At 39.4% G+C, this 71,573-nt stretch overlaps 4 protein-coding genes across 4 annotated transcripts in view; 3 read left to right on the top strand and 1 right to left on the bottom strand.

Moving 5' to 3' along the window:
• Nucleotides 1-14,331: 14,331 nt before the first annotated feature.
• On the top strand, nt 14,332-19,878 carry ndufb6 (NADH:ubiquinone oxidoreductase subunit B6). Its single transcript, NM_001016490.2, is given in 4 exon segments — nt 14,332-14,586; nt 17,003-17,095; nt 17,931-17,975; nt 19,723-19,878. Coding segments are annotated over 4 exon segments (387 nt in total). The 5' UTR covers nt 14,332-14,406; the 3' UTR covers nt 19,792-19,878.
• A 2,805-nt stretch (nt 19,879-22,683) lies between these two features.
• smim27 (small integral membrane protein 27) lies at nt 22,684-25,195 on the bottom strand. The gene is made up of 2 exons (XM_031890347.1): nt 25,061-25,195; nt 22,684-23,068 (listed from the first exon to the last, which is right to left on the bottom strand). Exons 1-2 carry the CDS (start codon nt 25,103-25,105, stop codon nt 22,967-22,969), a joined length of 147 nt encoding a protein of 48 aa, XP_031746207.1. The 5' UTR covers nt 25,106-25,195; the 3' UTR covers nt 22,684-22,966.
• Nucleotides 25,196-25,310: 115 nt separating this feature from the next.
• On the top strand, nt 25,311-32,158 carry topors (topoisomerase I binding, arginine/serine-rich, E3 ubiquitin protein ligase). Its single transcript, XM_002940264.5, has 2 exons — nt 25,311-25,504; nt 27,457-32,158. Exons 1-2 carry the CDS (start codon nt 25,445-25,447, stop codon nt 30,451-30,453), a joined length of 3,057 nt encoding a protein of 1,018 aa, XP_002940310.1. The 5' UTR covers nt 25,311-25,444; the 3' UTR covers nt 30,454-32,158.
• A 36,703-nt stretch (nt 32,159-68,861) lies between these two features.
• The window catches only part of igfbpl1 (insulin like growth factor binding protein-like 1), a 15,882-nt gene continuing 13,170 nt past the window's right edge, over nt 68,862-71,573 (top strand). Inside the window, exon 1 of the mRNA XM_002940258.5 lies at nt 68,862-69,471. Coding sequence (XP_002940304.1) covers nt 69,021-69,471 — 451 coding nt within the window. The 5' untranslated portion in view covers nt 68,862-69,020. The remainder of the gene's footprint in view (nt 69,472-71,573) is intronic.

Raw genomic sequence — 71,573 nt, 5'->3', positions numbered from 1 at the left:
TAACCCACTTATTGTACAGCGCTGCGGAATATGTTGGCGCTTTATAAATAAATGTTAATGTAATCTGATAGAGAGTATCAGTAGGAACCACACACTTGAACAGCATCTATGTCAGTGAATGGAATTTATACCCGATTTCCAGGTGAGTAATAAGAAGTTATAACTTCTACTCCTATATTTTTTCTTTTCTCTAGCCTTTCTTGCGTCTCTCTGTAATGAATAACATGATGGGTTTCACATCATGAAGATCCAATTTATGTGCTGATAGAACTTGCCCAAATGAATTCGATCTTCTCTCTGCAGAATGAGCTCCAAGGAACAATAATGTGCTACATTTCAATGACAATAACATCCAGCTGAAAATAAATACTAACCTCCGTAATAAAACTATATTCCCCTGCTTAAAAAATGGGGACATGGCCGTATGAAATAATCTTTCATTCAGATTAATAAGTATCCTTTAGATAGCTTTAGCTGATGTATTTTAAATTATTCAAGTTTGGGGTATGATTTGCTGTTTCAGGAAATTCATTACTGTGTGGGTTCTGTCTCTCTAGAAAGCTCACAATAAGCTGTTAATTAGTACATAGCACAGAGTAGCTTAATATGGAAAAAAGCTCAAGCTTCCTATTCCCTTTCAAGATAATGTGCAAGTATGGTAAATAGTTACAGCATGATGATTTGTGAAGCATGAAAAAGCCTAAAGAACAACAGATGTTTTCTTATAACTCTTCCTTTTGTGGAATTAGGCTGCCTAGTAATAATTTACTGCATAAAACACCTGTTTAGGAACAAACAACATTTAGCACCAACTGGTTCCTTTTATGCACGCTGATTTTTTAAATGAAATATTAATTTCCATCTGAATATAAAAAAGGCACAGAACATAAAGAATGAATAATAAAATTCAGTTGTCACTTAATTAAAAACATTTCACCATATAAACCAATAAGGCCTAAAGATTTGTCACATATTTAATTTTTTACCATCAAATCAGAAATTCTATTTATCACAAAACTGTACATTTGGACACTACAGTTGAGTGGGAGAAGATACAGAATGTCTGGTTTACTTAATATAAATGTAAAGTGTGCAGCTAGGTAGGGTCGTATTTACCACATAGGCACTCAACAGCCCATGCCTACTGTTGCAGCTTTAGTTGGGCAGCCCTTGGGATATCAATCTAGACAAATCAGGGATTAAAACACATTTAAAAATACTAGAAAATAACAGGTTTAAAGCAGGAGTATAGCCCCTTGTTTGACATAAGTGCAATATGGCTTGTGTTGAGCATACATTTTGCCTATTGTTTTAATCACTAAATACAGTAGACAATTCTTAGATCCCCCTCAGACTGGGTGAAAGAGTATAACGGTATCAGAGTTAGGGCAGGCAGTTTCCAGGTAGCCTAAGTAATTTGAGTTTTAGGAGCAGTTGTGAATCCTGGAAGTGATCCAGAAGTACCCAAAGAGTATGGCATACATATACCACATGTAAGTACTTTTCTTTTGCAGTCTTTTTCACTGTTTATTTCCAGCATCATTGCAGTTACAAAGAGGCAATGCTCGACGCAATTGTGCTGTGCTTACTGCATAGGCATCCAATTTGCCAACATTGGTTAAACTCTGTTTGTATTCATCACAAATTGTGTGCAGTTGTGCCAAATATTTACAAAGTCTCCCTGATGTAATTTCTGGTGTTCAGCATGCAAGTGATGTGTGCTCCCTTTTCTTTTGCCTGTGTCAAATTACGCAGGGTAATGAAGGCTAAGGGCTGTGTTTTAACATTTACGCATCCTGCTCTTGTCATATATGCCATAATATTTTATAAAAAAAAGTGCACAGTCTTAGATGAGTCTAATGAATGTCTGTGCCTGCTAAGCCAGCTAAAGAAGTGGCAATGCATAAACTGATTAACATTCGAAAGAGACAGTGTAATAAATTATGTACTAGGGTTAATAACTTATTGCATCCAACAAGAAGTTTACATTCAAACAAGTAAAGGTGTCTGATTGGTTGTAAAAGGGTATTTAACTATAGAGCTTTTACTTTACAATCTGTATTTCTATAAAGGCTATTGTAGCATATTGATTTTGTAGTTACAATGACATAACAGGCCATTATCCTTGCTAGAATAGCAAGTATCATTGCTAGAATAAAGTTCAAAATCGTCATTTACATTACCAATATATCACCAAAACCAAATTGGTCATGTATTTAGCTCTATACCTAGAAAAGAAAAACAAATTTAGAATACATGCCTGATTCTGGTCATATGTTTTACTTCCAATTAGCATATAAGAGGATGTTGTATTTAATGATATGATTAATTAATTCCACTTAGTAAAAAAAGACAGAACATAAACAGCTGCAGCATTTGAATTATCAGATAAAGGGAACCATGTCCTTGATCATCAAGTAGGATAGTGGGTGCTCATTATTTAAAATAATAATTAAAATATAAAAAACTATCCAAATGTTTTTTTTTTATGGTAGCTGTGCTGAACTGTGTTTGCTAAGTTTTATCCTGTAAAACCATTCATTTACCACATAAGTTGTATTTGTATTATTTGACAACAGAACATTGTTAAGGCTACTGCTTCCGAAGATTTTTAACTAGGGATGCACTGAATACACTATATTCGGACTTGTCTGAACCCCGAATCTTTCGTGAAAGATTCAGCCAAATACTGAACCAAATTCTAATTTGCATTCTTATGTGACAACAAGTTACGTGATTTTAAGAATTCAGATCGGTCAGGAGAGAGGATTTGGCCAAATCTGAATCGTGCTGAAAAAGGCCAAATCTTGGCAGAATCCTGAGCCAAATCCTGGATTCAGCGCATCCATATTTTTAACTCCATAGTTGTATTTTATTTTGGTTAATTTAGCACACAGTGTCCTCAAAAGCCCACTTTTAAAGGGAGTTCCTTGTCTGAATTCACATAGGGAAATAGGTCAGCTTGCAATGATTATCTGTGTTTCTTTCCACTAATTTTCCTAGGAAAAATCGCTGCAATAAAAGCTATGATTGCCATATTCTTTATTTTGTATTGCTATGCTGTCTATTTTCATGTAATAAACCTTTTGACTTTCCTTATTGCCACTGCACATTTTGCTACAGAACCATATTTAGTACAAGGAATACATGGTTTTATGGCATCTCTAATACATAAGATGTGCAACCCCATAGTTTTTCTCTTCCTGCATTCTAATTTTTGTCCATTCTGCCCCAGTTATGTCAGACCACATTTCATTGACCACTGTGCGCTCCTGGTCAGACAGCTAGTGAAGAATGGAGGCTTACACAAAGATTTGTACAAGACAGGGAAAAAGAAGAATTAGCCAATAATGATTTTACCTTTTAATATCTCCTTTAGGCAATGTCTAAAAAAAAAATAGCAAACGAAGATTCCTTGGCCCAATTAACATTATATTGGGCTGTTTTGTTTTTCCTTTTCCATATGCTTAATAGACTGGCAAGTCATTTCTATTTCCCCAGTGAAGCCCCATAAATTCTACACCAAAGACTGTAGATGTCATCTACCAGTGGGTTACATAGGTGTTCTATCCCACCTTCCTTGTATGCTGTAATGCGCATAAATATTTTGAGATGTTGCAATGTCATTCATTAAATTATAGATTAAGGGATCTATTTATTGAGCTGTGGTTTGAGTTGCCTTAAGGTAGCATACATTGCACCAAGGGCACTGAAAAAATAATACATTTCCCTAAATCCATTTAAAGGGACACATTCTACGAGGAGCTATGGTTGCCAACTCCCCCCCCCCCCCCCAGATTACTGGAATGTGTCGAGGGTGGGAGGTGGTCACTGGACCGGGAAGTGGGCATATCAGGGGTTGGAGATAGGCACGTCAGGGGCAGAGAATTTGCATGTCAGGGTCAGTGAGGAAGTCCTGGTCCTGGAGATTGTGTCAGAGCATTGGGAGAAATTTAGTTAATAGGGGCAATTACACATTTTGCTAACAATTACATTGCCAATAAAATTGTAATACCAACCAAGGTCCTAGCCTTGTTCATTTATGGCTAGGCCTGTGAAAAACTGGCTGGGTGGCAACTGTACATGGAGCCCTTTTTCTTATGGGTTCTATGGTGCAACTGAAGAGGACCTGGTCACACTTTTTTTTATATAAGCAAGTAGACAACTAGTTAGGTTCCACTTAAGTTGCATTATTTCAACTTTCACAATTTCAATCTTTCATGTCACCAGTTATGTTGGAATAACTGTTACATGTTGCCCTGCTAAGATTCTTCCCAAAATGCTATTGGAGGTAATAAAACTGCAAGCTGAGCCCTTATAGAAGCCATAAGCTCTTAATAATTCCAGTAGAAAAGCATAAAGGAAACAAATAAGACAATAAAAGTATAGCATTCCTTTAAGAACTATGCATAACTAATATTAGTTAAAGCTTGGCTGTAGCACCAAGCAAGGGTGTCTTTGGGGGAATGTTTTGAATCAAATTGCATAGCTATGAACAAATGTATTGTGTTCATAAGTGCATTTTAAATGTTCTTAAATAAAGTATTAGAAATCAATATATGTTTCAATAAAGAGCTGATGAGATATCATTACACTTTCAGCCAGTGCACCATAATTCATGGGTTGTCCATCAGAAACTAATGTATACATAAACCCAAAGTGGCTCAGCTTTGTGCTGAACAAATGCTTGGGAGACCTGGTTGCAAGAAGCATAGTTATTACAATGCTATAATTAATACATGAAAGCCACTTCTCCCCAAAGCAAAACTATAGACATAAGCTAATCAAAAGGCAGACTGCAACAAGAAAAAACTCATAATGCCAGTTTGATGATGTTGCAGCAATATTTCTTCTCTATGATAATGTAAAACTTGGTTGTGTTGTTCTCATAGGCTCAAAAGCAGCTCCACAAATATAAGACAAATGCTCTTTGGATCTTCATACCTTAAGTCTACTAAGAAATCAATAAAACATTAATGAAACCCAATAGGATTATTTTACATCCAGTAAGTATTAATTATATCTTAGTTGGGATCAAATACAAAGCACTGTTTTATTTTTACAGAGAAAAAGGAAATCAATTTTAAAAATCTGAATTATTTGATTAAAATAGGGTCTATGGGAGACAGGCTTTCCGTAATTCTGAGCTTTCTGGATACCGGGTTTCCGGATAAGGGATCCCATACCTGTAAACAAAACCAATATACTCCTAGAGCAAAATGGAAACTGATGAAAGGGAATTTATGAACACAGTGTGCGACAAGCAACTTGCTAAACCAAACCATCACATCTTACCCCTAAATTCAGCAACTGCGCCTGATGCATCAAAACACCTTTGTAAAGGCAACCCATTGTGGGAACCTGTAAATTACTGTTTTTAACTTGTGACATTGCTAAGCACAGTTTATAAGGATATATTTTTTGCTATTTAGCAGAAAGCCTTCTGTGCCACTGCCATGTCATGGATATACACTAACATTGTAACTAACTAATACCATTAGCCACTGAGGGGTCTTCTCTCCTTTTAACACTATTTTCCCCACTTTATTATGACCACATACAGTGCACAAGCTTCTCCCAGATGTCTTACTACAGCCTGTATGCTCCCTACTAACCTACACCTAAACAATTGCCTGGGGTACTCACTATTTATTCACTACCTTCTTGTTGGGGCAAAAGATCGTCTTTGCTGCCCTGAGAGCTACCTGGCCGCCTCTAGGGTGGTCCTATTCCCCCTGTTCTAAGTCTAAGTGCAGCCCTACTTGCAGTCTGGCTCTGCTACTTGTCTTGCCATGAGATCTCCACAGGCCAGGGCCGGGGAAGTCCCCCGCTTAGACACTTCCTTTTATAAGCTCCTGTAATGTGATTCCCTACAGAAAAATGTTAAGGGTTGGTGCCATCTGCTGGCTGAACCAAAACATTGCCCAACTATTTACATTATCCAAAATAAAATATATTTTACCTCCTTACACATATATACAGGTATGGGACCTGGGGTTTTCTGGGTAAGGGATCTTTCTGTAATATGAATCACTTTACCTTATTTAAATCTTAATTAAACTCAATAGAATTGTTTCACCTCCAATAAGGACAAATTATATCTTAGTTGGGATCAAGTACATGGTTCCGTTTTATTATTACAGAGAAAAACGAAATCATTTTTAAAAAATTGGATTATTTGCTTATAATGGAGTCTGGGAGATAAAATTCCCTAATTTGGAGCTTTCTTGATAATGGGTTTCTGGATAAGGGATCCTATACATGTAATATACAAAGCATTATTGGTCTGGTTATAATAATCTTATACTTTTATAATGTTCATAGGCACTATCATATTTTCTGCATTCCTCCTTTTAAACCTCTCCGTTTTATTCTGTTCTACTTGGTAGGTATATTTTTCCTCCTGTTTTAAGAATCTTCTGTAATCGTCTAAAATATGTTGTAAATGAGTTGCTCCTAAATTGTGAGCTATACACATTTCAGAATAGATCAATTTATTTCCCAATTCCTTACTTCTCTGGCATAACTACTGTTCCATAGGCCTCAATTTTAAATATTGGCCTGAAATCCCTTTCTTGCCATCCAAACACTAAGGGGCTGATATACTAATCCCCGAATCTGAATCCCGAATGGGAAAAAATCGGATTGGAAACGAACATTTTGCGACTTTTTCGTCACCGTCGCGACTTTTTCGTAGCCGTTACGACTTGCGCGAATTGTCGCGACTTTTTCATAGCCATTATGACTTTCGTGAATTGTCGCAACTTTTACATAGCCATTACGACTTTCGTAATTGTCGTATTGAGCGCTCGAAAAATTTGCGACAATTTGCGAAAAAGTCGCAAAATACCGATCATTATGTTTAAACGCATTCGGACGCTTTTTGGACGTTCGTGGATTAGTAAATGTGCCCCTAACTGTCCCAGATATACCGCAGCACTTTCATGGGGGGTTTTTTGTGTTAACACCCTAAAACTAGTTTTGTCTGTAACGGAAGATCTCATTTTGCTAATTTTGCCACTTGTCACTAGTATGACCATTTTACCCAGTATATTTACTCCCCTGCCTTTTTATTTGATCAATTTAATGCACTTCCCTTTCCACTCTCATATCCATCCAACTTGGTTTTCCTTTTAAACTATTTTTGAATGTGTTTTTAAAAATACTAAGACTTTCTATTACTGTAAACCATTCATTAGATCAGGGATCCCCAACCTTTTACACCCGTGAGCCACATTCAAATGGAAAAAGTGTTGGGGAGCAACACAAGCATTGAAAAGTTCCTGGGGGTGCCAATAAAAGCTATAATTGGCTACTTAATAGCCCTATGTGGACTGACAGCCTACAGGAGGCTCTGTTTGGCATTATACTTAGTATTTATGCAACCAAAACTTGCCTCCAAGCCAGGAATTCAAAAATAAGCACCTGCTTTGAGGCCACTGGGAGCAACATCCAAGGGGTTGGGGAGCAACATGTTGCTCCTGAGCCACTGGTTGGGGATCACTGCATTAGATCAAACATTTAATGGGCCTATAAATAAACTTTTGGCATGATGTAGAAAGTGATAACTGAGACAATTCTGAGACAATTTGCAATTGGTTTTCAGTTTTTTTTATTTGATTTAGCAGCTCTCCGGTTCATAATTTCAGCAGCTATCTGGTTGCTAGGGTCCACAATACCCTAGCAACCAGGCACTGATTTGAATAAGAGGCTGTAATATGAATAGTATAGGATCTGAATAGGAAGATAAGTAATACAAAGTAGCAATGACAATAAAATTGTAGCCTGGAGTCAGAAGTAGAAGGCAAATAATTCAAAAACTATAAAAAAAAGAATAAAGAAAGCCCAGTTGAAAAGTTGCTTGGAATTAGCCATTCTAGAACATACTAAAAGTTAACTTAAAGGCAAACCACCCCTTTAAATGACAGGTCTGATTTATATCTATATATCTTTATATACATATTTTATAAATCTTTATTTCTTTTTTTTTAAGCACAAAAACATATAAAATCATATATAATGAAAATGTCACCATAAAGACATGAATAGGACAAATTATACAATTGTTAGAGAAACTGTTCTGTTTTGTTCTTTAAGGATTTTATGTAGGGCAAAACATGTTTTTGACTATTATTTTCTGTGCTTTGATTTAGAATGCAAATTAAATGCATAAGTACAGGGAAAGCACAATCAAGCCTCCCTGATAGCCTAAGCAATCATATCATTAGCCATTTAAATATGCAGCATGCTGGCATAGGCACTTTTTAAGCAGATGTCAGAGAACAAAGAATTAGCAGCATAAACAGAGGAGTGACTGGGGGAGAAAGCAGGCGGCAGTGCTCTCATCATAAAGCAGAGAAAAGTGTATTCATTGCTTTCTTTACTGTGCTGTGCCTGAATTATTATTATTCAAAACACTCAGGTTGTAAAGTATACAGCAATGGCAGCAGTGGTGTTTCTGTACACTAGAAATACCACTCATAGTAGAAATAAATAAATAATAAAAAATAAATTCAGCCAATTAAGATCCCTAGATCACCTATTTAAAGAGAAGTTACAGTATACAGGTATGGAACCGGTTATCCAGAATGCTTGGGACCTGGGGTTTTCCCCATCATTTAAACAGTAAATAAACCCAATAGGATTGTTTTGCCTCCAATAAGGATTCATTATATCTTAGCTGGGATGAAGTACAAGGTTCTGTTTTATTATTCTTAAAATAATAGTAAGTGGCTCAGTTTTGCGGTAACAGGAGGGGGCAAAAGAACTTAATGAAAACTTTCTGAAACCCTTTTAACGGCTCCCCAGTAATGAATATGAGCCTATGCCTATGACTACGTATCTTTTGTATACAAAACGTGTCAGGACCTTTTTTGTTTTAAGATCTCTACAATAAACACAGGTTCTAAAGGACCAAGGAGTGCGTGCCATTTCTCTTTCAATTGATAGCTGTTTTATTATTACAAAGAAAAAGGAAATCATTTTTAAAAAAATAGAATTATTTGCTTATAATGGATTCTATGGGAGATGGCCTTTCTGTAATTTGGAACTTTCTGGCTAACAGGTTTCCGGATAAGGGATCCCATACCCATATAGGCTCTTCTCCTGCATGATTTGTTGGAGTTGTTGGACAATTCATTACTATATATTCTGTTTGTTATAGCAGCGTATATTTACTAACAAATATTTAAATTTTTTGGTATGTAATATTATTTACAAGCTGATATAAAAAATGATAATAAGTCCTTTTGCCCACATCTAGTAACCCATAACAACCAGATGTTTGTTTTCAAACAATAAATATTACCAGCTAATTGGTTGCTATGGGTTACTAGAGAAGGTGCAAACAAGACCATTTATTACATTATCCCACTAAGTAGTGATATGTAACCCACTTCTGACCCTAACCAGCTTGCTCCTAACCTGCGCCCAACCCGACCCAGCAATCTACCTCTGTTTACAGAGCTGAACCTAACAAGCCATCTCTAACATTACAAAGGGGGCAGAGTCCAGCAGTGTGCCTATAAATAGAGGCTGCCAGTGGCGGAAGCAGGACATTGCAGGCAGTAGTGGCCTTTGAGATTTTGAGACTTCAAAGCTAAGAGACAGACTGATAAAAGCCAGCTGTTAACATGTCTGTGACAAGCACTAAAAACAGCCATTTGCAAACACCTCCTTATTGTCTGTGATAGCTCAGTATTACCATTACTATTATTTGCCCTGTGTACTGATTGCTGGCACTGATGGTGGAGGTCCCATATCATATCATAAATGTGTCACCAATATACCATGGAGTTTCTGTAATTTATATATTAAGTTATTTAAAATTAAAATTATTATGGGCACTATATTGACAATGCTTAGGGAAAGTATGGGATCATGGCTTAATAAAAATGCACATACCATTTAACATTAGTCAGTCTCTACAATGTACTTAAAACACACATTTTATTCTGAGACAAAACTTCCCATCATTTCCAAAATGGCATTACACTTACTGTAGCTCTTTACACAGTGTCAACTCACTTCTCAGCACTTTTACATTTACTACACAAGACAGCTGTTAGCTACAGCAGTGGTCCCCAATCTTTTTTGCACCACGGACCGGTTTCAGGTACAGAAGAACAGGAACAGCACCTCTTGTCTTTGTAGATTAAAATGCCTTTATTGCAACATTTTTTTTGGGGCAAACAACAATAGCAGCAGCAACGTTTCAGGTCACAAGACCTTTTATCAAGCCTTGTGACCTGAAACGTTGCTGCTGCTATTGTTGTTTGCCCCCAAAAAAATGTTGCAATAAAGGCATTTTAATCTACAAAGACAAGAGGTGCTGTTCCTGTTCTTCTGTACCTGGATGTGCCGATGGAAAGTGGCCATTGGGGAACCTGCACTACTTCTAACTAATCACAAGGCTTGGTGCTGACTACTACTCTCCACGGACCGGTTTCAAGCAAGTCAATTTTTCCAAGGACCGGGGGTGGGGGAACAACTAGTGCATAGTATATAATTTTATATTATGCACTTTATTTCCATTATTATTACATTATAAAATATAATATAGCTCATCATAATACAAAATCAGTGGGAGACCAGAGCTTGTTTCCTTGCAATTAGATGCACCCACTCCCCTTGCTCTTCTTACTCCCACCTAAGTGGTTACATCCCCTGCCACTTAGGGGCACATTTACTAACCCATGAACGGGCCGAATGCGTCCGATTGCGTTTTTTTCGTAATGATCGGTATTTTGCGATTTTTCGGCTAATTGTCGCGACTTTTTCGTTGCCATTCCGAATGTTGCGCAAAATCTGGCGATTTTTTTCGTAGCGTTAATACTTGCGCGAAAAGTCGCGACTTTTTCGCAGCTTTTGCGCCGAGTACGAAAGATTCGGATTCATTCAAGCTTCAGTATGGTGACTTTTCTTAGGCCAGTTTGGAGCTGCAGGGTGCCATTGAGTCCTATGGGAGGCTTCCAAAATCATGCTAAGTCTGAAAGTTTCGCCCGCCGCTTACGAGCGCTCAATACGAAAAAATCGCGACAAGATACGAGCGCATCGTAATGGCTACGAAAAACTTGCGTTTTTTCGCGCAAATCGTATTGGTAACGAAAAAGTCGCGACAATTACCGCAAAGTCGTAAAGGCGCCGAAAATTCGCAAAAAATACGAAAAAGTCGCAAAATGTTCGTTTTCCAATCGGAATTTTTCCAATTCGGATTCGAATTCGTGTCTTAGTAAATCAGCCCCTTAGTATGGAGCTTAAAGTACTTTGGTCCTTGTCATGATTAGTGATGAGCAAAGGCATGGATTTGCAGCGAATTTACACATTTTACCGTTGGCAAATAGTTAAGTGGAACGTTTGTGAAAATTCGGTGTGAAAAAGTCACGTCAAAAATAGGCAACAAAAAAAAAAAAAAAGGGCGGCAAACAAGTTTCACTGATTTTTAGTTGTTTTGCAAAGTGAAACGGGACAGATTCGCTCATCACTAGTCAGGATCAGTAGAAAACTTCCTGGGCTTCGCATAGCTGTTGTCATGGCTGTGTAACACACCAGGGAGTTGGGATCACAGGTAATTGGGACCAGAGGTCCCATGGCCCGGCACCGCCCATGGCCCGGCACTGGTCCCCGGCCTGGTGGTTGGGGACCCCTGAGCTACAGGCCTCCTTTGTGTCCTTTTTCACTGGCCCCTACACTCTACTAATTAGTTAGGCACAAGGCAGAAAGCACGGATTGCAATGCAGGCCTATAACTTGAAAACTGTATTTTTTAAGAGACAAATTCAAAATATGTTTTACCAAAAGCTAAAGGTGGTGGAAACATGAAACTAGTCATTTACAGGCATGTTTAAGACTGAAGTGTAAGCAGCTGTTGCCCTCTTGTGGCACCTTTAATGGTAACAAAATTTTATGCAGATTCCACTTTCTATAGATTCTACTTTCTACTGTTTCTGTCTCAAAGGAACTTGCATTATAAATTCCTTATTATGCATGCAGTTTTATGACTCTGCACCCCAGAGCACTAAGGCAGCAATGTTAATCACAGCATCAGAGTGCCACTGTTACTGTATTTTATTGAACCAGCACCTTACCTCACACTGAGCACAGCCCTGTATTACTTCTCCTAACTCTCTTACTTCTTTCTTTTGTGCTGATTGCTAACAAAATACTGCAGCAATCTGGATTCCGAATAGTAAAAAGATGAAAAGATATAAAAGCATTATTAGTACATATTTAACCAACATATCATTTATCACCAGTTCTCTTTCTCAAATTATGAGTGAATCCCATTTATTTAAGGATAAAGAGACGAAAAGAAATACAGGAACATTCATAAAGTCATTCAAAAAACATCATTCTACTAAAAAAAATCATTTTTCAAACACAGATTTTTTTATCTTTAATTTTGAAATTTCACATGGGGCTGGCTATATTCTTCATTTCCTGTGGTGCTACAGCCATGTGACCTGTGCTTTGAGAAACTTCAGTCACACTTCACTGCTGAGAACAATGGGTAGATAGCAAGATAGCAGCTCCCAGTAGATATCAGAATAGCACTAGTATAGAATAGTAAGAAACCCAAGTCCTGCTTGTGACTCCTTCAGTTACAAGGGAGTAGGAGAAATAATAGGGTATCTGAAAGCAGTACTAATGTGTAGTTCTGGCTCCTTCTGAAAGCTCAGACTAAAGCACAATGCACTGAGATGGCTGCCTACACACCAATATTACAACTAAAAAAAATACATTTGTGAATTATTTTCTATCTAAACTATAATTTAGAAATAAAAAGTATACCATAAAAATCATGACAGTATCCCTTTAACCATTGAGCTTTTAAAGGCATCCTCCGATTTCACTTTGAAAATCTCGTAACCTTATTCTAGTTTGTACACATGGATCATCCCTAGTTTGGGTGTATGTTCCATGTCCAAGATAAATCTATACATTTTCTATACGCAAGTCAATAGCCAGTGATGTAACTTAGGTTATTGGTCTCAAAATCTTTTAGAGCGAAGACACACAGAGCTACTAGTAGCAGCTACTTATCGTGACTACTAAAATAGAAAATGATAATTTACTGATAATAGTCTCTGTGTGTTTAGCATGCAATTCTCAGTATTGTCTATGGCAGGGTATTTTCTGGCATTTAGTAGCTGCTACTAGAAAGCTCTGTGTGTGTTTGCTATTAAGGGCTCCCAAATCTCCAGAGATCACCTGTTTTACAGATATTTGCTCTTCTTGAGGGGTTGGTTCATGCTAGGTGTGCCATTCTAGGGTGAAAGATATAAATGTTCTATTCTATGGCATTATAAGATGAGGACTGTGCTGAAGAAACCAGGAGAGTAAAGGTGGCCATACACGCACCGATATTATCGTACGAAACCTCGTTTCGTACGATAATCGGTGCGTGTATGGCATGTCAGCGAGCCGACCGATATCGCAGGAAGCTGCTGATATCGGTCGACTCGCCGATCGGCCAGGTTAGAAAATTTTGATCGGGCGCCATAGAAGGCGCCTGACCAAAATTCTCCCTTCAGAGCTGAATCGGCAGAAGGAGGTAGAAATCCTATTGTTTCTACCTCCTTACCTGCCGATTAAGCCCTGAATGGTGTGTGGCGGATCTGACGATGTTTCGTGCGACCGACGGTCGTACGAAACATCGTGAGATCGCCACGTGTATGGCCAGCTTAAGCGAAGTTGAATGGAGTAAGGAGTTGTATACATCCATGGAAAGCAAAACTGCAGCCCTGCGTCTTCTACTATAGGACTAGGTACAAGGAGTTCAAATTCATTTGGTGCTGTAGTTCCATTTAGGTTTCCTGCAGAAAATAAGATAAAAAACAGGGCTACCAAAGAAAGTGATTGAAAAATCAAAAAATATATTTTCAAAAGTAAGCTTACTTTTGAAACAATATTTCCACAAATGTTTTCTCAAAGGGGAATTTTGCTATTTTTAATATTATATTGTATTATACAGCCTCAAAACATATCTCTATTTTATAACTGCTTGTGTGCAGTATGAAAACTAGCGTCTTTCCAGCAAAGGCGCCGAACTTCTCAACAAAATGAGTACCCTCTCTACAGGAAAATTAGTTGCTGCCATCACTGTTTCTGGAAAGAAATGTATAACACTACGAAAAGATGTTAGAACTACATGTCAAACAAATAAAATAAAATCTATCTGGCCTGTAACTAGAAACCCATATCCCGCTGCCTACGGGATCCGCAATACCTTTAAATTAACTGTAGACAGTAACACGGTGCGCCACTGGAACACTACGCGTGACGTAATCACCGTGCGCCGAAGCCGTCTGCCCTCTGCAAGGTTGGGGGAAACCGGGAAGGTACTGGGGTCAATAGACCACAGTGCATTTTAGCCGTAAATTAATCCAGTACGGGCTATTGTGACGTCATGTCGGGCTATACACCGGACGAGAAGCTCCGACTCGAGCAACTGCGGACGCTTAGGAGGCGATGGCTGAAGGACCAGGAGCTGAGTCCAAGGGAGCCGGTCCTTCCGCCTGCTAAAAAGGGCCCCGTGGAAAACTTCTGGGGCAACTTCCTGCAGAAAAAGAACCTTTGGAGGATCTACGTGGGTACCAGGAATGGGTTGCCTGTTAACAACCCAATGCAAACACCCCACTAATGTTACAGTGAAGCTGGAATGGGAATTACCTGTTTTCTGTTCTAAACAGGGCAAAGGGAGCTTGAAGCTACTACATTTTTGGTCCTTGCAAGGTAGGAGGTAGACAGCTAGATTATCAGGGCTCAAGTAATCCCCACCTAAATAATGGACTCCTATATAAGAATCGGGCATACCAAATGGTGGAGATTGGGGGGTTGTATTCTCATAATCCCAATATCTACCTCCCAAGACCCAAACATGGAGTAGCTTCAATTTCCCTATTTACTTTGTTTAGGTGAAGACTTTCAAGTGGGGTTTGCACTTAAAAAATTGACAACACCTGTAATATGTAGCTCTGTAGATACACACTAAAAACAACAGACATTTTGTTATGTTAGTCCCTCTTTAAATGTTTAAGGTTGGCATGAATGCTCTTTCTGACCAGAAGTCATGTAATGTCAGCTGCATGTGACTTGGGAGTGCAATAAAATGTTGTCTGTGGTTCTATCTGATCATAGTTTATTTACAACCATTTTTGTTATTTCCAAACTATCAATATATGTGCATATACCTTTCAACATTCGCCTTTAAAATGGGATTTAAAAAAAAAAAAATCACCAGTGCATGGCGTTCGTATAATGGCACATTTGTATCATGGGATTGCCATGCCAAGTATTGGCACACTGTGCTGCTGTGATTTTTTTTTTTCTTAACAAAACCCTCTTCTTAGCCTGAAGCTCCAAACATTGCCCTTTCTCCCTACTTCCTTTCCACACCACCTCTTGCTGTCAGAAGTGTCCTTATATGTGTACCTGACAAATGCCATACTTTAGATCCTCTTCTGTTGGAGCTGACAGCAGCAACATGCACAGTTGGAGCTAGGACTGGGATTGGCTTTATCTGCATGTGCTTCTGCAGCAGAGGTGATTTTGCCCTCATCGCCAGATGTCCAAGCTGATGCCACCTCAACCCCCTGGCTTACGTTTTTGCATTTCTGTAGGCACATAGAAGAGCTTCATCACTAGTGCAAAGAGCATAATTGCGGAATTTCACCTTTTAACATGATGTAAAGGGTAAAGTTCTAAGACAGTTTGCAATTGGTCTTCATTTTTTCTCCATTTCGTGGTTATTAAATAATTTTACTTTTTGTTTGGTAACTCTCAAGTTTGGAATTTCAGCTATCTAGTTGATAGGGTTAAAATTACTTTAGCAACCAGGGTGTGGTTTAAATGAGACTGGTATATGAATAGGAGATGACCTGCATAGAATAAAAAATACAAATTTATAAATTAATAAGTAAAAATAATTGTAGCCTCAAGGGGAAATAGTTTTTTTAGCAGTTGGGCTCAGTGACCCCCGTTTGAAAGTTGGAAAGAGAAGAAGACAAATAATTATTAATTGGGTGCACTTCAATTAGAAATTTTGTACATTTTCTTTAAAGTAGCCGATTCTGTGCAGCTGAATCCACTGCTTATCTCCCTCCTGAAGCTGCGTACAGGAATCCTTTCCTTGCCTGACGGAGTAATGAGTACTGAAATACATTGCAAATATGCTTCTTTTTAAGTTCAAAAGCAGTACATGCAATATTGTTTTTTACCTTTACATCCCCTTTAAAGGGTTGGTTCACCTATAAGTTAACTTTTAGTGTTTTATAGAATAGCCAGTTCTAAGCAACTTTTCAAATGGTCTTCATTTTTTTTTTTTTTTTTTTACAGGGATGGGGTTGGGAGGGTTTCATTTTCTTTTACATAGTACCATTTTGAATGGTATTATTGGAGGGTATGTGGACTATATGGCCAAAAGAGTCAAGACTCCTGGCTGTCCAGGATCTCGTTCTGCAACAAAGGGTATTTATATGAATTTGGTCCACCTATTGCTATTATAACAGCCTCTACCCTTCTGAAAAAGCTTCCACTAGATAGTGGAACATTGTTGGTGTGATGTGCATTCAAGAGCATTAGTGAGGTGAGACAACCAGGCCTGGCTCATTTCAATTCCTTCCTACGGACATCCTACAAACACCGTGACCTTTATTTTTCCTAAATGTTATAAAACTGACAAAACTGGATACTTGGCATCCTATGATTTTGCTACGTTGAAAGCCACTGAGCTCTTCCATACAGCCGACACTAGTGCTGATGTTTCTTGCTGGATATTATTTGGTTGAATGCTTAATTATACAACAGTGTCAGCAGTGAATGTGCCTTAAGTAGCCAATTCCATAAATTAAAGGGGTTGTCTGGATACTAATACACTGACAATATAGGGTATTGGAATTGAATGAATTAAAGGTTTGAACTTTTAAAAAAAAAAAAATAAATAAATAATCTAAAGATGATTTATTTCAGCCAGTTAACTCTGATTTCTATCCTTTTATTTTTAGACCTTTAAAGCATATAATGCTGGTGTTTTCACATTAACAAGACTGCTGATTCCAGCGTGGATTGTTCATTACTATATGAAGTACCATGTGCAGGTAATTATATATTTAACAGGTTCATTTTGCTTTTAGGGCTATGACACACAGTACCACAGTGGTTGAATATTGCAATAAAGTCTAAATTGGTTGCATTGTTTTCTAGTGCTTAAACCACTAATAGCACCCAATTAATATTTTTGTTTTCACTTCAAATAATGCAAATTACTTTTGACTTTTAGGGCTCTGGCACACGGGGAAATTAGTCGCCCACGACAAAACTCACTGTTGGCGGGCGACTAATCTCCCAGAGTTGCCATGACCCACCATCCCACCGGCGAACATGTAAGTCGCCGGCGGGATGGCACACGCGGCGGCGCGATTTCCCGAAATCACCGAAAAAGACTCGCGAGGCTTTTAGTCGCCCGCGAACAGGGAGTTTTGTCGCGGGCGACTAATCTCCCCGTGTGCCAGAGCCCTTATGTGCAGAGTAGTCTTACCTCACAATGAGAGTTTGTTGGGAACAGATGGCTATGTTAGGACTGCAAAAGCATAGCCACCAAATAATACAGTAGTGTTAGAATAAATAGCATTAGTACCAGCACTTTCATGTGTTTACAATTTAAGTGTATAGCAGGCAGAAGTAACAATTTTGGGCTCTTCTACTCAAAAGAGTGAAGGATGTGTCTCTTGTTCCATAGTCTTAATGGAAACGTCAGTTTCACAGCAACAACAAAGTTGACAAAATTACCCAAATAAGATTGTCTGTCGTGTTTTTCTTAGTCTCCAGCTTCTAGCAAGTTAGACATTAGGAACATTTTATGTATTATATACAAAAACAGAATGGAAAATAAATTGCAACAGCTGTTTTAACTTTATTTTTTTTTTTTTTCAGACTAAGCCCTATGCCATTGTTAACTTGAAACCTCGACTATTCCCTGTAAGTTTGTATTTACAGTATCTTCGTTATTTTCCATAATATGTTTAAAACTGACAACCATAACCTTTATTAAGATTTATTAAATCAGCAGTTTTGGTAACTTGTTTTACAGAGCCAGATAAAGGCAGCCTCTAATTCTGGCACCAGTGAGTGTTGTAAATTAGGGCGGGAAATAGGGGTAGGCAGAAGAGGCACGTACCTAAGGTGCAATTGTTGGGGAGGGTGCTAGGCACATCATCACTTCACCCCACTCACCAGGCCGGGAGGGAGAGGTGGCAGGCTGGATTACTTAAGTTGTCCGTCTGGCTTAGCCTGGCACTGCACTTCTATAAATAGGTTTGGACCTTTTTCAGTGAATGTGATTGAAGCCAGGAGTATTGTAGAATATGGTCAATAAGAATTTTTAAACCCCTCATACTAATGATCATTATGTAGTTTTCAGTTGCATTATATGTTGAACCTGGTAGTAAGTTACATATTTTTGATCATGTGAAAATGTGTATTGGTCATATTGTATATAGAAGTCATAACTACACTGGAAATTCTACTATGTTTTCTCTGCCAGCTTAAAAAAATCGAATTCAGTGTATGCTTGGGTTAGGTGTGTCTCTGCCAAATATCTTTATTATATTCTTGTTATTCATTTCTACATTTTCATGTGGTTTGATCCTTTATATATAGTCCATGCAGCAAAATTGGCTATGTATATGTGGCCCCTTCAAAATATTTGGCTTATCGACCTCTAGTTGATTTGACAACTCAGAAACACAGAGCCCAAATTTCTGCTGACAGATCCAGGTATTTGATCTGTAGGCCATGATCAAATTCCTTCCTTCCTTCTATATTTGTATTAGGGGATGTTTTCTGATCATTTAAAGGGGTTGTTCAATTTTAAGTTAACCTTCATTATGATGTAGACATTGCTATTCTGAGCCGTTTTTCATGTTTTATTTTTTGTAGTTTTTGGTATTTAGCTTTTTTTTCATTAGTTCTCCAGTTTGGAATTTCAGTAGCTATCTTGTTGCTAGGGCCTTTACACTAGCCACCAGACAGTGGGTTAAATGAAAGATGAATATGAATAGTAGAGGGCCTGAATAGTAAAATAAGTACAAAAAAAGTAACAATTATTCAAGACTATAAAAAATAAATAAATAATGATCAGTTGTGAAGTTGCTAGGAATACGGCATTCTATAACATATTAAAAATTAACGTAAAAGTGAACCACCCATTTAACAAAATGTAATACAAGATTATTTAATGTATTCATTGAATTTCACAAGTTACCCAATGTCCTTGTGAAAACAAAATATGAAAACTACCCTTTCTTTGAATTAAGCTTGAGTATGCTAACTTTTAATAACCCAATTATGCTTCAGCTCACGGACAGATGACCAGATTCTCTTGAAAGTGCACCTATCATCTAAAGCATTTTCCCCACCAGAGGTGCAGGTTAGCAGAGCCGCCTTCACTCTGGACTAGGGAAAAAATAACAAAATCACCCTGTTGAGTGTTCTGGCCATGTTAGGGCACTCGTGCACATACTGAGCAAGGCCAGAGGACTTGATAGATATGGGCTAATAGAGCCCTAATATGACATTTTTCAGATCAGAAACTATTCAGTAAGACAAAATATGCAAGGTAACAAATACATTTTCATAGCACTCGGCTTTTAAAATGTACAGCTACATGAACAATTGCCATTTTTTAACTCTATTAATTTTTATATCTTTTTTTTTTTTTATTTAGGGGGATACCATTCTTGAGACTGGAGAAGTTATTCCACCAATAGAGAAGACTAGCAGTGGACACCATTAAACCTGCAACACTTTTTACTTTGCTCTATTTCCAAAACCCAAAATATTGCAAAAATCCTAAACTAAATACATATATTTAAGAAAAGGTCTCCCCGGGTATTGTTTTGTATTGATGCATCTGATATACCCTGAGGTCTGCTTCTCTTCAGTGTTTCATAGGTAAAATCTACCTACCACTAAGTGCGCTTTAGGCAGTGCTTTACTGTAGTTCTCTATGGAAACTGGTGGCAAGCATAAAGATGCATTTTGACAGTTCTGTTTTTCACCTGATTACAGAAGTTGTATACGGTGCCCTGTGCCCTGACAGGGACAAGGGTACGTTGCCTGCTGAAGCAAAATGTTCCCGAATTCATAAAATAACAGAGGAAAACTGCAACTGGTAGTAATTAATTAGCCACAGACAGATCTACTCTGCTTTGGTGAAATTCAAAGCATATGTAGCTGTCATAGAATTGCTTTTCATGGTTTTTATTAAAGGGGCAGTGCACTCACTATTTCAAAATTAGTTTAATGAACAGCTTGTGATGAACATACGTTTTATCTATTTTAAGATGAAAGTAAAGTCACATTATATGTACTGTTATGTAAACACTCATCACAAATCATCTGTTCATTGACAAACCTTGTATAAACAAACACCTTCTTGCACCCAGCACTAACCTGTTAGGCTTTTACATAAGGACCAGCTTATTAAACAGAGGCTTATCACTGGACTCATGATTTGTTTTAACTGTGCTTGTATGGACCAGGGAGTAGGATGTAGACTTGTGTCTATGTTGTCCTATGTAGTAATATTCATTGGGTGACCAAACAACCACTTAGTAAATGAATAGCCCAGTACAGGAGGGCTAAATTCTCAGGACAAGACTTGGCAGTCTTATCTACATCTAAAAGAAAGGGACACTTATTTGATGACAGCAATGTGCCTATTTTAGATTGAAGACGGATGAGTTGAAAGATATGTTAAAAGGCCATTTATGCCAAACTGGAACAACCCTCTCTAAACAGATGAGGGGGCCTGCAACACCACTTGTCAGCAACAAACAATGCCACTTACCTCCTTACGCTGGTGGATTTACAGTTTACACTGCCAGTCATTTAATTTGAAAAATGTGTACAGTGAGAATCATGGTAACATTGTGACAAATACACATTCACACCTGTGACTTTCAGCTAATACCTACCTGAGGTGGTGCCTGTAATACCATTAAGGGTTAAAAATGTCAGGAATTCCTTCCCTACCAGGGCAAGAACCCTCCCCCGCGTTGTTACTGTGCATGTGTACTCTTCTTGGCTCAAGTGGGGGGTGCAGGGGCAAAGTCCTTTGCTTTACATTTATCTGAACTAGATGCTGCTATTTAGGAGATAGAAGTCAAAATTGATGAATACAGGAATTTACAATGGTCACAAAAGCACAGATTTTTCTTGATGAACTTTACATTTGACTGTTGACTTGAGTTCACAGATTTTTCCAGTAAGAAAGGAATTAACAAAGTTCCTGTGTGCTATACTCTGCCTGCCCTATGCTGCCTGTGTGTGCTATACTCTGCCTGCCCTACACTTCCTATGTGCGCCATACTCTCCCTGCACTGCCTGTGTGTGCCATACTCCACCTGCCCGACACTGCCTGCGTGTGCCATACACTGCCTGTCTTAAACTGCCTATGTGTGCCATACTCCACTTGCCGTACACTGCCTGTGTGTGCGCCATACTCTGCCTGCTGTACTCTGCCTATGTGTGCCATACTTCACCTGCCCTACACTACCTGTGTGTGCCATATTCTGCCTGCCCTATGCTGTCTGTGTGCCATACTCTGCCTGCCCTATGCTGCCTGTGTGTGCCATACTTTGCCTACATGTGTCTGTTATACCCTGCCTGTCCTACACTGCCTGTGGGAGGTGAACCTGGCACGGGTTGGTTCTGGGAGTTAGCATTTGGAAATAGTTGTTAGGGGGTCCTTAAGGGGTTTCATTATGTGCTGCGATGGCTGTGCTATCCACTTCTTTCACATATGAGTGATGGTGATATCCTTGCAGTGAACAATTTGTTTTGTTTTTTGTGGGTGTGTTCTACCACCATTAATGTGAGTGGTCAAAACTGGCTTCCATTATCGTCTCTTCACCGTGGAGGTCAGATTATTTCCGTCCCTCCCTACCACAGAGATTGGACAGCACTGCAGATGACTGGGTTGATATAATGGATATACAATATTTTGTGTTTCAACATAACTTTGAAATGCCACATTTGGTCCCTATCCCCTTGGCATCATGTTGATACATAAGTCCAGTCGATGAGGCCATGAACAGGTAAATGTAAGGTACATGCAGGTGGAGATCAGGAGGCATAACTTAGTATCTTGGAGTCAATTTATAGTATTCCTGTGCCCCAATATTGATTGTTTAAAAAGCAAATGGAGCCCTAGCATCATGTGCTTTACAAACATACATAACGGCTCTCTTGAGCAATTTTTTTTGTATATTAAACATAATATAATATTGGTACTACTAAAAACTACATTTCCAAGCACTTTATAGTACAGGTATGGGGCCTGTTATCCAGAATGCTCGGGGCCTGGAGTTTTCTGAATAAGGGATCTTTCTGTAATTTGGATCTCCAGAACTTCTGCTAAAAATAATTTAAGTATTGAATAAACCCAATAGGATTGTTTTGCCTCCAGTAAGGATTAATTATATCTTAGCTTGGATCAAGTAAAAGGTTCTGTTTTATTATTACAGAGAAAAATGAAATCATTTTTAAAAATTAGAATTATTTGCTTATATGAAGTCTGTGGGAGATGGCCTTTCGGAACTGTCTGGATAACAGGTTTCCAATTAAGGGATCCCATTCCTGTATAAGCTAACTGATAACCAAACATTACAATTTAACACCGCGAGATATTAAAAATATACTTTATTACTTTTTTCTAGTTTTATGAAAACTATTGCACTAAAACATTTTTTATTTTATATGACTCAAGAACTGCAGAAAGGCCCATTCCAATTTAACACCCACAAGTGCTTCTTTGATTTTGTAGTGAAAAACTATTATAAGACACTAATAAAAATAATAAATTGAATGTTGCACACACGTTTTAAAATAGTAGTCCATATAGATTTGTAGATAAGTTTTTTTTTTCTTCAGCAGTATCAAATCAGTCTGGATTATACCTTGAAGATTCACAGTTTATTTGGGTATTTCTTTTGCAGCTGCCACAGTGCTGAAAGTCTTGCTGCATAGAGGACATAACCCCAAGAGAGGATTACAATACAGAAAAGTATCTAAATGAGCAAAAGAAAACATTATTTAGTGTTGACATTCTGTAGTACTTTATGTATAATATACATCATTGCAATCAGATGCAATCTGCCCTTAAAATCTAATCTCCCCAGAAATAAAGCTAACCTATTATTTTCCCTTCTTAGCATGTGCAGTAATAGAACTAGTTTTATAGAAGCTAATAGTACACTGCACTTCTGCAAATACACTGGCCAGTGCCCAGTTCTACTGGCTTGTTTTTTATTTTTTTTATTCGAGTGAGGTGCAGTTGGGAGAAAAGCGCGACAGCTGCAGAAAAGTACTGGGTGATCCACTTGGCAAAAATGCCCTGGAGAGTACATTTCACACTATGGTCAGGACTGGTGCTTGTTTCACTACCACTTACAAAATAGTACTGTGCCATGTTAGAAAGTCCTGACATTCTAGGCCTCTGATATTACCAATGTCTCCATCATCAGCACTTTCTAACTTGGCACAATACATCCTTCCTCATTTCTTTGTAGGGCTGAATGGGTGTCAAAGCAAAGGTAAGTGACATTACTACAAGATCAATCAGGGCTAATGAGGTATCGGACACAGTAATGGGAGGAAGGGTGTATTATTGCCAAGAAGCTTGATAAAAAGTGATAGCGGTATATTCCAATAAAACCCAAAATTTGGCAGTATCATTTTAAATTATGCAAATATAATATTTAATGGAAAGAGCTAGAACAAAGTTTCCTGACAACAACTAAATATATCCTGGTCACAAGGATTATAATGGATACATATTTATTAATACAATACTAATATTTTTGAGGCAGATGAGAATGCTTCAGGGTGATGCATAATTGCATAAAACCGTCAGTTTTCTGTATTAGGGTTCCTGAGTGATTTACCTCACTATTAAACTTGGAAATTAAGAAAAAAAAATGATTGCTGGTCACTATCTGCACTTCTCCGATGTATGATTTAATGGGCCAGCCTCTGACAGGTTATGCCTTTACCTCTCTTGTGATCCAATCTATAAATAAGTTGCTAGCTTTGTACACATTGGAATTTTGGAAGGCTACTGTTTGTGCTGGTAGCCATGTTGTTTGCAATACATTTATGATAAATAATAACCAGAAGAAATCCATTCCATTTGAAGCAGCGTAGATGGTTTTTCACTGAGGGCAGTGAGGTTGTGGAATGCCCTTCCTAGTGATGTGGTAATGGCAGATTCTGTTAATGCCTTTAAGAGGGGCCTGGATGAGTTCTTGAACAAGCATAGTACCCAAGGCTATTGTGATACTAATATCTACAGTTAGTATTAATGTTTGTATATATAGTTTATGTATGTGTTATGGTAAGTATAGGTTGTGTGTGCTGGGTTTACTTGGAAGAGTTGAACTTGATGGACTCTGGTCTTTTTTCAACACGATGTAACTATCAAAATACTGGGATGAAATTACATATACTTATATATATATATATATATATATATATATATATATAATTTCTTGTGTGCTAACATCTAAACACCTAAGCATATGCTGATAGAGTATGGTGTTAAAAACTGTATTTTACAAAAAAAAAAGCAACCAATATATACAGCTAAATGGTTGGGCAGTTGTGTTGGGCACAGATAAACTGATTATTATTTCAGTCTTGGAGTGGGGCAAGTCCCACTAGTGCATGTTGGAGCTGATTGAATAATAATAATATTTAGCAAAGAGAGAGGCTGCAATTTGCTTGATGACTGGGTGCTACTGGGAAATAGGCATGCACATAACTACCTCATGTAAAACTTAGTCCTTAGTGTGAGAGATGTATGTCATATATAGATAACAGATCATCAAGTATAAGAAACAAGCTGCCGGGCTGTACTAATTGACTTTAAATAGTGAAACTTACCAAGTAAGTATCACAGACGTTCACACAATCTGGTAACCTTACCATAAAATACACATGATACCTTTACGTGACGTAAGCCATGTAACTCATTCAATCATATATTATACAGATTTCCTTACCAGAGAATAAATCCATTCTACTGCTCTCTTGCTTATTAAAATCATGGTTACTGGAGGTCGTTCTATCGCAGTAAACTATCATTCAAGCAATGATTCCTTGCTCCGCCTCTACGTTACTATAGCAACACCACCACATCCTGTACGAGCTAAGCGTAAGCTCGACAACATCCGTTTCAGGCAGACCTCCTGGCTGCTAGGGGGCGCTAGCTATGTAGAATATAGAGTGAACTTTCCCTGTCCCAGAATGCCTCCCTTCTCTGACTTTACAGTGTACCGGGCGGGGTGAGAGGGTAGAATTGTGTAACACGAATGGTATCAATGAAAGCATTGCCTGGAAGTCCGGGGACTATATCGCGGGTTTGAGACCCGGCTTACGGTCACGCCATGAGGGAGAAGAGAACCAAGCGGCGGAGGCCGGGAGCGAGGCAAGAAGCGAATGACACGGTAAGATATGTTTGTGTATAAACTGGAGTGACTGCGTCCCCGAACTATACCCGCTGTCATAATCGGCCTTATAGGTTTCATCGGTGGCTCGGTTTTTCTTTACCTTCCAGTAGTTGTATTAATATTTTACCGGGACCCTTGGTGTAATAGTAATAATAGTGTTCTTTCCAACACCGCCACCACACTGTATACTTCTGCTTCTGTATTTATATGGCAGCTGTCCCCTTGCTTATCTAGGGCTGTCTCGCTAACACACAATTGCTTGCTGACACCAGAGATTCAGTTGGGTTTGTATATGTTTGGCTCCTATGTAGGCTGGGCTTTTCATCTCTGCAGAGGGACGTGCAGGAGAAAGTACTTTCTGGGTACCCCTGTAGGTTCATAACACCAGTGGGAAAACTTAATAAGGTTGTATGTATGTATGTATATATATCTTTATTTCTAAAGTGCTTATTATGTACGCAGCGCTGTACAGTAGAATACATTAATACAAACAGGAGGTTAATAAGATAATAGATAAATACAAAGTATAATAATAAATACAGATAAATACAGCTGCAATAAGTTAAGAGTCGAGGACACAAGAGGATGGAGGTCCCTGCCCCGTAGAGCTTACAATCTATATGGGAGGGTAACTAACAGACACAAATAGGCAAATATAAGTGCTGTAGGTCACAGTAGGTTATTCACCTTTACATTCATTTTTAATGTTATAGAACACCCCAGCGTACAGCCACAGCATATTTATTTTAAACCTGAAACTCCATGGTTTCCATTACTTTAGTGGCTGGTTAAAATAGTCTTATTGATCCTAATGTGTCTATACATTCATAGATCCCTACTACAACCGAATGCAGGCTAAACCATTGAAAGCCCATTTTTTTGCTGAATTAGAATTCATCTGTACGTCTGTTCCTTTTTTACCTGTCTGTATATTATGTCTCCAACAAATTCTCACCTACAGTGTTACCTTTTAGTATGTTATGCAGGTATGGGACCCATTATCCAGAGTGCTTTGGGCCTGGGGTTTTCTGGATAAGGGGTCCTTTCATAATTCAGATCCCCTACCTTAAGTCTGCTAATAAAATTATTAAAACAGTAATTAAACCCAGTAGGATTGCTCCAAAAAGGATTAATTATATCTTAGTTGGGATCAAGTACAAGGTACTGTTTTATTATTACAGAGAAAAAGGAAATCATTTTTTAAAAATGTTAATGATTTGATTAAAATGAAACCTATGGCAGAAGGCCTTTCTGTAATTCGGAACTTTCAGGATAAGGGGTTTCCAGATAAGAGGTACAATACCTGTAGAATGGCCAGTTCTTAGTAACTTTTCAATTCGTCTTCATTTTTCATTTTGTATAGCTTTTAAATGTTTTGCCTTTTTTCTTCTGACTCTTTCTAGCTTTCAAAAGTGGGTCACTGTCCCCCGCAGCCAAAAAGCATTTTGTGAGGCTACAACTTATTGGTGTTTTTTATTACGTATCTTCCTATTCGTGCCTCTCCTATTCATCTCTGTGTCTCAATAATATTACTGCCTTGTTGTAGGGTCATTTAGACCCTAGCAACTAGATAGGTGCTAAAATTCCAAACTGGAGAGCTGCTGAACAAAAAATGGAATAACCGAAAAACCACAGTTAACAAAAAAAAAAATGAAGACTAGTTGCAAATTGTTGAAATTTCTATGTCTTAAAGTTACAGGATAAATTATGGAAATATTTCACGAACCACAATTCATAAAAAAAAATTTAGGTTATCATGCTAAAAGTTAATTTTAAGTTGAACTACCCCTTAAGATACAGTGCAAAGAGATACCGTATAATAATATCATTTAGCGTCACGAAGAGTAGGGATGCATTATCACATTTATTTAGCTTTTGCATATAATGTATAAGTTTACCAAATAAGACTAGTACTGTAAAATTTAATATGTGTTTTTCTTCTTTTTTAGATGATGGCATCATCCTCTAACAATTATTCACTAGATGGCAGCTTTTCACCCCAGGCTGGCACAAGCAAACTACAAAACCATGGTACTGCAACAGATGCTTCCCCAGACTCAAAGTGTCCAATATGTTTGGACAGGTTTGATAATGTGTCACATCTTGATCGATGTCTGCACAGATTTTGTTTCCGTTGCATTCAAGAATGGGCAAAAAACAAAGCTGAATGCCCTCTATGCAAACAGCCCTTTTACTCCATTTTCCATAGTGTCAAAGCAGAGGATGATTTTAAAGAATATGTCTTGAGGCCCACAATGAATGGTTCATTTGCCAGTCCTGATGGACATAGATTTCGTTATCGCACAACTATGAGTAGAGACAATCATGTAGCCATTCGGACATTAAGGTCTTCAAGCACTCAAAGGACATTTTCACCTCCTGACAATGGAATTTTATTTGAAGGGTTTTCAAATCAGAATTTACATCAAAGAGGTGAAGAAATCCACCAGATGATAAGAAGGCTAGCCTCCAGACGACAAGCCAGTGCAGAGGGTCGTTCTATGAGGCAAATTCAAGAGCAAGAACTCATTAACTTCAGAAGAGCTTTGTACCGGTCTGGAATACGTGTGAGAAACATTCAGGATGGCGGACGTTATAGAGATATTTCTGCTGAGTTCTTCCGGCGTAACCCTGCTTGTCTTCATCGGCTAGTACCATGGTTGAAAAGAGAGTTGACTGTTCTCTTTGGTAGCCATGGTTCCCTTGTTAACATTGTACAGCATATTATTATGAGTAATGTCACACGATATGATATGGAAAGTCAAGCATTTGTTGAGGATCTTCGTCCTTTTTTGCTTCACCGCACAGACCATTTCATACATGAGTTTGTTAACTTTGCCCGATGCCCTTACAATATTGAAGCATATGATCAGCATGCAAACTATGATTGTCCTGCTCCTTCATATGAGGAAGGAAGCCGTTCAGAGTCATCTGTCATCACAATATCGCCAGATGAAGCAGATACCAGAGATCCAATTATTCCTTCTGCTGGTCCTGGTGTTGGCCAGACAGCTTGGGATGATGAGACCCCTGGTCCCTCTTATTCCACACTTGAGCAAGCCTCAGTTGCTGTATCCACTACACTAGATATCTCAGAAAGCTCAGACGATGAGCCACCCAGCATAAGACAGACTTCACAAGAAGTTTCCAACAGTGAACCCACAGAAAACCTGCAGGATCAGTCCTTTCCAACTGATGACTGTGTTATAGTAGGGTATGTTAAACCACTGGCAGAAAGAACTCCAGAATTAGTTGAATTGTCATCCGACTCCGAGAGCTCATTGAGTGAGGTTAAGACAGAAGATGCCAAAAAGCCTACGATTAAACCATTTTTCCTAAGTGACAGTAGTGAATTGAGCAGGTCATCATCATCTTTGTACACACCTGCAAAAGAAAAACGTTCACGCAAAACCAAGGGAAAAACCACATCTAGCAAACATTCCCATTCCAGGAAAAAAGAGAAGGGAAAATGTCGACTTGATTTAACTTCTAGAAAGGATAAGGGGGATTTGAACAGTAATTATGCTTTGTCCAGATGGAGGGATAGGTCAAGGAGTTCTGATTGTTATTCTCGTTCTTCTCGCAATAAAAGCCACAACAGTCGAAGGAGGCATTGCAGCAAAAATAATTTGAAACCCAGGAGTCCTGAAAAGAGCAGGCATAAAAGTAGGAAAGGAAGGAAGAAATCTAGTAGTAGGGATCGAAGTCTGTCTTGGAGGAGTAGGACTGTGTCACTAACTAGTGAAAGCTCCAGAGAGAGATGCGAGTCAAGCTCTAGAAGCCGAAATCGAAGTAGGGGTAGGTCACGAAGTCATGATAGTGACAATGATTTTTCTTCCAACAACTATCGCAGTTCTTATCAATGGGAATATACCTATTACAGTCGAAATCGGGATAGAGATGGCTATGAACAGTCCTACAGGAGACGGACTTGTGGTCGAGGACGTTATTCAAGACCCTCTGCTAGCCCAGAATATAAAATTCAGTCTTACTCTGAAAAGAAAGATACAAGAAAGGAGAGGGGATACATTGCTAGTAAACAATATCGCCGTGAGCGATACAGGTCAAGGAGTCGCTCAAGCAGTCAGATGAATACATCAGGGACTGAGCATACCAGATCTGACAAACCAAGTGGAAAAAGAAAATACAAAACACACCATTTGGAAAAGCAGGAAAGGGAAGGGAACAATCGAGAAGTTCCTTCTGCCAAAGAAAAAGAGGGAGGTCTGCAAGCAGGCAAGACTTCTCTTGGCAATCATACTGGTAGTCTCAAAAATGATTTAATGGGTTCATCCTCTGAACCTAAGCAGAAGTTAAGAAAAAAGGCAAGAAGCCCAAGTGTGGAAATAGTATATGAGGGCAAAGCAGTTGAAGGGGCAAAGCACCACAAAAAGAAGAAGAAAAAGAAGCACAAGAAAAAACGACGCAGGGAACACACTAATTCTCCAGCTGCTTCTCCCATCATTATCACCATTGACAGTGACAGTGACACCCCAATGGTGGAGGATCTCCCATGCAATGACCACAGCTCCCTGGTACCTGAAAACAAAACTAGTATTGACTCAACTAACTTCATGCACAGCCAGTCGCCACCTACCTCGACCACAGTAAGTACCACAGAAGTACTAAGTGGAGAAAGGGCAGACTCTGATTCCAAAGCCTCTGATTTATGTTCAAGTAACAGGCACTTAGATGCTGCCACTGGAATACTGGATGGTTTACATTTTGATGATAGCTCTGATGAACAGAATCTGCTCCCTGTACAAAGTCCTCCTAACATACCGGATCTCTGTGAAGTAGAACCTTTAGCAGCTGAGAGTTCCTTGCCAGAGTCTGATCCTATACTGGACAATGTACCACCTACATCAACTTCAGAAATATCTGAACTTCATAAAAGCTTTGCTGAGAGTATATTTGACTTTGATCTCTTAAACAATGTAACATAGCACCAGTTTCCTGTTAAGACTGTTGGACAGGAGACCGCTTCTTGTTTGGTTTATTGGTACCAAATTCTGGCTTAATGAAGACATCTCTGCTTTGATCATTTTCATCTCATTTATTTTAAATGTTGTGTATTTGCTGGCAGTAAAGCATAATTTCCAAAGCAACATTTTAATTCCAGTATCCCTTTACTGATTATTAATTAGGAGTGCATACTAAGTGCATAATTCAATTAAAGGTCTTTACTAGAGTGCAAAATTAAATTATTAAAAGTGGCACATGGAGTATGTGCTTCTCTCCGTGATATTCTATGAACATTGTTAAAGTGATACTAACAAACACACTAGAAAATTTTAAGTAATGCAGTAGTGCCATCTTCAGGACCTGGGGATGGTGCATTGTTTTGCTGTATTGTTGGAGCTAGAGCAGCTAAAAAAAAAAAAAGGCAAACAGCCCTGAAGAACAATGATTTCCAGTGCTTAGTGATGTTCTGGGACACCAGGTCCTGTGGACGACATTATTGCTTTGCTTAGAATTCACAACTCACCATCACTTTAAGCTTTAAAAAAACCCTCTTATGGTTGAATTGTTAACAATAAAAAAAAAAAAAAAAACCTTATATCCACCAGAAGACTTACTCCCTCCCATAGGTGCTAAAGTTCTCCAGTGCAGTAACTCCAAACAGCAAATAAAACAAATGTCTGGTTGGTTGCTATAGTTTGATGCACTAGTGCATTTTAAGGGGGATCTCCAGACAAAAACTTTCCTATATACATTGTTTTTTTTAATGGTTTTGAAGCTATTTGTAAATGTATCTGCAATGTAAAGCAGTTTTCTGTTTCTGAACAGCCAGACATGACTGATTTCAAAAGCAAATATATTTACAAATAATATGTTTTAGGCAACTCATGCTTAAACACCTTAGTCCCCTGTCAGCTGTTTGTAATATTAAGTGACTCAAATGACTAAAGTGATCACCTTTGAGCCTGTCACTGCTACAGATGTATGTTTTTACTTTGCAGGAATAGAAGTTGTTTAGATCTGGCAGAAACTGTTGAGCTTCAATCACCCCAAGGGAAGATTTATCAAAATCCAAGATAACCGCTCACCAAAGAAAAATCCACCCACCTTCTATTCATTCCTATGGGATTTTTTCACCCATAAATACGCTTCTAAAAATTTCATAGGAATGAATAGAACGTATGTGAGTTTTAAAAAGTGGGTCAGTTTTTTTTGTAGTGAGCTCTAATTTTACACTGTTAAATCTGCTCCAAAGAGTGAAGTTAGAGCTCGCCACAATCTGTTAAAGTAAAATTCCACCACAAACCTTCATTTCTATGTCATTTTAAAAGACATATTTATCAAAGGGTGAACTTTCATTTATTGATAAATACTATTTTTAAAAATCCCATAGAAATTAATGGAGAATGACAGTATTTCACTTTAGTGGACTGTGGCAAGCTCTAACTTCACACTTTGATAAATATACCCCATTGGTTTGTTTTTCACATGCTTTGGGTCTACCAGCAGATGAAGAACATGAACAAGGGTGAATTTATTTAGGGATAAGTTACTCAACAACCCTGGCATCATTTTCTTAATTGACTGGTTAGTTTCTTGGAGGTCTACACAATATAGACTACCAGCCTAGTTTAGTAGAATGTTACTGCCCTTCCCAGTATTTCCTTATCAGGAGACAGTTATGCATAACTCTCAAAGAAAAAAGTTAAGAAACATGAAGGGCTGGAATGAGTTGTAAGATAATTTAACAATAAATTTGTGGTCCACAGATGAAAAGCTCCCCAAATAACCCTTGGCCACCACTCAGATGAATGGGATATGTCTGCTCATGTCACTTTTCAGCCTTGAAGGGGATAGTCTTCTTTGTGTTAACTTTTAGTATGATGTAGAGTGAACAACTCTAAGCAACTTTTCAAATGGTCTTCATGATTTATTTCTTATAGTTTTTAAATTTTTTGCCACCTTCTTCAAACTATTTGTGGCTTTCAAATGGTGGTCACTGACCCTGGCAGCCAAAAACTACTGCTCTGTGAGGCTACAGTTTTATCTCTAGTTACTTTTTATAGCTTTCTTTTTTGCTATTCAGTCCCTCTCCTATTCATATATCAGTCTCTCATTCAAGCCACTCCCTGGTTGCTAAGGTAATTTGTACCCTAGCAATCAGCTGTTATAGCTTCAAACTGGAGAGTTGCTGAACAGTTATTGATATGATTAATAAAGTACAAATAATAAAAAAAGGAAGACCAATTGCAAATCATCTCAGAATATTACTTTATATAACATACTAGAAGTTAAATTAAAGGTGAACCACCCCTTTAACACATTCTAGAACACATAGAAGCTTTTTGTCAGGGTTGTGTGCCAGTTATTCAATGTTCAAGAATGTATATTAAATGGCAAAAGTTTTAAAATTTGCCATTTTAATCCTTATCCACATATTTATAAAAGATTTTTTTTTTCTTGAAGTAGAGCTTATTGTGGTGTGCCATATTTTTTTTAAAATAACTTATGGTTTTTAAGCACTTGATCTTGAATGACAAAGCATTATTGCTAGCCTACGTTATGCTGGCAAAGCCATTGGGGTTCTGCCAATATTTAACACTTATCAGTATGAATGGAGATTAAAATAATGTTGCTACATGTTTAAAAACCGGGGCTTGGAATGCAACTTTCTAGAAACTTTGAATGTGAAGATGGTTGCATTAAATGACAGAACACAGCACATGCTGGTGGGAAAAAAAACAGTCCAGTGCTGCACCTGCATTTTAGTTACATTTAGTAGGCATTCCTAGTGCTGATTCTTGCTCATACGCAGTAGAATAAACCTGTAAAATGCATATTCAGTGCTGCAGATTTAAATCTCAGCACTGTGAAGGATGCCTAACACTTTGGCACCCCTACTGAAATATGCTTTACATGTCCTTTGTAATGTTTTTCGGTGCAAGATGTATAAAGCTAGTTCGAAATGTTAAGAGTTGTAGAAAGTTGCTTTATTATCCCATTTTGGGAACTCCCATTCTTTCTGCTCATGTTTCCCAAATAATTATTTTATCTTTAGAGACTTCTAAAATAAAAAATAAATAAAGCCGCCCCCCCTCTTTTTTTATTGCAGTAATGAAAGTGCTTAGTAGATAAGTATACCAGTATTCCACTAGATGCAGCTGTTTGTCCTGAACAAGACAAGACTGAATGATTTTTCACTGCTACTGTGCGCCCCAATCCCTTCGTTGCAGAGTATTAATAATATTGCCAGGCAATACAAGTTAGAAACAGACCGGGCATACACAGTAGTGGAAGCTAGCCCTGCCCTGACTTTTCCAGGCTGCTTTGAGATGAAGAGTTTGACTGGCTAAAGCATGGCGTATATTTTCGGCAAGCCAAAAAATGCTTGCCGAAAATATGCAACATACGCTCCTACCTGTGCCTGCACCCGAATGAATGGAATACGCTTGGGTGCAGGCACATGTAGCAAAAAAAAAAAAAAGCGAGACTTTGAATTTCCCGTGTTTTTATGCGGATTACGGCTACATGTGTCTGCACCCGAGCGTATTCCATTCATTTGGGTGGAGGCACAGGTAGGAGCATATATGTTGTGTATGGAGCATATTTTCGGCAAGCGTATTTTGGCTTGCCAAAAATATACGGCATACGCATAGTGTGGCATCAGCCTAATCAAGTAAGCTCTGCCATTATTGCAAAATAGTCAGATATGAGGGAAGTTCGCAAAAGGCATACTATTTGTATAAAAAAAACCATTTGCAGTTGGCACTGTGGTATTCTCGATCTGCTTTTATCAGAGATGGAGTTTATAAAATAAATATTCTGTAACATTTTATAATATGCATACTGATTTTTAAGTTTCCATTAGTCACTCTCAGGGACTGCAAATCATGATTTTTTGTAAATGGTCATTGGTGTAAAGCAGAAGCATAAAGTGCTTTTTTTTTTTTTTTTTTTAAATATGTGCAAAATATAATATGTATTTACTTTAATCTCCTACAATGTTAGAGCAGTTCTTGGTGCTAGATTTGCACCATGAGCCATTTTAAAATGTCAGGATAACTCAGCCCTTCAGTAGGAAAACACACTAAACCTGGGTCGTATTGAGTGATTTCCTATTGGTGGAAAAAACACTGTGTGGTGTTTTTGGCCTAAATCTCTTAAAAAAAAAAAAAAAATCATATTTTCAAGATTGTGTATAGTTTTCAATCGATCTCCACCTGGTTTTTTTCCTTCTTTTTTGTCATAGTGGTAATTTTTAACTGTGAATGAGTTGGCAGTCTTGAAAAATGTAAAATATGTATGATGATGAACCTTTCTATGTATATAAATGAAGTATACTACACTTTTTCAACCAATTTGTTATTGTCACTTGTCTTTTATCAAACTTATCACAGCAGGGGAGGCCACTGACAGCTAGGAATGAACTTTGCCCTGCATCCTCAGCTGCCTGTTCTTGGGGATTTACAACTGTAAAACAGACATTTCCCAATAAAGTGTTGGTCAAGCAAATGCTGGATGAGATGCCCTGATGGTCAAACTATTACGGAAAGTATTTAACTTGGGGGGGGGTTTGAAGCATTTAGGCACCATTCAGATTTGTTTCCACTGCACAGACAGATGACAGGTCACCCAGATATCAATTTGATTTCTGCAGCTTCAGAGCTGGATCCCCCTAATGTTTCCAAGCACTCTGGAGGCTGAGGTCCAAGGTACAAAAGACACTTAAACAAAAATTAGTTTGGCAGACTGATGAGCTGCACAGACTCCTAACCAAACATTCACAACAAAACGGGAAAGGAAAAAGGGCCAAACGAGTAGCTTCAAAGATAAAGTGTAAACACAAGTTTAGCTCTTCTATAAGTCTTACCTTTAATCTTTCATAGTGCTTTTAATTTGCATAGGTTTTCAGCCTACATCAGTTTCAACCCCCCCCCCCCCCCCCCAAAAAAAAGACCCAGCGTAAGAACATTTTTTTTCCATCATTCCGTTTTCCTTCCACAAGACCCCTAGCATGCACAGTACCCCGTTTTAACAATTTGTTGCTATGGTGATGCGCATGAAAAGATTTGTATAAACACCCGATCGTAAAGTGCTATCCGTGTACTCCTGCACACTAATCGGTGTTTGTGGCTGCGATCTTTTTCTACACTGTGGCTCTTTCCCTGGCTTGTCTGCAGGCAGAAGTGTCAGCGGGCATATGTTCACTCATATACTTTTATGGCGGCAATATTGATTACGTTTACAGGGGAAACATGGCACCTGTAATGGAACAGTCAGTGACAAACATTTTCTGAGGCACTGCATGTAAATTATTATTCCCACAGCAATTAGTTGTAAGAAAAAACGTGCTTTTAAAGCATTCAAGTTAGCTGGGACAGCAGAAACTTTCATCAGGTACAAGGAAGCAAATAAAACATGCAAAAAAGCTATCAGGCAAGCTAAAATAGAGATGGAAAGGGATATTGCAGCTAGGAGTAAAAAAAGAATCCAAAATAATTTTTTAATTATGTGAATAGTAAAAAAATGAAGCAAGAAGGGGTGGGAACCTTATTATCATGGGGGGGGGGGTAAGTTGGTTGATGAGAACGGGGAAAAAGCAGAAATTTTGAACTCTTATTTATCATCTGTCTATACATCTGAGGAGCCAGCTAATGAAGGCTTCCCTTTTAATATGCCCAGTTCTAGTAATTTAGCTACTGGCGCATGGGTCACTCGGGAGGAAATTCAAAAGAGACTTGAACATGTAAAGGTAAACAAAGGTCCAGGACCGGATGGGATTCATCCCAGGGTATTAAATGAGCTGAGCGCTGTGATTGCCAAGCCTCTTCACTTAATTTTTCAGGATTCGTTGAGGTCTGGCATGGTGCCGAGAGATTGGCGGATTGCTAATGTGGTGTCGTTATTTAAAAAGGGATCCCGTTCTCAGCCTGAAAATTATAGGCCTGTTAGTCTGACATCAGTAGTAGGAAAACTTTTGGAAGGGGTAATAAGGGATAGGGTACTTGAATACATTGCAGTTCACAATACTATTAGTTTGTGCCAGCATGGTTTTATGCATAACAGATCTTGCCAGACTAATTTAGTCGCCTTTTATGAGGAGGTGAGTAGGAACCTCGATGCTGGAATGGCAGTTGATGTCATCTACTTGGACTTTGCTAAAGCGTTTGATACAGTACCTCACAGAAGGTTAATGATCAAATTAAGGAATATTGGCCTAGAACATAATATTTGTAATTGGATAGAGAACTGGCTGAAGGATAGAGTACAAAGAGTGGTGGTAAATGGAACATTTTCTAATTGGACCAGTGTGGTTAGTGGAGTACCGCACGGGGTCAGTCCTTGGTCCTTTGCTTTTTAACTTGTTTATTAATGACCTGGAGGTGGGCATAGACAGTACTGTTTCTATTTTTGCTGATGACACAAAATTGTGCAAAACTATAAGTTCCATGCAGGATGCTGCCGCTTTGCAGAGAGATTTGACAAAATTGGGAAACTGGGCAGCAAACTGGAAAATGAGGTTCAATGTTGATAAGTGCAAAGTTATGCATTTTGGTAGAAATAATATAAACGCGAACTATCAAGTCCTTAAGAAGGATATTAATGAGCTGGAGAAAGTGCAGAGATGTGCAACTAAACTGGTTAAGGGGATGGAAGATTTAAACTATGAGGTTAGACTGTCGAGGTTGGGGTTGTTTTCTCTGGAAAAGAGGCGCTTGCGAGGGGACATGATTACTCTGTACAAGTACATTAGAGGGGATTATAGGCAGATGGGGGATGTTCTTTTTTTTCCCATAAAAACAATCAACGCACCAGAGGTCACCCCTATAGATTAGAGGAACGGAGCTTCCATTTGAAGCAGCGTAGGGGGTTTTTCACGGTGAGGGCAGTGAGGTTGTGGAATGCCCTTCCTAGAGATGTGGTAATGGCAGATTCTGTTAATGCCTTTAAGAGGGGCCTGGATGAGTTCTTGAACAATCAGAATATCCAAGGCTATTGTGATACTGATATCTACAGTTAGGGGCACATTTACTAATCCACGAACGTCCGAAAAGCGTCCGAATGCGTTTTTTTTCGTAATGATCTGTACTTTGCGACTTTTTCGCAAATTGTCGCGACTTTTTCGAGCTCTCAATACGAAAGTTGCGACAATTCGCGAAAGTCATAATGGCTATGAAAAAGTCGCGACAATTCACGAAAGTTATAATGGCAATGAAAAAGTCGCGACAATTCTCCAAAGGCATAATGGCAATGAAAAAGTCGCGACAATTCTCCAAAGGCATAATGGCAATGAAAAAGTCGCGACAATTCACGAAATTTGTTATGGTTATGAAAAAGTCGCGACAATTTACGGGAAAGTCGTAACGGCGACGAAAAAATCGCAAAAAATACGAAAAAGTCGCAAAATGTTCATTTTCCAATCCTAATTTTTCTCATTCGGATTAGTGGATTAGTAAATCAGCCCCTTAGTGTTGGTGGTTGTATGTGTGGTTTGTGTATGTGGGGGTATGGATTGGTGGGTGTGGGTTGTGTGTGCTGGGTTTACTTGGATGGGTTGAACTTGATGGACTCAGGTCTTTTTTTTCAACCCTATGTAACTATGTAAACTATGTAATTACTACTTGTCTTTTCAGTTTCCCTCTTTTAAAACAATGGGCAAAAATTATTTTCTGCACACATCTTATTCATTGAAATCATTTTGAAAAAGGAGTATATTGCCCCTTAAGTGGTAACAGCATACCTGTAAAAAAAAAAAAAAAATCACCCCCAAACTGTATGATTTACTATGAGCCAGGTAACATGTATTTAGCCTTACAGCACACAGGTAAAGGAAATAGATTTTCAAAGGCAGATATTGATCTTTGTCTAAAGCAGGGGTCTCAAACTCGCGGCCCGCGGGCCATTTGCGGCCCTCGGTACAGTATTTTGTGGCCCGCACCAACGCTGCTGGGAGCTGCTGATTGCGGAAATGACGTTATGCCATCATAACAGTTATTATGGGAAGACGTTCTGTGTGCACAATTAGCTGCTAAGGAGCTAATTGTGCACACAGAACGTCTTCCCATAATAACTGTTATGATGGCATAACGTCATTTCCGCAATCAGCAGCTCCCGCCCGCCGTGCCTTGCATTATCCCTTGAAAGCCAATTTTTTTTTTGCGGCCCAGCCTCATCCTGACTTTGCCTCCTGCGGCCCCCAGGTAAATTGAGTTTGAGCCCCCTGGTCTAAAGACATCTGCAGAATATCCAAGGCTATTGTGATACTAATATCTACAGTTAGTATTACTGGTTGTATATATATAGTTTATGTATGTGAGTGTATAGATTGGTTAGTATAGGTTGTGTGCTGGGTTTACTCGGATGGGTTGAACTTGATGGACAATGGTCTTTTTTCAACCCTATGTAACTATGTAACTATGTAACTATGCTGCTCCAAAGAGGACCTGTCACCCAGTCATAAAATACTGTATAATAAATGTCCCTTTCAAATTAAACATGAAACCCAAATTCATTTTTTACTAACCCATCCATACCCATTATAAGGACAATTAAAAAAAAAAATAGCAGCTATTTGGGGGAAAACAAGAGAGAGGCAAGAACTTTGTTAATGATTGCGTTGCTTCCCAACTTTTTATATATTTTAAATGTTCACAGGAAAAAAATGGTTGGGAACCCCCCATTTAGATGTTTAAAGGTTTTGTCACCTTTAACTTGCGCTTGCCATGTGGGGAAACAGAAATCAAATTTTTTACTTCCTTACTAAACCCAAAGAGACTTCAAATGTGAGTCCATTTTGTGTTTATGCAAGCCATCTCTGGCTCTGTAACAAATAGAAATTCATTTAGGAATGAAGAGAATGTTTAGTGTCTTTAATGGGACCTTTTAGTTTTTACAGTCACTGCTCAAGTTATTGCAGAGCACTTTAAAAATAAAATTGATACTATCCGAAGTGACATTGCACAACTTAATCCCCATAACCATTCACCTCCCTTCTTACATGCTACCCAGTCTCTTCTTGGCTCCTTCTCCCCAGTGACTGAATAGGAAGTCTAAAAACTTTTGGCTTCCTCTCACCTTACTACCTGCCTGCTTGATCCCATTCCTACCAAACTTCTATGCAATGCCAACCCCTGTCTTATCAAAAACCTTAACTCATCTATTCAATCTCTCGCTCTCTACTGGAATCTTACCCTCCCAACTGAAACATGCACTTGTAACCCCTATTCTGAAAAAATCTTCCCTTGATCCCTCCAATCCTACTAACCTCCGACCGATCTCTCTGCTCCCATTAATCTCCAAACTACTCGAGCACCTAGTTTACAACTGACTGACGCTATTCCTCTCTGACAATAACCGCCCGGATCCCCTACAATCTGGTTTTACACAACAACACTCCACCGAAACTGCTCTAACCTGACTAACAAATGACCTCCTATCGGCTAAAGCCAAAAAACACTACTCGCTACTAATCTCAATCTCTCTGCTGCTTTTGGCACTGTGGATCACCCTCTTCTTCTCCAGTCTCTCCACTCTCTTGGCCTTCTTGACACTGCCTTATCCTGGTTTTCATCTTATCTCTCAGATCAATCCTTCAGAGTCTTTTACAGTCGAGCATCGTCCTCTCCCTTGCCTCTTTCTGTTGGGGTTCCTCAAGGCTCTGTCCTGGGCCCCTTACTATTTTCTCCTCCTCACTTGGTAAATTTATCAATTCTTTTGGCTTTCAGTACCACCTCTATGCTGATGATACTCAGATCTATCTTTCCTCTCCCAATCTCAACCCAGAGCTTCTATCTCGGGTCTCTTTTTGCCTGTCCGCTATCTCCAAATGTTACCTTAAATTAAACCTCTCTAAGACTGAATTGGTTCTCTTTCCCCCATCCAACGCTCACATTGTTCCCGAGGTATCTATAAAGGTTAACAATTCTACCATCACCCCATCTCCCCAGGCCCGGTGCTTTGGAGTTATCCTTGATTCTGCCCTGTCCTTCACTCCTCATATCCAGTCACTTATCAAATCATGTCACTTTCACCTAAGAAATATTTCCAAAATACGATCATTTATCACCCAAGATGCTGCCTTAATTCTTATTCACTCTTGCCTGGACTACTGTAACTCCCTATTAATTGGCCTTCCCCTCTCTGTCCCCTCTCTTCACCTCTTGTATCGGTTATTGGTTGCTTTATATGTTACTCTGTATGTCCAATGTATGTAACCCACTTATTGTACAGCGCTGCAGAATATGTTAGTGCTTTATAAATAAATGTTAATAATAATACTGTGTGATTTGCTTTAAATAAATTTAAAATAACCGGAGCTGGGAATTTAGTTGATTTTGTTACTGGATAATTGGGACATATTTTTTACTCTTCTTCAGCTTCACTTACATTAGTTATACATATCTCCTACTCTGCTAATCCATTAGGCATGTCCATGTAAACATTACGTGTTTACAAACCTGTCCTTAGGTTTACTCTTTATATGTGTGAATATCGGTTTCAAAAATCATTTCGCATTTTAACTGTTAGATTCATAGATGATGAAGAAGCCAAAATGTTTGCAGAAAAACTAGCAAGATTTGTATGTATGTATGTATGTATGTATAACTTTATTTATAAAGCGCCACAAGGGTACGCAGCGCTGTACAAGCTTACAAAAATACAAAATTACACACAGGGAGGACAAGTGATATAATAAATAAATACAATAAATATATATTAATGCACAGGGAATAAGTGCCATGAGGTATGAGACACAGTAGGAAGGAGGAGCTTACAATCTAAGTGATTGGCTAACATACAGGCACAAATTGGAAGGTAAGAGTGCACCAGCTATGGGCATTTGCCCTTAAGCGGCAAAATAATGTTTTAGTGCTCCAGAAGGTAACAGCTGAGCTTTTTCTTAAAGAGAGTTAGTGAGTGTTCCCTACGGAGGGATTCAGGGATAGAGTTCCAGAGGTAAGGAGCAGCAAGAAAGGTTTAAGACGAGAGAGCGCAGTGGGTGTGGATGGCGTAAAAAGATGGAGGCTCTGAGAGGAGCGGAGGAGATGACCAGGAACGTGCAGGGAGACCAGTGAAGAAATGTAGTGAGGAGCAGAGGAGTGAAGGGCTTTGAATGTTAGCAGAAGGATTTTGTAAGCTATCCTTTGCTTAACAGGCAGCCATGCAAGAGAGCTTAAGTGAGGCTGAGCAGGTTCCCTCTTCAGAGAGAGCAGAAGGATCCTGGCAGCAGAGTTTAAAATTGATTGCAGGGGAGAGAGGTGGGAGTCTGGGAGGCTGGTTAGTAGGAGATTGCAGTAATCTAAGCGGGAAAGGATAAGGGCATGGATTAGTGTTTTAGCTGTTACTTGTGAAAGAAAGGGGCGTATCCAGGAAAAAACGACAGGTTTTGGCAGTGTTATTAATATGGTTAGAGAAGGAGAGTGACTGGTCAAAGATAACCCCAAGGCAGCGTGCAGAATTAACAGGGTTGATGGTCATGCCATCAATAGTAATGGTGAAAGGAGGAGAAGGGCTAGGTTTAGGCGGGAAGACCATGAGCTCTGTTTTAGCTAGGTTAAGTTTGAGCTGGCGTTGGTTCATCCAGGAGGAGATAGCCAGGAGGCAGTTACCAATCTGGGTTTGAACATCAGTGGTTAGTGCAGGAGTGTCTAAATATATCTGGATATCTGCATCTGCATATAAGTGATATTTAAGACCAAAAGAAGAAATAAGGTCTCCTAAAGAGAGAGTGTACAGGGCCGTCTCAGTGGAGTGCGCAGGGTCCAGCAGATTATGGGTGCAGAGGAAGTTAGTGACACGAGAAAAGACACGAGAAAAGACAAGACAAAATGTTCCAGGAGTTTAGAGGCTAGGGGCAGGAGAGAGATGGGACGGTAGTTAGAAAGGCAGGACAGGCCCAGCGTAGCCTTTTTAAGAATGGGTTTGATACATGCTTGTTTGAATAGAGAGGGAAAAGTACCAGAAGCCAGAGAGGAATTGAATATGTGGGTAAGAGCTGGAGTAAGGGCAGGGGCACATTGTTTTAGTAGCGATGAGGGCATAGGATCCAGTGAGCAGGTAGTAGGCGGAGAGGATCGGAGAAGCTGAGAAACTTCAGAGTTACGAGATTGAAGGAGATGAAAACAGAGAGAGGAGATTTAGGAAGGTTGAGATTACCGGTATCTGAAGGTTGGGAAAATTGTTTGCGGATAGGATCGACTTTGCTTTTAAAGAAGTCAGCAAAGTCCTGGGGCGTGTGTTCAGATACGATTGATTCATTAGGTGAAGGATGGAGTAGCGTGTTAAATATGGAGAATAAGCGCCGCGGGTTTGATTTATTATTATTTACAAGTGTGTTATAGTATACTTGCTTGGCCTGGGATAGGGCAGTATTGAGACACACCATAAGAAATTTATAGTGGAGGAAATCTGCTTTAACGCAAGATTTTCTCCAAATGTGCTCAGCAGATCGTGCATAGGAGCGCAGAAATCATGTCTGAGGGTTAAGCCAGGGACGGGGATTCCGGGCACGACTGCGTTGTGGCTGCAGGGGGGCATGGGTGTCTTGCGCATGATAAAATAGAGTTGTAGGTATTTACCAGTAACTCAGGATCAGAGGAGGCACAGAAGGAGGAGAGGTTAGAACTAAGAGAGTTAGAGAGAGCAGTTATATCAACCATTCGCGTGTTGCGAATCAGGGTTTTAGGCTGAGTATTAGTAGAAGAAGGAGACATGTGCGAGCTAGAAAAGGAGATAAGATGATATGAAAGAGGAAAAGGCTCACTGTTAACTGCAGATAGACCTAGATTTGTGGAAAAGACCAGATCTAGGAAATGGCTATCCTTATGGGTTGCTGTATTAGTCCACTGTCGGAGATCAAAGGAGGAGGATTTCTCGAGAAATCGAGAGGGCCAGGGCTGAGAGGGGTCATCTATATGGCAATTTAAATCACCTAAAATAATTGCAGGGGTGTCCGAGTATAGAAAAAAAGAGAACCAGGATTCAAAGTCAGAGAGAAACGTAGCCAAGGATTTTGAAGAAGGAGGTCTGTAAACAACTGCCACCCGCACAGAAAGGGGGTGGAACAGCACCTCAAAAGAAGGAAACTTGAAAGTAAGGGGTATAGGGATTAATTTAAACCGGCAATGAGGGGAGAGCAGAACCCCTACACCTCCCCCACGGCCAGTAATGCGGGGGGTATGAGAGAAGGAAAGGCCGCCATAAGAGAGAGCTGCCTCAATAGCATTATCATTCTGAGAGAGCTAGGTCTCTGTTATGGCAAACAGGTGAAAGGACTTGGAGCAAAACAGATCATGAATTAAAGTGGCTTTGTTAGTTATAGAGCGGGTATTGAGAAGAGCACAAGAGAAGGGGAGATAAGAAGAGGAGAGAGTGGGAATTTGAATAAGGTTAGACAGGTTAGCGGTTTGTGAGGGTTTTACCAGAAGAGAGGCATTGCGTGGGCGATAGGAAATGGGTATATGGCAGGGACCAGGATTAGGAGAGATATCGCCTGCGGCAAGTAGTAGCAGTAAGGAGAGGGAGAGGAGGTGGGAGAATGATTTAAAATTGTTATGCTTATGCGGGGTATTGGTTGGAGGTGCTAGATTTTTCAAAAATGTATTATAAATAAGATTATAAGAGCAGCAGTGTGTAGAATGGAGCAGAGAGGAAGATATTGCTATGGAGACGGGACAGTCAGCTGGAGGGCTAAAGGAAGACGTTACCTTTGGAAGCACAAACATGAAAGATAAAACTAGTAAGAGCTATGACATTATGCAGGTATATCCAGTAAACCGGGTCCTGATTCAAATGGAGAGGCTGGCTGGTCTTCTGCTGTTGCTCCCTAGTTGCTCCTCCTGTTGCTCCTCTTATTGAACTCATTTTTCAGATCACTTGTGAATGATTCACTTTAGAAGGATTCACTTGTGCGCTGCTACCCTTGCGCTGCTTTCCCTATTGAGGTTCTTAAGATATAGGGAGAGCAAACTGGGCCACTCCTGAACACAGGACTGGGGAATCAGAGCTGATTCCAGCTATTAAATAAATAAATTAAATCAATCAGCTGTGTCCCAGGATGAGAGAAGTGCACGAGTGAAGATCAGCCCAAAGATACACTGAACTACAAAGATTGTTTAGAGGAGTTTACGATGGGGGTCATAAAATCAACACATTGGTGGAGCACAGGAATAGGGGGCATGCAATATTGGAATATTACCAATAAACTAGCAAAATACAGTATTCAGGGCCACAGTGAAGATGGAAATAGTGCAGCAATTACCTGTAGAATAAGCAGAAGAGAGAGGGTGTCAATTCCTAACTCCTTGTTAAACTCCTTTTTCAGTTCACTTGTGAATGATTCGCTTTGGAAGGATTCACTCTTGCGCTGCTACCCTTGCGCTGCTTTCCCAATTGAGGTTCTTAAGATATAGGGAGAGCAAGCTGGGCCACTCCTGAACACAGAACTGGGGAATCAGAGCTGATAGATTTGTGGCAGATGGGGGTCCTAAAGTAGAAGCCATCACTTTTTACCTATGGAAAACTGTCCATCAAACAGGTGAGACAAACTGCTACTTAAGCTGCAGCAACATGTACGGCTAATGCCACACCATGCATATGGCATATATTTTCAGCAAGCTGAAAAACGCTTGCCGAAAATATGCGCCATGCACTCCTACATGTGCCTGCACGCGAATGAATGGAATATGCTTGGGTGCAGGCACATGTAACCGAAATGGTGCTTAAAGGACAATGAAAGGTTAATATAAATTAAAAGTAAGTCTAAAGGCATTCTTTTTAAGTACTTACTGCATATCTAAATTCCCAGATCCCTGCTTGCTTCTCTGAGATATGGTGATGGCAGCCTACAGCAGTGTGAAGACTCCAGTGACATCACTGAAATCTCTCTCCCCTTCCTGCAGGCTGCCAGCGGCAGCCTTCCTATTCTCTGAGCATGTGTGTAACTTGATCCTGTCTCCTATTCTGAGCTACACATGCCCACCAGCCAATCAGAAGCGGATCTGGCAGAGGGGAGGGGGGGGGAGGGAATGAAACACATGTGCAGTATGAAGCAAGGAGGGAAAGAAGGGGGAGAATACCTTTTTAGAGATGGCTGCCTGTTCTAGAAAATGTGAAGTAAGTGTGACTGAGTAAATATTTGATTAGGTGAGCCAAAAGTGTGGTGTTTTTACTAAACAATAGGAGGACTATTGGGCAGTATGCTTTTTAAATTTTGACTTGCATTCTCCTTTAAGAAGGAAGGAGGAGGCCTGAGGACTGAAGGTAAAGGAATCAATTTAACACGTAAAGCTGTTTTCATTTTACAGTTCACCATGTAGGTTATAGCAGTTTACAGGGATTACCATAACATGCCACTAGAGGGTAATGTCAGACCATGTAGCAAGCCTTTATATAGGGCCCTGCAAACATATTCAGGCATTTGAATAATTCTCTCATTTTACCTAATGATTTGTTTTTCTTTGATTTGTTGTCTGTAGTATTTTTATTTCAAAGCACTGAAATTCAAAGGTGCCTTCTTTTTATGCCTTTTACATATGTATTACAACCCCTCAAGGTAAAGTTTTTTCAACAACACCAAACAGCTCCGGACTGGGCCGCCAGGGCACCGGGAAAAAAACAGACCTGATCCCCGCAGGGCGTTCCACTGATCCGCTGGTCTCCATCCCCCAACGCGTTGCAGGTAAATTTAATTTAGGCGCGCTCGGAGGAGGGGGTCGGACAGGTGTTGGGGGCCCCGGGGGGGGATGTGAAGACGGGGCCATCATTGTGGGGTGCAGGAGCCCATAAGGCAGAAGCCCCTGTGGGCCCTGCACCCCCCAGTCTGACCTTGTCTCTATTATGTTTATAAACAAAGTGTTTTGGTACTGAAGCGCAAACTAAATGGGGGGGACCTATACCCATGTCCCACTTAATGCCACCTCACTGGTGTATAAGCAAGTGGTGGGTGTGAGTTTTATGGAGAACAGAAACACCCATTATAATTCCCTTGGTTCCATCTACATATTCCCATGCTGCAAAAAAAAATTGGGTTAAGTTGCCTTTAATTAAAATTCTGACACTGCAGAAAATGTTTGTTGCTATTTGGCTATGCATTCAGTGCATAGTACTTGGCATCACCATATGAGTCGGGTCACATGGGGACATAAGGGTTGATTCACTAAAGGTCAATATTTCGAGCGATATTTATAGCATGCGGTAAAAATTTTATTGCTTCTTATTTTTTGCGACTTAACGCACGATTCACTATTGGATACTTGCGTTAATTAAGAAGCGATGTTGTTTGCGTTTTTTAAGTCGCGATGAGCGTTTTTCTCATGTTATTTTCCGCGCGTGCGTTAATTCCTGCTGCGCACGATATATTTCGCTGCTTGGCATATTAGCGCACGATTTAACGCACGCAACCATTACGTAAAACTACTTTTCTGCAAATGACCATTTCCCTGAAAACTGGAGGATGCATCACTCTAGGGCCAACACAGACTTGAAAAAAATCCCACTGTAAAGTCCATGTTGTGTTGCCAAAAGCTCACAAACCACAATTTTCTTTAAGTACTGCCTGCCCCAAGTAGGTGTTAATTTTCACACAGACTAATGCGATATTTAGCACGTCTAACGCTTCTTATGTGTTTGTGAATCATGCGTTAGTATTATTTCTATGCGAGAATTAACGCAATATGTTAAAATTAACACCTTGCAATCATGCGTTATTTAGCGCATGCGATATGCGTCTTAGCGCACTCGATAATACTTTAGCAAATCGAGCGTTATTTTTTGCGTCAATTTTAACGCAAAAAAGCATGCTATAATGCTTATCGCACTTTAGTCCCTTGGGCCATTTCGGCAGCTTATCGCCCTGTGTAGGAGCAGAAACAAGGGGCCTGCCCGACCGATATCTGGCCTAAAATTGGGCAGATATCGATCGGCCAGGTGAGAAAATTCAGTCGGATCGGGGACCGCATCGGCTAGTTGATGTGGTCCCGAACCGACTGCCCCATTGCTGCCAATATAATTCGATTGTTTGGCCCCAGGGTAAATTATTATTTTTTTTACCTACATGCTCCCCGATATCGCCCACCCGTAGGTGGGGATATCGGGTGAAGATCTGCTCGCTTGGCGATCTCGCCAAGCGAGCGAATCTCAACGTGTATGGGGACCTTAACTCATCTAACCCTACAATGCAATGGAACAGTCTCATTCTTTAAAAGTTCTGATTTTGCTACTAAACTCCTCAAGTCTTCCAAGAGTCATACACTGTTTCTGTCAATTGTGATCTGTAATTCAATTCAGGCAACACGCTAAAGCTGGCCATACAATAAAATTGTACAAAACGTTTTGGTACATGTATGGTAGCCTGACAACTTAATATTTATGCTCTATGGATTTTGGTTGATTTATTAATGGGGCAGTTTTGAAAACATAATCCACCAGTGTATGGTGCAGCTACAGGAAGTAAAGAGGATCTGCAGTTCTAATTTGCTTCCTGCTGGGCCAATCCTTTGCTATGTTGGCCTGACTGAACAGAACAATAGAATAAAGGCAGCCCCTTTTACATTATCCCCCCTAAAGCCTGGGTATTGCTGTCTTAAAACTATGGTCTCAAACAATTCACAAACAGTTTACAGTTCGTACACACCAAGCGCTCCTTAGAACAGCAGCAAGCCATATACTCGCTAGTGACCAATAAATACAGACTGCCGGTGAAGTAGCAAAGCTCAGACTGAGTGATGTACTACTGAGTAAGTGCCTGGAGAACACAGCAGTGAATATTTGTAATGGGTCTCTATAGTGTAAATACAGAGTACCTGTCACTTTCAGAGATCTCCTGAGTGCTACCAAATCCAGGGGTTGGCATTGGGCAGCCCATATGGATTGAAATCTGCAATATGAGGCTCCAGGGCAGCACCTCCTTACTGGGACTTTTTATACGTATATAATCTGCACGAATGGCATTCTCCATGGCCAGATGGAATTTGTATTTATATAATCCTGTGAGGAAAGGATGTTGCTCTCACTTTGCCAAAAGGAGAATCTCTTTCTCTGTCAGAACTCTGGAAAATAACATTCAAATATTAAAATAGTAAAACCAGGGTTTTTCTGCACATAAAACTGTGGTAGAACCAATACATGGTGCTGCTATGGGGCTTTTATATTAACCGGCTCAATTAATGTTCAGATTCAAGAACAACCTTCCCCAAGGTCTTGTACACATGATAGCCAATACCCAGGCTTCTCCCTTTGGAAGATCACTCACTAAATTACAGTTATAATTACACCCCTGCAATTAGTATTGGGGTATAAAGATTTTACATTGCCTCCACTGATAAAGTTGCAGGCAGAACAACTGGAAGCCATTGTTCCATCTCATACAATACAAATGAGTGGCTTATGACTAACAGTTTACAGAAGACGACTCTGCCATGCTGGGGTTAATGCTGTAGCAGGAGGGAGAGATCACATACATACATAGATACATATAGGCTACTGTTTGTTGGCCTGCAACTAACCTGCTTAAACTTAATGAGCGTGTCAGTTCTGACTTTTTTAAGGCCTTGACGGCGACCATCTTGCCTGTAGATTTGGCTTCTCCCAGAAACACCTAGAAAAAAAGCAAGTCATGTAAATAAGAGCACAAAATGATAATAAAAGTCTTAATCTTAAATAGGATTTACCATGTGACTTACTTTTCCATAACTTCCTTTGCCCAGCACAGCAGTAAGTTGGAAATCACTTATAGAAACAGGATTTCACTGCTCAAATCTGAAAGAGAATAAGTATTTGCAATGTTTTTATTTGTGTGTAATGGCTGCATGTACTCATACACTATGCTGGGAGCTTCCTTCTGCACAGCATTTAAGCTTAATGCCAGGTTTTACCCTACCTTGTATCTTCTATAGGCTGGCATGGGCTACTGGGAGCAGGAATACTCTCAATAATTCCTTCTGCTGGTTCCTCACATTCTGCCTCAAGTACTTTCTGCCCCTGAGATTCCATTATAGGACCACTGGCTGAAAGTCTATCAGGGACACTTAGAGGCACATTTGGTTCAGCTACAAAATTCAAGCAAAATGACAAAATCCGAACTCTGAGGAGAATAAAGTTCATGTATGCATTACACATGTAACCCTATTCTGGCTAGTTTTTGCCAGTACCGGCTAGTAGGTATGAGCACGGGCACATGTGACTCCAACACACAGGCTGGGCCTTCGCAAAACGGAAGAATTACACTTGAGAGGTGTTGCAGAACTACAACTCTCTACTGCCACAACGTGTATATAAGTAATTATGGACGCCAGAGGTTCTTTTGCATTGAACTAGAACTTGGTTTATTGATGGTACACAGCATATGCAGGGTTAATACTCACAGCTTTGAGGTAGAATAGCACATAAAAGTCAAATGCAGTTGCAGATAGCAGGAATAGTATGGCACCACTGTGGAGATAGGTATGGGGATATAGCCAGGAGTCCCAAAGGTAGTGTCTGCCTTATCTGGACCGGATCCCTACAGCGACGGTGGTTCAGGGGTTAATAACAGCCTAAATCCTATGTCTGACACTGCGGTCCCTACAGTAAGGCAGCAGAGCCTTGGGTGTACTAAACCCTCTATAGTCTCCTATGTGGGAGCGTATAGCTGCTCATACTAAATAGCCCTGAACTAAGTCACACTCCTAAAGCGTGCTATAACAGAGTCTAACCTGCAAATGACTACACCTCATTCACGGGGTCCCTGATCCCCGACTTAGAATCACTAGATGGATTGGCTTCCTCTAGGGCACAGACTTCTGGGCCCAGTTGAGAACCCAGGCTCTATGTGCAACCTGTTCTGAAGGATAGGAATGCCAAAGAGGAAGTGCCCACACCCTGCAAATCACTATATTACATTGTGCAGGAAGTGGTCATCCTAACTAAGGGCCAATAAGTGCATAGTGACACATAACTAAAGTGGCAACATTATAATCTGCTCAGTAACAGCAGATAGCACAGTGTAGGGCTAAAGCCATAGGGAGCTTAGTTCCTATGGGTCCCTACACACATATTTAAGTTTTTCATAATCACATAGTGTAACTTCAGGAAGAAAACTCCCATATTGGGGTTACCCAAGGAACTGTAACAAAGCAACAATCAAACTGACACCCCCCAGATACTCTACCTGAAGTGTTCTCAGCTTGTCTCTCTGCAATTTCTTCATGTACATGTTCAGAGGGAACATCAGAAGCCTCTCAATAATAGCAGGAGGCGTATTTTCATCTTCCTCATCAGCTTTTGAGGGAATCACCTCACTTTCAGTTGCTGAGGGAGCGGCAGAAACACTTTCAGAAATGTCTGAAAAATTCAAACAAAATTATATGACTGTCCAGAATTGTGCTTGCCCCCAAAGTTTGTGGGATAGGCCTGTGGGCATACATGTGTTTGTACATTATATTTATTTGATTATAGTTTTACACTTACATGTAGCTACAAATAGAAAACATAAGCTTGGGCTGCATTCACCGTTAGGGATGTAGCGAACCTAAAAAAAAAAGTTCGCGAATGCGTTCGCGAACTTACGCCAAAAAGCGCGAATATTCGCAAACTTTGCGAACCCCATAGACTTCAATGGGAAGGCGAACTTTAAAACCTAGAAAAGCCATTTCTGGCCAGAAAACTGATTTTAAATTTGTTTAAAGGGTGCCACGACCTGGACAGGGGCATGCAGCAGGGGGATCAAGGGCAAAAATTTCTCTAAAAAATACTTTGTTGAAAAAGCGTTGCATAAAAACGTGCAGACCTAGCGGAAATACGCGGCGTTTTTTGCTATTTCGCGCTATTGGCACCATGGAAACGGGATTTGCTTACACCAGTACTAGGCTGAAAAACGCCATGGGGCATTTTATTAAAGCGCGTAAAATGATTTACGCCGTTTTTTCGTAATATTTTACGCGCACCCGGCCGACCACGTGACGCGCAACACCGCAACATACACGCATCTGGCAAAGAGGCAGCAGAGTACAGACAAGAAGCCTAAGCCACACTTACAAGAACATGGCTGGTGTGTCAACTTTCAACAGGGGTCAGCTGAGGTATTTCATTAAATACCTCATAATGCACAGGTATGATAGCCTGCCGCTTGGCACGCCTGGCATTCAAAGGCGCAAACGCTCCATCATGATGAGGCTGCGGAGACGGCTTATTAATAAGTTCGCAATCAGAATGCCACTTAACATCATCCAGAGGGTGTGGTCTGACATCAAAAGGAGGAATCCTGACCTCGTCAGCTCCATCCAGCGCAGTTTGGAGGAGCAAAATGGTGAGTACGAGAATGCGAAACTTGTTTTTTATTTAAATGAATGCTTCTGTTTGCACTTAAGGGCCAAAAGTAAACTCTGTAGTTGGACGCCACTAACATTTATGTTAATCGTAGCAGTTTGCTCTGCGCGCATCTTTTTGGCTAAACTCCCATTGGTTCACATCCGTCAGATGAGGGATTTCAAAATCATGATTTTGATAATTGTCTTTTTTTTTGTTGTTTTTTCCCCTGAGGCCTAGTCATCTCACAAACCTTCCATTAGATCTGATTTTTTTTTATTTATTTTTTTTTGGAATATCTAGGTGGCCATACACCATGTAATAGTGAAAATTTCTGAGTCCATTTGTGACAGGAACGATCGTTTGTTCCCTCCACTGACATTCAGGGCTGAACTGTCAGACATGGAGCTAGAAACAATAGGGATTCTACCTTCAACCCACGATAAAGCCCTTAACGCTAATTATGCATGGGCTTTTCCCACGGCGCCCAAGCAAAAACTTTCATTCCTCTCGATGGGCAGGGCATAACAGCTGAGTCTCTTCCCATTCGCTAGAAACACACTATCTATGCAGCCTATAAACTAATGTTCCTGATCTAATTGCTACCCTGTGCATACCTTCAAAGGAGGGAGAAAAAAAAACTTATGTAGCTTTCTCATGCAGGAGCTAACGAAGTGCCACAGCAACAGCAGGAGGAGGTGGCAGCAGTGGACGTGCCGGAGGAGGAGGAGGAGGCACCCGCAGCCGCAGAGGCACTGGTGTTAGACCCAGAACCAGAGCCTGAGCCAGCGCCATACCATGAGGAGATGCCAAGTCGGTCTGAGTGCGCTACACAAACAAAAGTTGTGTTAACAAAAGAGGAGGGCACTCAGACCGACTCAACATATACTGACTGCCATAACATTATGGCCCGGCTTGATAAAATCAGCAGTGATGTTGAAAAACTGCTGTAAAAATAGTTTGTTTTTGTTTGTTTTTTTTAAATAATTGTACAGATTTTTACATTTCGTTAAAAAAAAGAAAAACAAATATATTCATACTATTGTGAATAAAACAATATTAATATGATATCCCATGTCTCATCTTTTTATTTTAAAGACTTTAAACTTTTGAAAGTGTGGCAGCATCACTCCCCGAAGCAGGAGGACGCTGGTGCAGGGAACTGGAGGATGCCTGGTGGAAGCAAGAGGATGCTGGGGGGAGCTGGAGGATGCTGGGGGGGGCCCTGGGGGAAGCAAGAGGATGCTGGGGGGAGCTGGAGGATGCTGGGGGGGCCTGAAGGAAGCAGGAGGATGCTTGGAGGGCCCTGAAGAAAGCAGGATGATGCTGGGGGGGCTGAAGGATGTGGGAGGACACGGGGTGTCCTTTGTATTGATGGGAGGGGTTACTGGGGGAGGGGCCATTGGGGGCATGGGAGGAGGGGGGCCCAGAACATTTTGTTGTGAGGGGCCCACTGATTTCTGATGGCGGCCCTGTCTGTGTATTGATAATTAACCACTGTTTTTATTATAATACGTGTGCTCCCTGTGAGTGCTTGTTCAGGCTGCAACGCCGTACGTACACTGTGTTGTGTGTCCATGAAGCCTTTTAAAAAAATAATAATACATACATTTTACAAAATAAAATTACAAAATACTTTTAATAAAGCACTAAGATAAAACAGCTCAAACACAAATTAGAAACATAATAAGTAAAAAAAACAAAACTTGAAAAATCAGCTAAACCAGTTAATATAGAAGAAAATTGCGCAACATTACAAACACAGAAGTAATAGAACGTGCATGCGCTAAATTACATTCACGCTTTCGGCGGTTTTACGCAACGCAGAAAGAACCGCCATTACATAAGTACGCCAAATTTTACGCCGCAAAACACTGTGAACGGCGGCGTAATTTACTGTGTAATAACACCATTTTTACCACACTTTAATAAATATGCCCCCATGTGTGGTTGTGCGGCGTTTTTTTAGGCTGAGAAAAAACGCAGAGAAAAAACGCAGCGAAAAAAAACGCGGCGAACCCAAATTGCGAACATACGCGGAAAGTTCGCGAACTTGCGCGTTCGCGAACACCCGATGTTCGCGCGAATTAGTTCGCCGGCGAACAGTTCGCTACATCTCTATTCACCGTGGCCACAATCAGAACCACTTTGTTAATGCCTAATAAACTGATGTGTTTGTTATAGGAATGGGTGTCGGAGACTTAACAAAATCCTTCCTTGGAACACCCAATTATGTCGCTCCAGAGATATTTAAAAGGGAGCCCTATGGAAAAGGAGTAGACTGGTGATGCTCTTTTACATGGTAATACATAAGGTAAGTTTGACTCATCAAATGAACAGAATTAAAAAAAAAAAAAATCCAGGTTTTCTGATAAGTTTATTTCTACTTTTACAGTTCCCTTTTGATGGAAAAACAGTGCATAAACAGTCTAGAATTATCCAGTATGAAAGGCCGATCATTCCATGTACTGTCCCATCTGATTTCTACATGACAATAAAAAGAGTAAGTCTCAATCTCTACATCATCATGTTATAGCCCTCTGTTAAGGGCTTGTTATATACACAGCATTCCTGTCACTTTCATGGCTTTCTCTTAAATGTATATTTGCTCTTTCCTTCATCTGTAGAATACATTGTTCAGGGGATGCATTGTGGAATAGCATGCGTTCATTAACACTGATTAACCTTGTTCTGTACCAGTAACATCTATTTTTTTCTTTATGTAGCTTTTGGCCAAATATCCTGAGAATCGCTTAGGATCAAATGGAGCTGAAGAAGTGAAAAAAAACCTTTTGTTCTGCGTATGTATATAATACTGTATTTGACCTATTGTGCCATTATAATTAGTGAATAGAGATCCATTCTATATTTATTAGATTATAGTTAGACTAGATGACCTTCCAGTAGATTCTGATTGACCCCCCCACACATCATCAAAATCCCTCATATAATGACCCAATTTCTAAATTCTATTTATGAACCATTGGGCTAGATGCTAGCATGTGATGTTCCTCCTCCTCTCCTTAATTCCACTAACTGCATCATTGTGTCACCATTACCAATGGCTTTCCTTCTATAGCAAGTATTGTAAGTGTGTATACTCCCAATAACCATTCTGTTATATTAATTTGCTTTATCTCCTGTATTACAGAACACAAATTGCGATGGCCTCTTGAATAAAACTTTGACGCCACCAATCATGCCTCTTATGAAAACAGCAACAACAGCAACTCTAAAGCTGGCCATACAGGCACCGATAATATCGTACGAAACCTCGTTTCGTACGATATTCGGTGCATGTATGGCAAGTCGACCGATATCGCAGGAGGCTTATGATATCGGTCGACTCACCGATCGGCCAGATTAAGAGATTTTGATTGGATGCCATAGAAGGCGCCTGAGCAAAATCTGCTGTCAGGGCTGAATCGGCAGAAGGAGGTAGAAATCCTATTGTTTCTACCTCCTTATCTGCCGTTTCAGCCCTGAACGTTAGTGGCGGATTTAACCAATGCAAATCCAGGCCCGGATTTGTGGAGAGGCCACAAAGGCCCGGGCCTAGGGCGGCAGAAGTTTAGGGGCGGCATGCCGCCCCGCCGCAAAAAAAAATGTAAATTTGGCTCCCATACGGAGCAGTCGGGACCTCTCCCCACTGCTCCGTATGGGCGTTTGAAGGAACGCATGCGCACTGATGGGGTCGCTTTCGCGCATGGGCACGGGGGCGCGTTTTGCGCATGCGCACTGGGGGGGCCGCGCTTTTGCGCATGCGCACTGGGGGCCGCGCTTTCGCGCATGTGCACTGGGGGTCGCGCTTTCGCGCATGCGCATGGGTGGGGAGGGGGCGACCGACAGGGGCGGCCTCGGGGCGCCCAAAACAGAAATCCGGCCCTGTGCAAATCGCCACGTGTGTGGCTACCTTAAGGCAAACCTTTGTTATAACTACTGGCGAGAGTAAATTGCCTATCCCAGCCTCTGTCAATGAAGCACTCCAGAACTTTGAGTATTATGCTGGTTGAGTGTGTGAGAACGGCCACGTGTAACCGACCTGGCACATTACAGGCTGAAGTTGACGCAAGAAACTATGACAGTAAGTATGGTTTGCTATATATATACTGTATATATATATATTTCTTTGTTTTTTTTTCAAAACTTGGCAAAAAAAAATCAGACAATGTAGAAGAGGGGACAGTAATCATATTAAGCTCCAATGCTGACACACACAGTCTGAATTGTACAGATGGGACTGGGGTCTTACATACAAGTGCCATTCAGTGTTGCCAGACTTAACAATGTATCAGGTGTTGCTGAGTGGTTTAGGGGAAGTTATTCAGTTTAGGCTATAAAATGGTTGAGTTTCTTTCTGGTTGGGTCTGTATGGATTTTACCTGTTGGAAATGATCATTCCCAGATCCCAGCAGTAAATCACTACTTTATGAGAGCTGAGCCACCTTTCTGTTTTTTCGGGGTTGCAATCTAACGGCCATGAGAGCTGAAATGAATGAGCACCTGCAGGCACTAAGGAACAAGTCTACCAAGAAAGGTAAGCGACCCCATGATTTTAATTCACAGTTTTTTCACCACAGCTTCTTATATTTTTATAGAAAAATCTATACAGAAGGGCGCTCTTCAGTGAAGGAAGAAGCTGTGGGTGCCAATATCCAGCACCCAGGACGATGTTTTGCCAAGGAGCTTTGTCTTTAAAATGCCAACAGCAACAACACCAGTTGGTGCTTCTTCATCTATGAAATGCTACCAAATGGAACTAATAGAACTCCTAACTAATTGATAGAACTTCTCCTCAACTCATCGACATCTTCCAACTACTTGGGTGCCACTCATGGTACTTCATGGGTCTTCCTCTTCCATCTGCAAGTGCACTCTCAGTTGGTGCTTATAGATGTCCTCTTCAAATCATCTTGTCAACTGTTTGGACTTCTCTTCAGATCATCATCTTCTACTAACATGAGTAAACCCAACACAATTATATGATTATTAGTTCAATGTGGTATAATAAAGGCTTTTTGTCATTTTATTTTTGGGTACAGAATATTTTTTTATCAATTGGATACCTTATGGATACTCTGCCTTTTTTTGTTCCCAGTTGAGTCCTTATTACCCCTCAGCTTGCTAAATACATTGCATCCTCTTCTACTGCCAAGAGATTTGCCATTAATATTTGTTGATTACAATTAAATATTTATATTGCAAATTAATTTGCCATCTCTGCTCATTAGACATGCACACAGTTCTGCCAAAAGCAAGCACATAGCGATATATGTGTCGTAGTGGGATTGTTCTTTATATGAATACTGAATAAGACCTGAAGTTGATGTCTTGGTGCTGCGCTGTGCAGGGCTGGCATTAGATATGGGGCCCTGGGTAAGGTTGGGCCTAAATATAAAGCCAGAGGAGGCTATAGGTAGTTGAAATCTCCTCTATGGGGGGAATTCACAAAAGTAGAAAACAAAAAAGACACCAGGGTTTATGTTGGCATAGTGACATGTTGGAATGTGTTACTGTCACTTTAAAGGAAAAAACTGCACCCAGGGAAAACAGCCCATGAAAAAAACAGAGTGCTGTACCGCTATTTTACTTGTCTTTTTGCACGCAGCCCTAGTGCTGATTGGCACTCATTCATGCTCAGTATAGTCAGAATGCCTAACCTTTTTGCTCCCCCGTGGACTAGCCTATGTCTTGTAAAAGTCATGACTTATATTTACCTGAATCTGCCTCTTTAACAAATCTTAGGGGGCTTATTTATAAATATTATATTTCTGACTATGTGGTGGCATTCTTTCACATACTAAAAAATATGTAAATATAGTGTAATATGTCCAAAAAAACTCCTTTGTTTTAAAATTAATTGCTTATTTATAAAGTTGCTGCATATGTTTCTAAATATGCACGGCTAAACCAGAAGACGGCAGGCATCCCTGCCAGGAAGACGGAGGGCTTCTTCGCCGTCCCACTAGACCACCAGGGGTAGGTACTGTTACAATTGTGCAATATTACTATTTACGCAGGTTTTCATGGGACTTTCCTGTGTGTAGTTATACTAGCGCTGTGAAGCTTAAGAACTCCAACAGCTATTACTCAGCACATAATAATAAAAATTTGGCGCTAAAATGGTATTTTACACCACTAGGGGTCTCAGATTACTCTGAATGAAAGTAATATCACATCAGTAAATCCACAAGGTGCATATATATCCGCAAGTACAGTAAGCAAAGTGCAATTTCAAGTGCAATGCCCATGTTTTTTTCCCCACAATGCAGCATTTTTTGCCAGAATTTTGGCTTTATGGCAGTTGCAAAAGGGAAATGCACTTGATGCAGTTGTGCTGAGTCCAAACCGCCAAAATGAATGCAACTGTGTGCACTTTGTCACAAAATGGAAGCTGTTGCACAGAATATTCTCGAAGTCTGCCATAGGTCATTTCCAGTGTTCTGCATGCAAGGGACATGTGCCCCTAATTCACAACTCAAGTACAGTGACTGACGCAGGGAGTTGAGGGTTTGCTGGACTGTAGCAAAGGACTGAGTGCCACTAAGTGCAACAATACAGAAGTGCAAGGAGTGCATTTTAATGCAAGTACCCTTACTAAAAGTGGTTATATGCAGGGGAACTATGGGGGCCACAACTGCACTTAGCCCTATTGTCTAGTTTGAACACTTTCTACCTCTTCTTTATTATGAAAAATTTGCAACAAGAACGCAGGGACACAAAAAGGAATACACTTCACCTTCAATGCAAAGAACAGGTGTAACAATGCAAAGAACAGGCATAATCTGACATGTGGCTATTGTATGAGAGTACAGTATGACTAGGCATAGAAGTTACAAGCAGTAAGCCATATATCTTTTGCAATCTAAAGCCCATGGTCAGCTAACATTTCCCATTCTTGTGGGGAAGATTATTTTGACTGCTTTAGCATCCAAATAACATAACGTGTACCACAGGCCCAATTGATCTTTTATAACTTGAAACAGTTAATTGGTACCTAACATAGGCAAAATCTGTTTGTCTTTGCTGCAGTGTTACCTAACTTTAACTTTATTGATATTTGGGCTATTTATTAACATATACATATTTATATAGTATTTGTAGCATTTTCTCTTTTCAGTGCTGTCCAGTACATTCTGATGTACTTACCCCTTTATTAGCTTTCATAATTGTGTCAGTTACTTTTTTTAAATTTCATTTTGTTTTAAGTTGACTGTCCATTAGACACTGATAATCAATCAAGAACAATTAAACTGCAAAAAAAATCTCTAAGTACCTTAGTTAATATTATTTTAAATCATATCTGATGAATTAACATTGATTTTATAACAATCTTTTTTTTATTATACTGTAATTTCATTTTAAGGTAATTCACAACTTAAATGTAGAATGGAATATTTCTTGTATTTATTATTCATACTCTTCCCTCATAGACACATATTGCTTTTAGATGAATAATTAAATAATTCTATATAATTCACACATCTACACAAATTATTTATGGCTTTTGTATGAGGAATCATAATACCTTTCTGCTTTTGCAGATTTTTATTATAAAATATTTGCATCACTTGAGGCAATCCAACAAGGGGGATGTACATGAGATGTCTGTTCAATATATATTGTGGAAAAGGGTTTTTTTTTTTTTTTTTTTTTTTTGCAACGGTCAGCATTTCCCTTAGAGCAATGAAAGTTCTATGCTTGATTTGATATTGCAATTCATGAAATGTCTGTGGGAATCTGCTTGCTAAGCCTGGCAGCTTTGTTTAAAAAAAAAAAATAACCTTGCAAATGAAAAAAGTATTGGTATCATGGAATTTGGTTGATTTTGGCATACACTTGTTATTGGATTCTTAGAATGGCCAGCATTCTTGCACACAGAAAGGCCTAAATAATATGTACCTCTTCCTAGGAAGAAAAAAAATGATACAATTCTGCATAATTGCTGGATGACAACAAATGATGTTGTATTTCATGAGGAGCCTTTACGTTTTTTTTTTATTCTTCTTAAAGAAAATAAACTTTATAAAAATAAAATGATATTCCTGTTGTCCTTTGTCAATGAATGTAAATCAAAGAACAGGGTAAGCCCATTCACTGTCAGCTCCCCCAGTGAATCCAATGGCTATATTTTTCCTGGGGTGGTGCTAGTTCACTTACCTATCCCAGGTATCCCTAGTATAGATTCATTTACGCATAGTAGAGTAAAATCTAAAAATTCTATTGGGATTTTCCTTATCATTTAAAGGAGAATATAGTAAAGAGTTAATAATAATAATAAAGAGTTAATCTCAAACTGCAGGGATACCTTCAGTTCCCTCAATAGTGCCCCTACTTCTCCTCATATTTCTCCCGTTCAGATGATCAGAAACCTCATAGGAAAAAAAAATGCTGAGCTCTGTAAAGAAAGTTCCCATAATGCCTCACTCCTGCACCAAGAGCAAGACCAATGTAGATGCACAGTTTGTAAGACTATGAGGAAGCTTCCTGCTGATTGGCTCAGATCCACATTCCTAAAAGGGGGGGGGGAGTTCTTAGCATTCTTGAGGGAGGGGGGATCAGGAGAGGGGAGAGAGAGGAGAGAGCTGCATGTCTCTGGCAGAGGAAAACAGACACAACAAATCTTTTGACAAAGAACTCAGTGCAGTGCTTATGGCTGTATTTCCATAGACCTTTCTGATAAAGCTTACTTAGTTTTTACCTTTCATGTACATTCTTAGACAAATGAAATATTGGAACACCCCCCCCCCCCCGTTGAATTAGGCTTGTCCTTTATTGGAGTTACAAATGTTCTGTGACATCAGGCCCAGTTGGCATACAGTTTTTCCACTGTTACATACAGTAGCAGATGGGAATTTAAAAAAAGACATTCATCAGGTAGAACCTTTTACTCAAGTAAATGCTTCATAACTTCTGCTGGATCGAGCATAAGGCCTTAGTAGGGGAAAACTGCCACCTAATAAAACAGTAATTGGACCAGCCCCTGAATTAAAATTCTTCTAGAAGTATTAATACCTGTAGCTTCGTAGCTACTCACCTGCTAAACAGGTACCCAGTCTTTGAAACTAACTATGTAACACTATGTGCTCTAAAATTATTATAAACATTCTAGAAAATTTGTTGGTCTACTTAACCTTTATACAATGGCAAATAGTAAGATTATGGGTGTTTTGCCAGCTATTTTTTTTACTTGTCCAAATTAAGCACTGAAACACCTAGGTCCTGCACTGCTCACAATGAGGATAGCTAAAATGCTACTGTGCTAGTGCTTTTAGTTGTGGGGAGGCTGTAAAGTCTTGACTCTTAAATATACAAGTATATGATCACGTATCTAGAAACCAGTTATCCAGAAAGCTTCAAATTACAGAAAAGCCATCTCCCATAGTATCTTTTCTAAGCAAATAATTGTATTTTTTATAAATGATTTCCTTTTTCTCTTTAATAATAAAACTGTGTGGATGATAACTAAGCTGCAAGGACCCATATTGGTGGCAAAACAATCCTATTGGGGTTATTTAATGTCTAAATGTTTTTTGCAGACAAAGTATGGAGATCCAAATTACAGAAAGATCCCCTATTCATAATCCGGCTTTCCCAACTGGTTTACGATCCTCATCTTATTCATGGTGGACTGCCCAGAACTGTTGCACTATTCAGGACATATATCACAATACAAAACCCCTCACATGGGAGTGTACCCCCCAAAGAGCATTATAGATACCAGCAAATTAAACACTTTACAACCCAGAAATTAAAATATTCCTACCCAAATCTCTCCCAATAAGAACATCTCTGGAGCAAACCATTACTCAAACATAAAATCAACTGGATATACTCAGAACTTCTTCTATACCAATAATCCAGAGAAGAAAACTAAAGCAATAATTAAATGGGAACAAAGACTGGGTGAACAGCTGAATGATGAGGAATGGGGCAAAATACACAGATTTATGGCAACATCTTCCATTAACACTCGCATAAAAGAAAATGCTTATAAACTGTATTATGATTGGTATTACACTCCTAAAAAGCTCTCCAAATGGTTCCACACAATAAACCTATGCCCACGAGGCTGTGGAGTAGTATCAGATGAAATACATATGTGGTGGACCTGCCCCTTGATCAAACAACTGTGGACAAAAATATTTTGAATTATGAAACTTTAACCACTGATATAACACCAGATCCATGACTGGCCCTTCTGTTACACAAACTAGAACAACTCAAATATAATGAACATGAGCAAAAAAATGGAAAGGGATGCCTCCAATAACGCAGGAGATACACAAAAAAACTATGGTGAACAATAGAGATGGAAAAACCTCTGCAATATTTAAAAATATATGCAAATTTGAAAAGGTATGAAAACTATGGCTATTTAGACAAGGACTGGTACATATTCTCTAACCAACATATGTTTAAGTTATACATGCTCAACCGCACTTAAAGGAACAGTAACACAAAAAAATGAAAGTGTATAAAAATAATTAATATATTATGTACTATTGCCCTGCACTGGTAAAAGTGTGTGTTTGCTTCATAAACACTACTACAGTTTATATAAATACCCTGGCTGTGTAGCCATGGGGGCAGCCATTTAAATTGAAAAAAGGAGAAAAGGCACAGGTTACATAGCAGATAACAGATAAGTAGCATAGATTCCCATTGTATTCTACACAGTTATCTGTTATCTTCTTATGTAACCTGTGCCTTTTCTCCTTTTTTCAATTTAAATGGCTGCCCCCATGGCTACACAACAGCTATTTCTATTAACTACAGTAGTCTTTCTGAAGCAAACACACAACTTTTACCAGTGCAGGGCAACAGTACAATATATTTTAATTATATTAAAACATTTTTATTTTTTAGTGTTACTGTTCCTTTAACCTGTCCCTTTTACCCCCCTTTTTGTCTTCCTCATGCTTCCCACTACCCCTTTATGTTAGGCTAACAGGCCATATACAGTAAATGTATAAATGACATAACAAATGAAAACCAGTAAAATAACTAATCTTTATTTCATTTGATAAACGAATGAGCATTTGTATTATGCAAACTTATGTCTATCAAGAATGTTAAATACAATAAACACAAAGTAAAAAAAAAACCAAAAACCTCAAACATTGAATTTCTTAAATGCTTCACATAACCTTGTGATTGACTTCTATATCAAGTAGGCAGGTTTTGGGTGGGAATTTTTTAGAAACTTTGTGTTTTTTAAATTATAAATCTAAAATAATTATGAAAGAAAATAGTCAGATTTATTAAAATTACAGTTTGTGGAAAAAACAAAACACAAAAGCTAAAAGGAAAATACCCATAATAAAACTAATGCGGCTATTCTTCTGGCCCTTAGTAGTTTCTACCTTAGCATAGCAGTGGTCTGAATGCCCCTACTTCCATTAGCTTAAATGCCAGTAATAACATTAAAACAAACAGACTCTTACCTTTTCAATGGTATTTGCCAAAAAAGGAAACTTGAAAGGTTTTAGCACCCCATGATTCAACAAATACCAGAATTGTTTTGCATTCTCAAGTTGTGATAGGGAAGCTGTTGTTGCATTTTACTAAGCCAAATGATAAATCAGTATCAACTGCTCTTTATTGTTGACGAATCTTAAAGAATTTCTGCTATTTACATTTTTGCAAACATACGAAAAATGTTTCTGAGTATCAGGTTTTTTTAACAAACATATTTATCAATGCAGAAATGCGCTATTTCAGCAGAATGTGGTTAACTCCTTTGAGCAGCTAAACACCGTTCTATTCTATAAGCTATTATTTATTGATCCCAGATGCAATCTGCAAGCAGGGCTTAAGGATTCAGGCTATACGTGCATAAATGGAGGGTGTGAAAAAGAACGTCCAGGACATGCCTGCATGATGTCCATATTCACAGTTGCATAAAAGCTGCATTTGGCTCCAGGCACGATTATGGTGGAATTTTGAAAAAAGCTGGATGGTCATAAAATAAAAGGAAGCTGATTATAATCACTTACCTAATACACCAGGTTGGAGCTCCTGCCCCAGCCCGGGTATTTCTGAAGAAGCTCCTAGTCATTAATGGTAACTTTGAAATTCCGCTATTGCGCTCTCAGCAAAAGTGATGCAGTCACCTCTTGACCTGTGCTGACGCTGATTTTCTGACCACAGCGGGGCGAGGGGGGAAGCATTGGGATGGCTGCCCCAAGGGCCCCTGAAATGCCCCTACCCGGAATTAATACCTGCCTTTAGGAGCTCCCTATGCATGTTACTGCTCTTCATGCAACTGTCTAGCCCCTTATGAATAAAATTCTAATACCATTTCTAGTGAATGAAATATCAGAGAAACAACAAAATCCATACCCCAACTGAAACAAGACAAGCACAACTTACATGCAATATGCCGTAGCCATTGTATTGCACATTGGGTCTGCATTTAGAAATTAAAAGCCCTTGGGTGCCTATATACTGTATAAATATGGCCCTGATTACAGGCAAGTTATGGTGAATGTTTTTTTGTAGACTTTTGGTAATAATAAGAATAATATTATATAAAATTCTAATAATAATAATCAAGGTCATTAACAATCCCCAGGGACACAAGAGCTCACTTAAGAAGTGCTTTTGTCCTCATGGTAACTGCCATCTTAGGATCAGAAATCTAATGCTAATAATCTAATATTGCTTTAGTGTGTAGCTTATCATTTGGTGGACTGGCATTGCATAGTGCTTTCACTGCTGTCAGAAATTTATGTTTAAAAATACAAATTAAGTTTGCATCGTACAGGGCTTGGTGAGCAAAACAAGCTCCTACCAGAAGATTCAGTGGTGTAACTATATTACAGCAGAAGTCTCCCCTTCCCAGTCCCACTCCTACCTATTTGAAATAGCTCTCTACTAAAAACCACATATTGCTATACCAATAACTCCTCCCTATGACTAACGGTTGATACAGAAACACGTCTGGCCTTTTGTGCCACAGTAGCCACCCATAGTTTTAACAAACCAATAAAGAATTGTTTTTAACATTGGAGAAGGAGTGCAGCCTTTTTTTCATTTTCTTGTTTATATCAATAATTCACTGGATCTCAGCATATACAAATTCTGTATCTACTAAAAGCCAGCCTAACACTGCTAATTTTAATTCTGGAAACATTATATTAATGATCTGCTGATCTGCCAAAATGTCAGTTATCCACCTTTCCCTGGAGAAATGTTTTATTTATTTATTTTTTTTAAAAAAATCTCTGATTTACATTAATCATCCTACCCCAAGGGGTAGGCTGCTCAGCTTGGATTTCCATAAGAAGTTCCAATCAAACGTCCAGCTTTATGGAATAATATTGTCTATTTATATAAAATATTTATAATGCATCATAGAGAAAAAGGAAAAATATTGAGGGAAAGAAGACTGGGCTGTCACTTGTGTCTGAGACCTAGCTGATGAAAAGCTGAATTCTACAGGAGCCATTAATTATATACTGACAGAAGGTTGTTGGCCTTTGTTGTTTTCTTACGGTCATAGTCAGTGTAGAAGGTTCTAATCGCCCTCTGTTGATGACTGCCTGAACATGCTGTGTCTCATGCAAAGCCATAGATATATTCCATGTAACATATATGTCCATGGCACATGACATTGAAAACCTTTTGGAAAACAGAAAGCATATATTCCAAATTCTACTCCCACTTCTGTTTCCACTTTCTGAGAGCTCCTAAGTGCTCCATCAAATCTTTTCATCATGATGAAATAATAGAAGCTTTCTATTTAAGGTTTCGTACAAAACGGTGCAATCAGCTCCTGAATTTTGAGGTAATCACTACAAATTTATATTCCATCAGCTCTCTGCACAAAAAACACATGGCTGTATTTCCAGAGTTCCTGACTGACAAATTACATTCCCAAGGTAGTTGAATTACCCACAGATAAAAGAGAAATTTTCCTTTTATCTCCAGGGCAAGTGCTCTGAATAGTAAAATGCATAAGCAAGGTACAGTCTTACCACAATGATGACAAAGGAATACAAGTGATCAGTCAGTTGATTAATAGTTAGAGACCATTTTTAATTTTTTTTCAATACACTGGGGCCAATGTTCCACCCCCTGTTCTATGGTCATCATATGCCACAATAAAATGTTACATTTCTCTTTCACCTGCAATACACATATACTGTAGACAGTTTATAGAACATTTAGTACATATATGGGAAACCCATAATCCAGAAAGCTACAAAAAAAGGCGATGTGATTTTCCATTTTGTCGTATTAATTAATTAATTAATTCTCCATTATTTGATTAATTTGCATTATCTCTAAAAGTTTGTACTTTGTTCTTGATGTTAACCAGGTGTCAGGGCCTGATGACCTTTACCAGGGGAAAGTTAGGACCAAGGAGGAAGCTAAGGTGAGAAGATCCAGTAGGCGGTATCCAAGGGGTTAAGCAATTCTCTTGAATTTGAATTTAGGCAATCAACGTAGTCAGGAATAAAGCAGAAAGCCAGGAACTGGTAGAACAAGCCAAAATAGTAATTTAAATGCACCGAGTACTTCACAGGAAAATACCAAATTCAGGCCATTGAACTCAGGGCTTTGGTGTCTATTTATTTCGAATTTTTGCACCAAAGTGTTACACTGTCACCCAGTGCCACATCATGTAGCAGCATTTTGTTACAGCTACGGGTGCTGCTGCCATCTTGAAACTGAAGACAAGCACTCTTGACACTAGGTTAGTAAAAATCTAGCATGGCAGTGCAGCGGTTGCCATTGCTGCCTTGCTAAGCTGGGGTCCTTGGTTTGATTCCAGCCAGGGCAAAGATTTTGTGTGTTGTCCTTATATCTGCATGGTATCCATCCTACACACCCCAAAAACAAACAGGAAGGTTAGCTGACTCTTGATAAAAATAAAATAGTTTTAGAGATAGGCACTTAAGGTTGTAAGCTTGACTGGGGCATGGACTGATGTTAACAATGTTAACATCAGCCGTGGAATATGTTGGCACAATGTAAATAAAGGGTAATCATGGCCTCGTGTTCTGGTGCTTCAAATTACAGAAAACATCATTATAAGACAAACTTTGGATCAATGGCGCTCCTACTGAGCAATATTCTAAATGTTTTCTGTACCTATTTTATCATTTTTAAAAACCCCCTGTGCATAGAACAATGGCACTCTGCAGCTCCAGCCTGGCCAAAAGATAGTCAGGATACCAAAGGTTGATTGAATAACGAAATTTTCGTTGTCGTTGTGCAAAGTACAAAAAGTACAACTTTTTCATGGAATAACGAATGTATCACGAAAAAGTCGTACTATTTTAATGATATTAACATTAACAGTAGGAAAAGTTTTGAACTTCAGAAAAAATACGAATTTTTTGCAATTGTGGTCAAAGTGCTTTAATGAATGGGCCCCCAAGTGTAGTATCCAAAGAGAAACACTTGTGCCTCTGGCCATTAGGGTGGCAAGCGGACGCTAGATGAAAGCAAAGGAGCTGTGTTCCCATGAGGGAGAGTGTCTGACTTATTTTTAGTCAGGGGCTATGCACATACACCTGCTGCCTAATCATGCTTCAATTCCTTTGCCCCAGCCATTAGGGGATCGGGAATTTTTTTCTTTCCGGCTGCCAGCTGGCATTGCACCCGCACACTTCAGCACTTTTTTTGTGTTTGATTTGTACACCACTGGATGGGTGTCATAGTCCTTCGGGCTTGACCCCAGGCCAAGACTTATGCCCTGTGGGAAGCTTCGGCAGAACCCAGGGTAGACGGGACTCCCCCTAGCTGCAAGGCAAAGGGGAGTCCAATGACCTGGTTGGGCTCATCCTGTCTTCGGCTCATGCTGTCTGTTGGCTGATGCCTTGGATACATGAGTATCGGAGTCCATGCATTTGGGTAGGACTCATTGAAGGATGATTCAATATCATCTGTGTGTAAGCTGTTGAAATAATTCATCTTTTGGGGGGGATGTTATTTAAACTAAGGGCTCTTAAACCACCTCATTACTATACTATTACATTACTTTGGGGCATATTTATTATGCTGTGTAAAAAATGGAGAGAAAATTCGCCAGGCTTCGCCGTGTAAAAATGGCATTAAAACGGCGTAAAATTGGAGTGATTTTTTACACGTTTTTTCTTCCACCGGAATTTATGGAAAATAACGGCGTAATATCCGGCGTTCAGACGGCGATCTTTTCCATTTATTTTACACAGCTTTTTTTTACTCCGTTTTTTCTGCGAATTCGTTTTACACAGCATAATAAATACGCCCCAATGTGTACTTCTGTTTGAGTCAGTTGGCATTGCTTACATTGGAACAGTTGCAAAACTGCAAGTTAACACAATTGTTTCTTAAAAACATGTCCTGGACCAACTGAAGTAACTGAATTCCATACTTTTGTATTAGCGGCTAATTCTCAGGCAGGCGTTTCATTGTTATGAAGCTTTTGTCATGTGTGAAAAGTCACCAGGAATGAAGAATACATTGGAAGCTTAGCACAGTCTGGTACCATAACTTCACACTCTCTTGCATCTTTACACATAAACTGCCCTGCTGGGGTTGTTAAGGCCAAATCTCAGTGCAAAATGATTTGCATGAAAGTATTACTCTACTTAGATTTTAAATATAATTCAAGCAAATTTAGAAAAAGGAAACCTTGTTGGCATAGCAACTATTTCTTTCTTTCTGGGAAAATACAGATACAAATAAAAAGAATTAGTAGCTTCTAAATAGACTTTGTGTTCTAATTGATTGTGTGCATACAGAACAGGACTTAAGTTTTGTTTGGGCATTTCGCTTTGTGAGCGCTTTTGTCACTGCGGAGCTTTTCTTCATTCAAGCCTGTCTCCCGGGGAGTGCTTTCACACACAAAGAGATCCAAGGGAAAGCGTGATATTCATTCTGTTTCAAGACCAGTAAGATAGCATTCCTGACAAGCTTCCTTAATAAAGAGTTTTTTCTCCTTTAATGTCCTTTGATTATATTTGGCAGGCATCTCTTAATGGTAGATTCTGTTAGAATATGCTGGATTTTTTTTTTTTAATCTCACAGATTCAAATTGGTAAGCTCTTTTGATACACTGAAAACCAGATAGGATGCAGGAACCAGTGAGAGTGAAGAGCTTCCATAGAACTTTGGCACTTTGCTGTAGGGAGGTGGGGTCATGAAGCTCCAGCTGTCCATGTCTTTGCTGTCAGATAGCATTGACACCCACAGTGTGTTTGGGTAACAAGTCAGAGTTGGTTGTTGCTAAACAGTAACAGAGCTGAGACTTCACAAGGAAACAGATAGAAAAATGCAGCTTTTTGTGGTTCTACTTCCTCTGTTTTTATGTTTTCAGAAGACTCCTGGCGTTGGTGCTTTTGTTTCACTTTCTGCCTGTGGACATTGTAATGAAGATTTTTGTGACTCTGTTACTTGTGCTGCCCCAGAGCTGCTCACCAAGGATGAGTGTGGGTGCTGTGACAGATGCCTTAGTGTGGAAGGAGAAGTGTGTGGGGGACAGGATGAAAGCAGGGCTCGCTGTGCCCCTGGTATGGTATGTGTGAGCAGACCCAGCTTTGGCACAGGGGCATCTTCATTCTCTGATGGTACAGGAGTCTGCTTGTGTGAAGAGGATGGTGCTGTGTGTGGCTCAGATGGGAGGACCTACTCCAGTGCTTGTGTTCTGCGTCTGCAAAGCTGGAAGTCCCAACATCAAGGCACGGGTTCAATCCACAAGACCCACGATGGGGAATGCAAGTTTGGTAAGTGTTCTTATTTACCCACTGCAATAGTGGGTTAAAACATACAATAGATACATGCATACATATATACACCAGCCAATCTTTCTTACCCATGCTTTTCTTACATCTGTTAAGGGAGAACTGTAGTGGATGCTTAAGGGGCTGTCCTCCCCAAAACTTTTTTTTTGCATAAAGAAAATGTAGTTCTAAGCAAATTTCTAATAAACATTAATTAAAAATTTTAATTTGTTTTAAAGTTATTTGTAACTGCAACTACAAGCAGAATCTGTCTGGTTGTTTCCATACTCTGAACTCCTGAAAAAATGTTGCAGAAGCGAGCTGATTAACAGACCAGACTTCTGCTACATTGTTACAAGAGTCAGACCCAGAGAAAAAAAAGGAATTACCAAATGCTGCCTTTCATTGAAATACCATTTACAAATGACTTTCAATCCACTGAAATTTTTTTATTCAAAATGGGTAAAATTTGTCAGCCAACTCACAGCATAACTGTACTGGTTGCAACTGGAAAAAATGTTAGGTTGAGCAAATCACAAAAGAATTGTTAAATATATGAACAAATGTAAGAAAATAATATGTGATGAGTTTTATGTAATGCCAATGGTTCTTCTTTAGGTATCCTCTGTTGCTCATGATAGATCAAACCACAATCAGGGCATCAGTGTCTTTGTACACTATCAAAGTTCAAACTCTTCATTATATGTTCCTTATGTAGCATGGACCTGTGGCCACCAGGGTAGAAGGGAGGCTCAGTGTTTCCCATATAAGACTAGCAGAGCCCTTACTGCAACTCTCCAAATGCAAGTAAATGTCGTGAGAAAGTCATCCCTCAGCCTCTGACCTTGTGGCCTCTTCAGACTGCAGAATTGTAAGCTGAAGCAATAGAATTTCAAACAATGGATGTATGGTATCCATTTTGTAGACTAGTCTACATTTATACAGGTATGGGATATGTTACTCAGAAACCAAATTAAATGAAGGCCATCTCCCATAGACTCCATTTTAATTAAACAATTCAAAATTTTTTAAACACATTTCCTTTTTCTCTGTAATAATAAAACCGTACCTTGTACAGGTATGGGATCCCTTATCCGGAAAACCCATTATCCAGAAAGCTCCGAATTACGGAAAGCCTGTCTCCCATAGACTCCATTTTAATCAAATAATTCAGAATTTTAAAACTGATTTTATTTTTCTCTGTAGTAATGAAACAGTACTTTGTAATTGATCCCAACTAAGATATAAATAATCCTTATTAGGTGCAAAAACATCCTTTTGGGTTTAATTAATGTTTTATTGATTTTTTTAGTAGGCTTAAGGTATGGAGATCCAAATTACAGAAGGACCCCTTATCTGCAATACCCTTGGTCCTACAATATAATGAATCATTATTGGAGAAAACCACAATCCTACTGGGTTCATTTAAAGTTTTTTTACTAGACATACTGTATGTATAAGTATGGAGATCCAAATTATGTAAAGACCCTTTATCTGGAAAACCCCAGGTCCCAAGCATTCTGGATAAAAGGTCCCATACATGTATATATAACCCCTTATAGCTCAGTCTGGTTTTGCAGTTTGAGAAATGCTACAATAAATCAAATGTTGCGGGCAAACTGTTATTTAACCACATTTTGGCATATCTACTCTAATGCAAAACCTTTATATATTCTGTTTGCCTCTATCTGTAATTGTTACTGAACTGCAGCTCCCATAGGCCTTAGACAAACCAAGGTTAATTGGAGTAATAGTTTAACAAAATCTTCTATGGATGGGTATTGGTTTCTCTAGATAACAAAATCCCAATCTGTTTAAATGTAGACTCCACTGTGCCATAGAAATGTGTTGTTTATGTGCTGTACATCAATAAAGTCCCATTTGTGTATGCTCATCAGCATATCTAGGGCAATAATGGCAAGCATGGTGTAATTTATTCTAATTTTAAGTGTTTAATAATGTCCCTCTGGGTGATGTGAGCAGAAAAAAGTTATCACATGGTTAATTAGTGTGCCATCTGCCATGTTATTAGTGTTTGCTATAACAATGACCTCCTCACCTCCCACTCCCATGTGATTTAGGTTTAAAGGGGTCCACCCAAAAGC

The sequence above is a fragment of the Xenopus tropicalis genome, chromosome 1, assembly GCF_000004195.4.
Source record: "Xenopus tropicalis strain Nigerian chromosome 1, UCB_Xtro_10.0, whole genome shotgun sequence".
Lineage (NCBI taxonomy): Eukaryota > Metazoa > Chordata > Amphibia > Anura > Pipidae > Xenopus > Xenopus tropicalis.
This window is presented reverse-complemented; position numbering and strand designations above follow the sequence as displayed.

Bases quoted from the DNA above. Each gene is read 5' to 3' on its own strand.
- smim27 (XM_031890347.1), bottom strand. From the start codon at position 25,105: ATGATTTTAATAAGCAAGAGAGCAGTAGAATGGATTTATTCTCTG. The intron at 23,069-25,060 runs GTAAGGAAATCT...TTGCTCATTTAG, and splicing joins TAGAATGGATTTATTCTCTG to ATACTTTTCTGTATTGTAAT.
- topors (XM_002940264.5), top strand. From the start codon at position 25,445: ATGAGGGAGAAGAGAACCAAGCGGCGGAGGCCGGGAGCGAGGCAAGAA. The intron at 25,505-27,456 runs GTAAGATATGTT...CTTCTTTTTTAG, and splicing joins GGCAAGAAGCGAATGACACG to ATGATGGCATCATCCTCTAA.